This window comes from Furipterus horrens, unplaced genomic scaffold (genome assembly GCF_987537825.1).
Source record: "Furipterus horrens unplaced genomic scaffold, mFurHor1.1.pri manual_scaffold_7, whole genome shotgun sequence".
NCBI classification, from domain to species: domain Eukaryota; kingdom Metazoa; phylum Chordata; class Mammalia; order Chiroptera; family Furipteridae; genus Furipterus; species Furipterus horrens.
In genome coordinates, this window is record NW_028327177.1 from 30,882,317 (window position 1) to 30,954,405 (window position 72,089).

Below are 72,089 nucleotides of genomic sequence, written 5' to 3' on the forward strand. Positions count from 1 at the left end.
TCATCCAAATATTATGGCCGAAGTCATCAGTGACTGCCACATTTCTGTATCAGAGGAGCTTTCTTGGAAGTAGCTATCTGCCTGAAAGGAAAGGCAGAGGCCAGAAGGGCAATGATTTTACTTGTATGTTTATTTGAAGGCACTGCAGGTAGGGAGGGGCAGATGGAGAACAGGAGTCAAAAGCCAGCCCTTCCTGTTTGCTGCTGACTTATAGCATGGCAGTATACTAATTCCCCAGAACTGAGATGGAGAAACCCCAGGAGAAATCCAGTTATGTCAGTTAACCATATGATTGTGGACAAGTTTTTACTCTGTTTGCTCATCTGAAAAATGAGGGGGTGGGCCTAGATATTCTCTAAAGCCCCTTCCAACCATAACATTCAATGGTTATGACTCATTTGCCATAGCAGTTTTAAACTATGGATGGCCCTAGATTTGTGCCAAATTTACAATGCATCAGAGTGAAGAGACAAACAGCCACTGAGCCAGGGACTATGAGTTAATCGCCAAGTCACATTTGGATAAATGAGAAAGTATCAGGTTCCTGTTTAAGGGACCAGGTGTTTTACATAGTGTGTGGTGTTCTTCCATAAATGTTGGCTTCTTAGATCATGTCTACATTCACAAGTCCTTCTATAAACCATGTCACTATCAACTGAGACAAACACCAAAGCTTTCTCTTTCCGTGTTACCTGGAACTCCTTTAATCCCATTGGACAAGAATTAGGTATAAGTAATTTTTTAATTGCCACAGATTAATCTAGTTTACACAACAAATATTTCCATATGGGTAGGAGCCAGTTTTCTGGTATTCGGAGGGCAGGCCAGATCTCAGAGTGGTCTTTTAAATCAAAAACCAAATGTGGAGTGAGCTCATTCACTGGAACTTTGTTAAGGAGAATTCATTTCACTTCCTTGGCATAAATTAAGCTGTAGTGAGCTAGTGAAAGATTCTACCACCTTTCACTGAGATGGTAAATTGAATTCTGCAATGGAGGTTAAAGAGAGACCCGGGCCCCTGGAGAATGTGACGGAGGTGGGACGCAGTGGGGTGTGTTGGTTTCCTGGCTGGAAGCCAAGTAGGAGCAAAGAAGGGGCTGCAGTGAGGCTGCAAGCCCGCAAACCTGCCTCCTTCAGTGGGAGAATGGTGACAGTCTGTGCGTGGGATTCCACCTTGGTTGTGGTCTGGGGAAGAGAAGAAGGCAGAGAATTGTCTGCAGGAGAAAGCAGTGTGACGACCATTAGAACTCTCTTCGCAGACTGGGGACAACCCCACCAAAGGCGAGCAGCAGCCCACGGAGGGCCCCTCTCTCCCCGATGTGTGCAGGCTGGTTTTTGGGGCCTCACGGTGAGCAAGAACGTCCATTACCACCTCTTTTTCTCCATAAACCTTTCAAATGTAAATGTTCCATGGGCTTCCTCCTTAGATTTCTATGCACCTCAGACTCTCCACCCCCTCGGAGCAGCTTCCTTCACTCCCATGTCTATACTTCATCACTATATGTGTGCTGCCAAGTCCTGTCACCTCAGCCCAGACCATTCTCCTTTGAGCAAAACCCCCAGGTCCACCTCTTCACTGGAACATCCCTTAGACACCCCAAACTTTTATTGGAATCCAAACTAGATACCTCTACTCTCACACATGCCTCAAGTCCTCTCGCTAAATGCCACCAACACTCTCTCACACACCCGCCTCAAACATGTGAAAGCCAACCTCAATTTCCCTTGCAACACCGTCCAATGAGGCACAGTGTCATATACACTTTGTTTTGTTATCGTCTCAAATCTATTTGGCCTCTCCTTTTCCACAGCTACTGACTTGATTCAGCCCCTCGCCATCCATTTCCTGAAGCAGTGCCCTCGCCTTCCGATTCCCAGGAGTCACCGGGCTGCCAATCTTGTTTCTTCCCTTCAGTCCTCCCTGTACTTGAGGAGTGAGCTTTCTAAATGCAATACGATCTGCTTACTCCCCTGCTTCAAACCCTTTGATGATGCCAAAAACGAAGTTAAAAGGCAAATTATAAAATGGAGCAAATGTATGCAGCACATATGAGAAAGAATTAACACCCCTAATATATGAAGAGTGCTCGTATACTGGTGAGAAGACAAAGAATGAGGCAGAGAAACTTGGGCAAAGGCTGTGAGCAAACAATCCATCTATTAGAAAATGAAATGATCAAAGAAGCTATTAAAAAGCTCATGAGCTCCTAGTGTCAGGTAAATGAAAATCAAAAGGACAATGAGATTCTATTGCCTTTCACCTCTAACACTGACAAAAATTAAGAAAATTGAGATTATCTAGGGCTAAGAGGGTATTTAGACTTATGCATTTTTATATATTGCCACAACCTTTGTGAAGAGCAGTCTGCCAGTGTATAGTAAAATTTTTAAAAGAATGAAACTTTAGGGCCAGCTATCCCACCTAGGACTCTGCCCAACAAGAAAAAGAAAAAAGAAAGAAAAACAATATGTAAGGATATGAGCATAAGAATGTTTATTAAAGCACTCTTTGTAACAGAAAAGAAAAACCTGAATGGCAGTCAACAGAAACAGAATTAAGGTATATGCATATCATGCAGCAATTTAAAAGAGTATTATGCAGATCTAAATGGATTATCATGGGGATTATCAATACCCATGTGTATTGATGAGTTTTTTTTTTAAAAAAAAACAGGTCACAGAGTAATGTCTAGCATAAACTTATATTTGTAAAAATTAAGCAGTCGTAAATATATTCATATATTTGTTTAGAATAAAGATGTGAAAGGATATGTACCATGGAAGGAGGGGTGAAAATGGGGACTAAAAGAAAAGATTCTTTTTTTCTTTATACATCTCTGATTGTTTAATACTCATTTCTCTTTATCCCAGGTCCCTGTTTATTTTCTTCATGGCATGCCCCCATCACAGTTCATAATTAATTTCTTATGTTGATTTCAAACATGGGTTTTGTTTATCTCTTTCCCACCAGAATACAAATTTTGTGAGGACAGAGACCCATATACATCATGTCCCCAGAATCACATAGGGCTCGGTACTTAGAAATATTTATTGATTATTATTAATTAATAAGTCAATGACTTGTGTAGATTTAAGAAGAAATTAAAAAGTCAAAACTCCTAAAATGGCTCATAACAGTTTCTAGAATAAAAGCTTAGAGCACATTCATTCACCATCTGGTTCCTGGTTTCCCTGCAGCCTCATCTCCCAGGACCTCACACCATAGCCCCGTCCTTCCGGGAGTTCTGCTCTTCAAGGCTAAGATTCCTTGAGGGTAGGGACCATGTCTTATTGGATTTTGGATTCCTGTGCCTTATGCAGTGCCCAATATGTTGTAGTTCCTCAGGGAATGCTTATTAAATTATTGCCTCAGTTGTAATGGGGGAGGGTTGAATGAAACACTTAGCCCGGAAGTAGGGGAGCCCCTCCTGAGAGTGGCAGCAATGAGAGCTGCCTTGCCAGTTACAAGCTCTGGAATCTTGAGAAAACTACTTATAAAATGGATATAACCACAACATTAACCCTTTTATATGGTCGTTAGGGCACAATGAGTTATCAGATATGAATGTACAGATATTGTGATTTTGTAACTGAACAAAAACAGGGGTCTGGCTGCCTGCTGCCATAAAAGCCAAACTCATGAGGCAGGTGCTGGTACAAAGGGACAGAGGTTTGATGCAGGTGCTGTGCCATCTGGCAGAGTCCCTTCTCAATGACTGTCTCCTCCTTCTGCCATGGAAAAAGTCTAACAGTACCCAGCAAGACCAAGACAAAATCTAGTGTCCAGAGTTTCTGCTCCATCTTAAAGTACAGTCCTTTGGAGCCCACAGGCAGCTACTGAGTGGCCTTGGTCCCCCTCCAGGTAGCTTAGCTTGTTCCCAGCTGCTGTCCATTTCAGGTTCCCACGTGGAGCCTGCAAGGCCATGGGCCAGGCGGCTGCCAGAGCCACACGGTTGGTTGCATAAACCCTGGGCGAGAAAGCATGCAAATGCACTTGCGAGTCCATCACCTGGTTGGCAAGAGAGAGAGGCTCCCTCCTGGAGGCCACAGGCCACATGGTTGTTAAGGCCACATGGTCATAGAGAGAACAGGCAAGTGCACCATGTGAGTGCAGGTCACGAGCAAACAACAGAGTCTCTTTGTTCCCTTGGGATTGTATTAGCTTGGGGTATGGGATGGACCAGGTGATTTCTCAAAATGACCAATCAATTTCCCAAACTTTTGCACGCTTTAGGTGGCCCCATCTCCTAACCAATCCCTTCTTTCCCCAGGCTAGACTGGCGGGCCTCTGTGGTCCAGCACCTCCCCAGGCACCATTTTGACTTCCATGGTGCATGTGTTTGACTTCCCTTGTCCCCACCCCCAATCTGGTAAGCGGGGCTGAGGGCTTTTTTTCTCTATCCAATTAACTTGTTAGTGCACCCTGGCACTTCGGCTATTTTACAGTAACAATTTTTATTATGGTAGATTTGATGTCACATTTCTTTCTTTCTCTAAATTAAAATTAGTCTGTACTAGATGCCAATTAATGATAAGAAACTACAATTGTTTGTGTTCCCAACCGCTGCCCTTAAGATCATTCAGAGGCACCAAGGGCCTTCCTCTGTCTTCACATTTGAAGAGGACTCTCTCATCTTCAGTTCATACCACGCATTTATGAATGTGCTTAAGGTTCAAGTTCTGGTAGCACCCACGCAGAAAGGCAGTTCTGCACTTTCATGCCCAGCTGGGACATGTGGTCTTGTCCCAGCCAGGACCATTGGCATCTGGATGTCCAGATGCCCTTCCAGGGTCCTGGTAGCACTGTGACAAGCCAAGATGCTGTTCATAGCTCAAGAACTGACGGGCTTGCACCCATTTCCAGCTTTGAAAATTGTTCTCCCTTCCCCAAGTTGCCCACCATCTCCACTCTTCCAGCATGTTTTCCTCCCTCTCTGAAAGAACATAGCATAAACCCTTCCCAGAGGGGTCCTCAAGCAACTTCTGAGGTCCCTGAGATGAGAGAACACAAAGGTCTGCTTACCTTCTTCATGCCAAGGTATGAACAAAGCACAAGTGAACAGTCAGTGAAATTAGTCTTCTACTTTATTGTTATTAAAACAATAATCAGGATAGAGGAATCGTCGTCGTCGGCAGCCGTCCGTCTCGAGAGACGATGGTGTAGCTTCTTAAGAGTCTATCTGCACCGCCGAGAATGGCTGTGCAGTCCAACTCGGGAGTGACATGGTATCTGTCTCCTCCCGTGTTGAATCGACATCTTGTGATGACGCTGAAGCTACAGAGCCTGGGCAGGGTAATATGGAGGGTCTGCTGTTGCCCATGCAGCAGACCCCCCCTCTCTTCGCAGCTGAAGGGTCCAAGGGAAAGACGGAGTCGATACAGCTTGGGTTCAGGTGCGCCGCAGGAGTTGCCGGTGTTGACTACAACGTCAAACCGCCTTAGGGACTCCGGCTCCGGATTTTCTGTCGGGGTTTACTCCCTTAGCCTTTCCCCTGAAGAGGTATGCCGCAAGGCAGCGGAGGTTTTTTGGAGTCAGAGTTTTCCTTCTCTGATGTACCCTGACTGGAAGATCGAACCAGCGACACTTAGCTCGCAGGCCGACGCTCAATCCACTGAGCTAAACCAGCCAGGGCAGGATAGAGGAATAATAGGAACCTATTATAATGCAGTTGACTACAATTCCTGTAAAAGCTTTCTGTTAACTAAATCCCAAAACTATAGCTCAGAATTGAAAACGGACCATTGTAATGGTTTACTTAGTCCAAAGAATAAAGTAACTCCTTCAACATTATTGATATTATCATCATGATATAAAGGAAACCCCCTGTGCATTCTGACTAGATAATTCTGTTCTTAACACAGAATTGAAATTTACTGAAGCAATCAGTTGTCCTGGGTATTCCATTTTCTTTCTTCCTTTCTTTGTTTCTTTCTTTCTTTGTTTCTTTGTTCCTTTCTTTCTTTCCTTCTTTCTTTCCTTCCTTCCTTCCTTCCTTCCTTCCTCCCTCCTCCCTCCCTCCCTCCTTTCTTTCTTTCTTTCTTTCTTTCTTTCTTTCTTTCTTTCTTTCTTTCTTTCTTTCTTTCTTTCTTTCTTTCTTTCTTTCTTTCTTTCTTTCTTTCTTTCTTCCTTCCTTCCTTCCTTCCTTCCTTCCTTCCTTCCTTCCTTCCTTCCTTCCTTCCTTTCTTTCTTTCTTTCTTTCTTTCTTTCTTCTTTCTTTCTTTCTTTCTTTCTTTCTTTCTTTCTTTCTTTCTTTCTTTCTTTCTTTCTTATCCTCACCCAAAGAGATGCTTATTGATTTTAGAGAGAGGGGAAGGGAGGAAGAGAGATAGAGGGAAACATTGATGTGAGAGAGAAACATCGATCAGTCACCTCTCATATGCACCCCAACTGGGGACGTCTCATACATGCCCTCGGTGGGGACCAAACCTGCAACTGAGTGTTCCATTTTCAAAGGAAGCCACCTTTGCTTGACAAGTCTCCATGAGAATGCACTTCTTTATGCCTCTTTTATACTTAAGCTTGTGTGCTAGCTCTTCTCTAGGAGGTCCTGTAGTAGGTCTCAGCCCTCCATGAGGTGTGGTCATTTCATCAGCACTCCAAAATTCTCAGTTAAGAAGCTGGTGTCTTCCGTAGAGGCTGCTGCTCACTGAATGAGTTACCCAGTGGCAGCTCCCCTGCATTGGGATCACCTGCTTCTGCACATGGCATTCCTCTCACCATAGAACTTCACCACTTTTCTGACAACCAAGGTTCTTGCTATTTGCCTTGAGGTTCAAAGTGCTGTCTTTCATGTCACATCTTCTCATAGATTCAGGTAGAAAGTTGTGATGCACAAGTGAGTCGAGACATCCTAGAAATAGACCATAACTGATAGAGTAAAATCTGGGAGCAGCTCCCTTGTTCGATGTCCAGTGTGTATGCTGCTGTTACAGCATCCCAGCCCTGTGACTTTGGCCAAGAAACAAACTGATCAGACTTCAGATGCCTTATCTACGAAATAGAAGAGTAATTCCCCACAATTTAGGCCAAAAGACTGCAGGATCAACTACACTATACTACTTATGATAATGCATTCACAGATATAATTTCATGAGATGCTTTCCAGCTCCAAAATCTAATGTATTATTTTCAGGGGTTTTGTTTTCTTTTCCTTGAATATGAGTTTGCTCTCCAGTTAAATAAAAATAATAATCCCCACTTAAATCACAGATTATTGTAAGGAGTTTCAAATAAATTAAACTGTGCAAATATATTTTGAAAAGTAAAAAGTTTTGTTCAAATGTGAGATATCACTCTTAATGACTAACAATCCTCTTTAAAGATTGGTAAGCAAATGAAAGAGAATAAAACTAACCATAATTATATTCATATACCTAGACTTCAGCATGTGTTTGCCTTATTTACAAAATTATTTCTTGATTAAAAGACTGTTATCCTGAATTAGTAAACAAAACAGTTAAGTAACTTTAGGCAGCCTCATGCAATTTTAGTTAAAGCTAGAGAGGGGAAAAAATATACTTGATTATTCCATTCTTTCCCTGGACTATCGGATGGTTTCAGTCTAAGACTTTCATCTTGGTAAGGAAATACTTATAATCTATATCTTCTTATATTAACATTTACACTCTATCATAATTACATCCTCTAGTCTGAAATTTGGGTGCAAAATCAGGTGACAGTCAAATCTGGATTCTATGAAATACCTTTGGGTTTGATTAAGTTAGATTTGTAAACAAATGACTTTCCTAAAAACATGAAGTCATATAAAATCTTTTACTATTATGCCTTGTTCTCTTCTGACACCATAAATAAACCTCATTTCCCCTCAAAGGTTAGTGAGAAAAGCGCATTTTGAAAAAATCTCTCTTTCTGCAAAGATATTAGGTAATTGCTACCTGCTGCCTTCTACTTGCTTCCCTTTAGCTCCTAATGAAGAAAGTAAACAATGTTTCAAGTTGAGCATGTCTTGGAGCTCTGTGTTTTAAGAAGACTTCTACTATCTTGGCATTTCTACAAGGTCTGTTACATGATTTACAGTGAAACTGGCTGTGGTGAGCAGCCTAATCTCTACCAATGCCTGTAAAATCAGCCTTGCAACATTTTAACATTGTCTGCTATTACTTCTGATCCAGTCTCGGATTTCCTTTCTAGCTTCCTCTCATTTTTATTTGGCTTCCTTAAAAGCCTCCATTAGGCTAGCCTGGGTGTTCTAATTTTTTTCTTTCTTTTTTTTTTTTTTCTCTTTTAATGCACATTTATGGGATCTGCTGTGGGTAGCACACTACACCCATTTCTGTGGGAAGATCTAGAAGGATCAAGACTGATGGACTCCCAAGGGTGAGTCCAATACTGCTATAAGGTTGAAAATGACAAGGGATACGAATCATGAAGTAGTATTTGCAGTATGGAAGGCGTGTTGGAAGAGGTGTCTTTTATACTGAACAGTGAAAGAATAGCCTATGGCCCTGTGGGGACAAAGAAGGGACCATTAAACAAAGGAAACAGTGGGGGTAGAGGCAGTGAAGTGAGAAAACTCCCAAACATGTATGCAGCCTGGAATAATTCAGGTTGATTAAATCATTAGGAACCTGGAGGGAAGTTATGTAAATCAAGGTTAGAAAGGTAGTTACCAGATCCTGGGTATTTGTGGTTAGCATTGTGATCATGCTGTGTTAACAATCAACTTAGAAATCTGTTTTTTCCCTTATTAAATGCTAAATTAATCCTCTGTGCTAGGTGGAGGGAAGAAAGGTGAGGGGAAAGGAGTGTAAAGAACGAACGAGTCATGGTCCCTACCCTCAAGGAACTTAATGGAGGAAAGAGACACACAGACATCTTATAGCATAATTCATTACCATAAATAAGGTCCCATTCTCCATTATGGGTCTCTGAACTAGTATGAGAATACAATGTCTCTAAAGGCTAAAACCCACCCAATCCATCAGTCTCCAATAGAGAAACACCACATGACATTTCTTCTGTATATTTTGTTAGCAAGATCTTATTCTCTTTTTCTTTCTTTCTCTCACATGCCTGTAGATGCCAAAGTGATAACAAAGCTGTGCAAACTGTTAGGCTTGACAATAAATTGAAAACAGTTAAAATTAAATAGAATTTAGTGGGGACTAATTTAATTTAATGAATTATATTGAAAATAGTAGGGGCTCTGATGAATTGAAGACTATGTCTAAAATCTTCTCTGGGATAACTATGTATCTATACACAGTTATATGAGAGAATGATCTTGTATAACCTTTACCTAGTTTCTCACAAAGATAACATCTGGAAACACTATAGTTTAGGATACAGAACACTTCCATCACCACAGAGATCCTTTCTGTCACCCTTTTATAGTCACACCAACTTCCTACTCCCACCCTCTTCTGAATCTCACCACGCTGTGGTGTTTTGTGTGGGGGTGGGGGTCCAAGATGGATTCCTGCTGTTCACTCCCTGCTGAGAGCTCCCAGTCCTGTCCCCACCCTCTGGGCCTCACAGTCCAAGGCAAAGAGGATCTGCATTCCCCAGCATTGGAATCGCAAGCTGACAGGTCTGGACTGCAGCCAAGGATGCTCCCCAGGTGCTTCTCATCTCCCCTTAAACATGGGTGTCTGTGCTTACTGCCGTCCCACTGCCATTGCCGCTGGGGCTGCTGCCACCAGCACATCTTGACCTCTCTGCCCCGGCTTCACCACTCCTACCTGTCCAGATGAGCACCACTTCTTTATAACTTCGTACGTTGGACTTCCATTTATTTTCTGGAACTTCTGGTTATTTCTGGTTTTGCAGTAGTTGTATTCCTTCTTAGTTGTGGAGGGAGACAGAGCAGGTCAATCTAGGCCTCCATCTTGGCCGAAAATCTCCTTTCCCAGTTTATAATTGATTAAGTTTCTCTGTATTCTTGTCAGTATTTGCTGTCACCATTTTTAAATTTTAGCCTCTGGGACAGCTGTGTAGTGACATATCATTGATTTTTAACTCGTGTTTCCCTAATGGTCAGTGATGTTGAGCATCTTTCAATGTGCTACTCTGTCATTTGTATTGCCGTGTACTGTTTAATGATGGGGATGCATTCTGAGAAATGTGTCTTTAGTTGATTTTGTTGTTGTGAGAACATTATAGAGTGCACTTAACAAACCTTGATGGTATAACATACTACACACCTAGGCTACATGGTATAGCCTATTGCTTCTAGAATACAAACTTGTACATTATGGTAATGTACCAAATACTATAGATAATAACACTGTACATGAATGTTAATAGCAGCTTTATTCATAATAGCCAAATATTTAATAGCCAAGTAAGTTATTTGTATATATAAAAATAGAAACATAACAGTAAAAACATGGTATGGAAGATGAAATATGGCACACCTGTATAGGGCACTTACCATAAATGGAACCTGCAGGACTGGAAGTTTCTCTGGGTGACTGAGTGATGAGTAAATGTGAAGGCCTAGGACATTGCTATACAGTACTGTAAACTTTATAAACACTGTGAACTTCAGCTGCACTAAATTTATAAGGCAAGCACAAAAGAAAACAATGCAGTGTAACACAGCATATTGTTTTACAGCAAAAATTTTTATAAGTAGAAGGAACACGTTCTAAAATAATAAATACAAGTGTAACATAGTAAATACATAAACCAGTGACATAGTCATTTAGTATGATTATCAAGTATTATGCACTATGCATAATTGTGTGTACAATACTTTTATATAATTGGCAGCACAGTAGATGTGTTTACACCAGCATCACCACAAACACGTGGGTAATGTGTTGCACTCTGATGTTACAATGACTACAATGTCACTAAGCGATAGGAATTTCTCAGCTCTATTTTAATCTTATGGGACCAATGTCATGCATGCCATATTTCATTGTCCAAAACATTGTTATGCAGCACATGACTCTGTGTGTGTGTGTGTGTGTATTTGATAAATGTCTCTATATCTTTTGCTCATTTTCCAGTTGGATTATTGGAAGGGGGCATTGTTTTTTTGTTGTTGTTGTTGTTTGTTTTGTTTTTCTTTTTTTTACTGTTGAATTTTGAGATTTCGTTTTCTATTCTAGACTAGTTTTTAGCTTGTTTTTCATCCTCTTAACAGTCTTTCAAAGAACAAAGGTTTTTAATTTTGATGAAGTTCACTTTATTCATTTTACCCCTTATGAATCATGCTTTTGGTATCAAATTTAAAAACTTTTCACCTAGCTCTAGTTCCCAGAGATTTTTTTTCCTATATTGTTTATAAGATTGTTATAGGTTTATATTTTACAATGAAGTCTTTTTGAGTTTATTTTTGTATAAAATGTGAGACTCAAGGTGAGGTTAATGTTTTTGTGTCTTGATGTCTACTTGCTCTGGCACCATTTGCTTTCATACTTTTATCAAAAATTAGTTGGGAATTTTTATGTGGATCAATTTTGTGGTTCTCCATTTTATTCCATTTATTAATTTATCTATCCAGTCCTAATACTACACAGTCTTGATTACTGTACTACACAATAAATCTTAAAATTAAATAAACTGATTCCTCTCACTGTATTCTCCTTTTCAAAGAATATAAGCTATTCTAGTCCCTTTGCCTTTCCATAAAATTTAAGAATAGTCTTGTCTACATCTTCAAATAATAGTCCTTAGATTTTTGAATTGCATTGAAACTGTATGTCAGTTGGGGGAAAACTGACATCTTTAGTACATTAGGTCTTCCAATCCATGAACACACTGTGTCTCCATTTATTTAGAACTTCTTTTTATCTTTAATTAATGTTTTATAACTTTCAGCCAATAAATCCTGTTTATGTTTTGTTAGATTTACACCTAAGTATTTTTTTAGCAATTATAGATGGTATAGTACTTTAATTTTAGTACCCACATGTTCATTGCTACTGTATTAAAATACAGCTGATATTTGTATGTTGGTTTTGTTTCCTATGACCTAACTAAACTTAAGTTAGTTATAGGAGGTTTTTGGTGGATTCCTTTGGGTTTTATGCAATGACAATAACATCATCTGCAAATAGGGACAGTGTTATTTCTTCTTTTGAAACAGGTATAACTTTTATTTAATTTTCTTGACTTATTGCACTAGCCAGAAGTCCCAGCACTCTATTGAATAAGAATGGTAAGAGTAGGCATTCTTATCCTATTCCAGATCTGAGGAAAAAAGTATTTTTAGTCTTCCACATTAAGTATAATGTTAGCTATAGGTTTTTGTATATGCTCTTCATGAAGTTGAGGGAGTTTCCCTCTATTATTTTCTGAAACTTTTTATCATGAATCTGTGCTTTTAGTTTTTACCATTGCTTCTGCCAAACAAAATCTATCTGCAGAATTTTTTAACCTTGAGGCCAGCATCTTGCAATCCCTACAATGAGTTTGTCCAAATCATTATTCCTCCCAGCCATTTTAAAGCAAGAGGAAAGATGGAATGAAAGAGGCTAGTAACTACAGAATAAGCTAAAAATATTAATTCCCTTTCTCAAGTCATCATGTGGTTTTTGTCCTTCATGTTTATCGAGAAGTTTATCCAGTTGAGGTTACCGTCTATGTTCAAACAGCACAATCTCTTCTTCTAAGGAAGTCATGTCTTCCCAACCTCCAAAGCATCATTCCCTTCTGATAAATGACACCATGGGAAAGAATACAGGTTTTTATTTTTGCCCAACTTTATTCCTTTTCTTCCCTTCCTTAGCATTCTGTTTTCAAAGGACTTAGACCTTAGCCAAGACTTCAGTAAGGCCCTTGGTTGCCTCTACATGTAAAACCTCCAAGTTGAAATGCCTAAATATGAATTTATAAAAAACTAAATATAAGAAATCTTAGCTGTGGATAGACAGAGCTTAGAAAGACTAAGATATGATGCAAACAAGAAACTGGATTAAGAAACATAGAATACCAACTTCCAGCCAATATGGAGGCGTAAACAGACACTCTGTGTCTTCCTCCCTCCACAACTAAGAAGGAATACAACTACCTCAAAACTAGAAACAGCCAGAAGTTCCAGAAAATCAAACTGCATGGAAGTCCAGCAAACAAACATATAAAGAAGAAATACTCATCCAGACAGGTAGGAGGGGCAGAGCCGAGGCGGAGAGGATGCGGTGTGGTGGGGCAGCATCAGCGGCAGTGGCGGCGGCAGTGGCAGACTGGCAGAAAGCACAGTCACATGTTTTAAAAAGTCAGTAGGAACACCTGAGGAGCGTTCCCAGCTCCTCACTGGACCTTTCAGCTCATGGTCCCAGCACCAGGGAAAATCAAGCCTCATTGCTTCTGACTGTGCAGACTAGGTGGGGTTGGGGTGAAGGCAGAAACTGCCAGTCTCAGCAGAGTTCGCTTGCTTAAAGGGCCCCCATGGTCCTAGAATGTTCGCAGACCCACCCACTCTGGGAACGACAGCCAGGGCAGCAGCTAGAGGGGCGCCAGTCCAGTGTGGAAGTGGGAGAGGTGCCTGAAAAAGGTTTGAGTGCTGGGCAAGTGGCATTGTTCCCTCTCGGACCCCTCCCCCACATACAGTGCCACAATGGGTGAAACAGGTCGCCCTGTACTGATGAATCCCTAAGGCTCTGCCCCTTACAATGTAACAGGAGTGACAACTCTATCTGGGATGTGGAGGCAAACAAACACAGGAGCCTGTCAGAATGAGGAGACAGAGAAGTATGGCCCAAAACAGGAAACGAATCAAGGTTCCAGTGGGAGAACTAATCGACAAGGAGATAGTCAACCTAACAGACGAGGAGAGAGACAACCTAACAGACACAGAAATCAAAACAGTAGTGATAAAGATGCTCACAGACTTGACAGAAATGTCTGAATACGGCAAACACATAAGAGAAGAAGTGAAGGCTTTGCTAAGTGAAACAAAGGAAAATCCACACAAAACCAATGGTGAAGGGAAGGAAACTGGGGTTCAAATCAATGACTTGGAACATAAGTAAGAAAAAAAGCAGTCAACCAATGCAGAATGAGGAAGCAAGAATTGAAAAAAATGAGGAAACTTCCCAATTTTTGTGAAGGAGATGGACATACAGGTCTGGGAAGCATGGAGGGTCCCAGACGAGCTGGACCCAGAGGGACCACACCAAGACGCATCATGACTGAGATGCCAAAAATGAAAGATAAAGATAGAGTCCTGGGGGCAGTAAGAGAGAGGCGGAGAGTTGCCTACAGGGGGGTGCCTATAGGACTATCAGCTGATTTCTCATAGGACACTTTGCAGGCAGGAAGGGACTAGCAAGCAGTATTCAATGTGATGAAAGGCAACCTACAACCAAGATTACTCTATAGCAAAGCGATCATTTGGAATGGAAGGGCTGATGAAGTGCTTCCCAGACAAGGTGAAGCTAAAGGAGCTCATCATCACCAAGCCATTGTTATATGAAATATCAAAGGGACTACTTAAAAAGAAGAAAATCAAAATTATGAACACTAAAATAACAACAAACTCACAACTATCAACAACTGAATCTAAAAAATAAAAACAAAATCCAACTAAGCAAACCAGAATAGGAACAGAATCATAGGTATGGGGATCATTTGGAAGGTTATCAGCTGGGAAGGGGGAGGGGGAGAAATGAGGAAATGGTGCAGGGACTAAGAATCATAATTAGCACAAAATAGACAGGGGTGGGTGTTAAGAATAATATAGGAAAGGGTGAAGCCAAAGAACTTATATGCAAGACCCATGGACATGAACTAAGGGGGTATGGGATTGCTGGAGGGAAAGGGGGGTACTTGGCAGACGGGAGCAAAGAGGAAACAATTGGAACTACTGTAACAACATAATCAATAAAATATACTTTAAAAAAGAAAAAGAAACGTAAAATTTCTAAGCCAAAAAAATATTATTGTGAGATATTTGCTCTTTCAATATGTTTTCAGAATGAACCACCTTAAAATTAAGCCATCTGAAAATACCAAAGAACTATCGCAAAGTTGAATTTCTACAAAAACGGAAAGTACAGGTTAATTCTTATCTTAGTTTATTCTCATGAGTTTGATTATACGTCCATGTTTTAGTCTCGAGCTGCACCTAAAGTTCTATGGAATCCAACTAAAGATTTGTATAAGACAAGAATGGTTCTCTCAATATCAACATATTTTAGAAATTTTGCCATTAATCTAGACTTTTCCTTCAAGGATACAGATTTGCTCTTTACTTCTGTATATGGGAATCAAGAACAAAGTGAATAGATTCCCTCATGACATTGGCTTTAGCCATCACTTAAGTGAGTCTTACTATCCAGCCATACATTTTAATCTTTCCGATTACAAAATGTAATTATAAAGTCTTTCTGAACTGCATTTTGAACTCTGTATTCTGAGGTAAGCAATCTTTGTCAATTTATCCTAACTTCTTTCAAAAACTTCTATCGTAAGTGGTGCAGACTGAGTAATTCTTCTGATCTCATAGTGCCATGGGCCTTGGTAATGCCGTGTCCATTTCAGTCTGATTAACTTCGAATGAAGGAGTAAGTTCTGCTTTGGATACTTGGCAATGTAACCATAAACAGAAGACTAATCTTTCAATAATACAAGTTTAAGAAAACAAGAGGTGACTGGAACTCTGTTGTAATGAAATTGCCCGTGTATGGCAGCTTCAGGAAGGGTTTTTTTCTTCTGGGAGAGCTGAGAAAGCCACGCTGCCTCTACCCAATGAAAGTAATTGAGTGAATGATTTCACTTGTTTCTTCTTTGGACTGAATTAGGTCGTCGCCATCTGTGGAGTGTGCTAAATACCTTGGGGGAAGAAGGCTGTTTTCTCATGTCATTTATGTAATGGCTGTGTTGTCACTTGCCACCTTTGAGCAAAATCAATATGTAGCAGAAGTTGGGCCAGGTTTTCCACAGCTGGAGTAAAGTAGGGAATTGGGGCAATTGTTCAGTCAAATTGAGCATATTTTTAAAAAAGCAACCCTTTACTTCAAATTACTCAAATGCTTCAGGGAACATTTCTAATTGCCTTGGCCTAACACTTTTCTTCAGCTATTGATGTCTGGCCACCAAGCCTCTTGCTGGAGCCATAATCAAATATAAATGGGTGAGGAGTTTTGGGGGGAACACATTTTCTTCATATATTGGAAGGATGGTCAGGAATAAGAAGGACTGTTCTGTTCTGCATAAAACTGAAAGATATTAACAAGATACTGGGAAAGATCTACCAAAGAGGTGGTTTTCAGTTCCACTGAAGGAGCAGCTCCGAATTTCCCAACAATAAAATTAAGCTTCCCTGGGAAGCAGTCAAGTTGTCTGTAGCCGGAGGTGTTCAAAGAAAGGATTGAATCAGTGTTTCCTAAACTGTTGGTCACAACTCACTTAGGAGTTATGAAATCAATCCTGACCACTGTGGCTCAGTTGACTGGGCATCGTCCTGCAAAGCAAAAGATTACAGGTTCAATTCCCAGTCAGGGTACATGCCTGGGTGTGGGTTTGGTCCCCAGTCAGAGTGTATACAAGAAGCAGCCAACTGATGTTTCTCTCTTACATTGATGTTTCTCTCCCTCTCTTTCTCCCTCCCTTCTCCTCTCTCTAATAATAAATAAACAAAAATTTATTGTAAAAGAGTTATGAAATCAATTTAGTGCCATGTGATCAACATTTTTTTAACATTGAATAAAATGGAATGGCATGGAATAAGTGGAATAGAGTGGAACAGAAGAAAGTAAAAAATATAAGGCATTGCAGTAGAAATTAGTATTGTTTTGTGAAACTTTAATTACATGTATGTGCATATATGTGTGTGTACACATATAGATGTGTGCACTAGGTCATGATGTAAAATGTGTTTTCCATGTGGGCCACAGTCTAGTAAGTTGAAAAACACTGGATTAAACATCTAGTTGAGGGGATCTAAGTATTGGATAAGAGTGCTTGAACTACATAACTGTTAAGACATAACTCAAAAATGAAAACACAATCAGTTAAAAGGTTCACAATCTCCATAAGTAAAGATATTGGTTCTCCAAAAATATGTAACTATTTCTAATCCTGAGCCTGGACAAATATTTTTCTCATGGATCATGATAGAGAAAATGCTCATGGCATCACACCACAGCAAAGGTCAGAAATCAGGTCTAAAGGAAGCCATATGGATGCAGTTCAGTACAAGTATTTCAGTGATCTGGGTTATTAAAGGGCAAATATGAACTTGGATGTGCTTATCTGCTACATAGTTAAGTTTAAGTTCATATCTTCAGGACAAGCATGTTAAAAAAACAAGCACATCATGTTAACAAACACCAACTACCTCTCTGCTTGTTTTGGAAAAGTCTAAATGTCTCTCAGTTTAGATCTTTGAACATTTATCAAATTAATATTATTGTTAGTTGTTTGGAGATGTTTTTCTGTTTCTCTCTTACCACCCTCCTATATAAAGTGCGCTCTTCAAGGATACAATAGAGATATTACTAATTTTACTTTCTGAAACCAGCATGATACATAGAATGTAATAGCTGTTTGATAAATGCTTACTGAATAAATGAAAGATCTAACAATAACATCAAAGAGAACCCAACTATCTGGGGTAGAAAGTTGAAGGGTCACAAAGAGAAAAAAAGGAAAAGGATTAAGTTCTGGAAGTTCAGAGTTCAGTAAAGCAGGAGATTTCTCCTACAATTCAAGAGGGCAAGCCCATGTTAGACCCAAAAGAATAAAAGTATTTTCTTGCCAGATCCTCTTCTCTGTGCTCTCAATAGAGACAGTAAAGAGACATGAGCTCCTGAGAATTACCTCCTCATCTAGATTCTGTGCCATTTTATTATTTTATGAACATTTTTGTGAATTTCAGAAACTTCTGTTGCTCTTAAATAACTAGTATCAAAATAAACTTACACGCAGAAAATTCAAGAGGGAATTAGGGAGGAAGAGGTATGGAGAGAAAGGCAACAGGAGGAGCGGGGCTTTGTTATGAAAGGTCAACAGCTCCCTGAACACAGTGGCGGGGCAGGCTGTGCTGCTCCAGCGGGAAGAACATGTCTCCGTTTTGTAAACCAGCCAACTTTCTGTGCCCCTTTAAGGCATTAAAATCAAATACGTTCCAATGAGGGAGTGGTGTCTAGTCATTAGAAAAAGGAGTTGGAGCCAGACTTTTGACTTTTTCATTCTTGGCTGTGCCACACAATCTCACTATAGCCTTGGCAAATGTTTCCTCTCCACATCTTGAGGTCTCTCTTGACACAACTGTGAAATGTATATGAGTGTCAGAGTGTGTGAAGGGCGGATGACATCAAACTACAGGCAGGAGCGGGGGGTTCCAGTGGAGAAATGGTCAAGGCATTAATGAGCATCATATTCCGATGAAGAGCCAGGCTCCATCCAACAAAGGAGTGAGTGTTTGAAAATCAGAGAAGAGGCCATTAGAATCCAAGCAGCATGCACCGAGTTACAAAATAGGATGACACTATACAGACCCTCTCAGAGGAGCTGGTGAGATACAAAACCACATTAACATACCAGTGCAAAACCTGCACAGAGAACCTTATGACACTGGAATTTAAGATCTCTGATGTCACTTGTAGCTGTCATGTTTCTGTCTTTTGCAGCCATCTAGAATTTGTTTTAATTTAGAGTTGGAAAACCCCTTTGAGGTCATGAAGTCTAGTTTTTCTGCCAAAATAGGAATCCTCCCAGAGAACCTACTTGCAGGTAGATTTGACTTCTGCATGAACATTCCCAGTGGCAGCATACTGTTTTTCAAGGAAGCCCAACCATTTGTGAATACTCTAGCAATTAAAAATGTTCCATATATTAAATCTTATATGGTTCAATCTTCTCTTTGTGCTATTACAATCAGGTAATTAAAAACGTAATGAAAAAATTGCTCAGTATGAATAAAATGGCCAGCTGGGACCAAGGGGTTCCGGGCACATGGAACTTTACAGTCCTAAAACCAGGAATGTCCTGGGAAAACCAGAATAATTGGTTGCCTTAAATAAGAATAAATTACAGGTAGACTTACCAGAAGGTGCAAAGTAATTCCATATATTTACTCTCCCAACAGACTACTTTCTTGGGTAGTGTGTCCTTTTGATAAGCATTGTCACTCAGATCAAAAGGTTGAAGGAAATTGCAGGGCTGTGTCTTAATACAATTGGCTCTTCCAGGGTGACATTTATGAAGGTAATCATTTCTATCTGACTTACTTTAGGCATGTCTGCTTCAGTGTTCTAGGGAGAAATAAAGAAAAGATCTCCTGATTTAATCAATGAAGATCACGTGGGAATACCATATGCTAAAGGCAAAGATGCATGCCTCACACAAAACATTCGTAACCTGCATTAACAGTAAAGTAGTCAGCCTGGAGACATTAAACAAGAAAAAAAATATGAAGGCCTTGGCCTGGGTTTGAAATGTTATTCGCAAACCAGCAAATCCCAACTGAGCAATTAATTTCATTTTCTGGCCCTTTTAGGTTTGGTCAGTGATGGCTGTTCTATAAGGGTCCAAGAGCTCCCTGGAGAGATTCTGAGGGTTAGAGTCAGGCTGGTGGAGTCATTTAGGGAATGATGTTGAGAATGAAGATATTTTATAAGAATGTTTTGATAAGGAAGAGAGCTATACTAAAAATGAAAGAAGGAGGAATACAGGAAAATAGGGTAGTTCATTTATGGGGACCTCTAACTGTACAAGGGCAGAAGTCATAAAACCATATATACAAGCCATTTAGCAATCCATTAAACAGTTATAGAGTCAGGGTTCCCAGAGTGAATAATATCTCTTTTCCCTGAGGACAGGAGAGATCTCAGTTCCTGATTTCTTGCCTGAAAAATCAGTCGAGGAAGAAGGTGAGGAATTAAGAAAATCATGCCTATGAATTCAGGTACAAAGAGTCCCTGATTCTTGCTCTAACTGCAGGCAGCTGTAGTTTGCAGAAACCAAGCCATCAAAGTGCCACTTCTTCCCTAACAACTCATTTTCCTGCAAGGTAAGAATAAGAAAACATCTCAGCATAGATATTTTTTATATCCCAAATTTTATCTGCAAATACAAATTGGGCGTACAGCAGCAACTGGCTCCCATGGACTCTATTTAGACTAATGATGAAGTTCAAAAGGTTAATCAAGTTATTAACATTTTAAAAGAAGGGAAATTTTCTTTCCCAGATGGCTTAACAGGTGACTCCTATAAATTACACAGTACATTACAGCGGGCATCCGCTAGCCCAGTTATAGTAGAGAGTCTGTCAACATTTCCATTATAAAGCCCTATTTTCAGAGTTTATAACTCAGCCATAAAACTCTGCTCCAAGCTGGGCCTTGGCTTTCTAGTTGACTTCTCAGCTCAACAGCAAACTCTTTTTTTTTTTTTTCTTTCTTTCTTCTCCTCCTTTTCCTTCTTCATCTTCTCCACCTCCACCCACTATCCTTCCTCTCTTTCTCGCTCTTCCTCCCTTTCCCCCAGGGTGAAAATGTTAGGGTTTTGTTGTTGCTGCTGCTTTTGTTTTTAATTCACTCTAGATTCACTAAGTTAAAGGAGGACTTGCACATCAGGAAATCTTTCAGTCGCTTTATATTTAAGCACATTGTTTTAACACTCAGGTATTAAGATTTTTTCCAGAAACTATTAGGAATCAAGATGTTTCTAATTAAGGACTATGTTATAACCATTCAAATCATAATGAAGATTTGTAAGCCACTAGCTTTTGAGGGGGGATGTGGTTCAGGAGAGGTGATTTTTAGTAGAAATGTTTCATTTTGCTTCTTGGTCTCCAAATGTCTATATTTAATCCCATCCCCTAAAGGTAAAGGCAACGGCATATATCCCATGATTTCATCAGCTTGTGCATGGGGCCTTGGAGAACACAACATTAGCCCAGCAACTTCCAGATGGCGGGTGTGTGTGTACTTACAGGCCACCAGGGTGGAGAGAGACAACACGCAAAATACAAAGTGACAACGAAGGTGCATAAGTGACGAGCGGAGGTCTGCTGTTCCAAGTCTGGTCGGTCACAGCCTAGGGAGTTTTTATGGCCTATTCAAAGCTGTGGCGCAGACTAAACAAAGTTTCCTTTACTTTCACCATGACATCCTCAAAGACTAGGCCAGAGGGTGGGGAAGACTCAAGTGCACAGCCAACTCTGCTCAAACAGGAGATGGCTGCTTTGCTGTGAAAACTCTGCTGCTGACCTGGGAGGGTCGTCCCCAGGGCCCTCTGAAACCCCCTCTCAGACAGAATGTTAAGCCACATGGGAACTTCCCTGTAAATGCAGAGGCCGGATGGTTCAGGGTGTTTCAGGAATTGGGTTGAAACACTTTCATAGTGGACAAGCAGGTCACAGTGGCACTTAGGCAGTTTTCTTCCCAGAGCCAGGCCAACGAGGGTACACCTGAAAATACTTCAGAAGAGGGTGGTTTTTCTCATCTCACCTGCATTTGTCCTGATGCCACCTCAGCAGCTCCTAAAGTTAGGCATCACTGGCCACCTGGAAAGGAGAGGGCCCAGGGGCAAAGGACAGCAAATCTCCCTCTTTACCCAGGGAGAGACCCATTGGCCTCTTCCTACATCAGAAAAGGAGACTGCAGCTGTTGAATTGTCCAGGGAGCAGTGTTTAGCTTGAGAAATGTTCCAGTGAAAGGTGCTAAGATTTATCTACTGAACTCACCCCAGGCACATCTATTGAAGAACCTCACTCGCATATCTTATTCTCCTAGCTGATTACCTTCTCATATGCTTTTCTTTCTTTTTCTTTTCTTTTTTTACATACTTGCTCACTAGCAAATATATTTGGCTTAAAGGAAAACTGTGCCCCTTTACAGCTCATCTTTCCTTCCTCTTGAGTCCTGGAGTCCTATTTTGAATTTGTGATATATATGACCATCATTTCCATAGCAAGAGAAACAGCAGCCTTGTGAAAACAGGATTTGCAATTCAATAAAAGAAAAGAATGGAAAAGAACCTCAGAGAACAGCTGGTCCAGCCTCTGCCACAGAGAGGTCCACAGCTAAGCAGACTAAGGACTGCTTTCAATCAGCACACCTGAACAGCATGCCTCTCCTCACTGTCCTGCAACTAGAAGTCTGACCGTGGCATTACTGTACTAACTAGCCAAGAGCTTCAGACGGCAGGGACTACACCTTGTCCATCATTTTCCCTCTAGCATTTTACCCAGTGTCTGAGAATTGTGGCTGTTTCAAGGACTTAGTTTGAATGATGAGGATGCTATACAGCCAAGATTTGTTCTTGATGTGTCTATGTAAAGTATCTTCTGTTATAAATTAAAGCTATTGAAGCACAGAGTTACTTATGTGAAAGCAGTATAGTGTTCAAGAAAAGACATGAAATAATTATTCATTCTAATGCCTAAGACAAGTTACTGATTCACCACCTCATTTTTCTATTGTCCTGCTTAAGAGTCACCATCTTCATCTTTATAACAATTCACTTTCTGCTAGAACATTTCTGATGTACTCTATTTATTTTATTTTTTTCTCTTTTAAGTTTTAAATTCCAGTTGTAACTCAAAGTGCCAAGTGAGGATTCTGAAAGCCTTGATTCTAGCCCTGGCATCACTTCCTGGATGACCCTCTCCAAGACGGGGACAACTGCTCTAGCCTTTGTTTCCTCATCTCTAAGATCCCTGCTTACTTCACAAGCAGGGAAAAAATAAATATATGTGAAAGCCTTTTTAAATTATTGGTTGTATACAAGTAGCAATTATGAGTGTTACTGAAATTATTCAGATAAGAATGTATCCAATACTGAACACAGTGAATTGCTTGTCAACACAGCAGTTACCAGCTGGGTTCGCAAGAAATGATGGTTCCTAGTCACAATTTCATATTTGTTCAGGAAAACTGAAGCTGAACAGTAGTTAAAGTGGTAAAAACATTTCATTCATGAACTTGCAGTAGGGGAAAAGAGACCTCAGTTATAGAACAAGGCTCAATTCCGAATACAACAAGAACAAGTGGGGATTTATAGCCAAGTAGAGTGTTGAGGAGGTCAGTGGATGGAAAACTACTAAGAGAGGAAATCAAGGGTAGTGGAATCCTTGCTTAAGTGACCTAGAAAGAATCTTCTGAAGGCAGGCCAGGGTGATCTGATAGCAAGGATGACAGAGTCACGGTGAAATGACTTAGCAGGATTCTTGCTAACTGGGATATGCAGACCCAGCAAAGATTGGAGTTGAGGGTAAGGATGGGGCTCAAAGCCAAGATCTAATGAAGAAGAGGTCTCAGAGGAGCCTGGCCAAAGTTTGGTCAAGCAGAGAGTCTCTGTCACATTATTGAGTAATACTCAGCTTTAGCCTGTGGTTCTCCTCGGGTCTTTGTTTTTAACCATATTTGTGCCACTTCTCACCCCTCCCCACTACTTTTTAAAAACATATAGCTCTGTCCCACAATTTAGGCAACAGATGTGACCCAGAGAGCCAACCATAAATTAAAATTTCAGAACTGAAGTGACATTTTGGCATTTTAAGCATTGTAAGGAAGATAAATTTTAAAGGAATTCTACTTTCCATCTCTATAAATGGAACATGTAAATATGTGGGTTCTCATTTATAGACTGAGAAGTCAACTTTTCAAACTTAACTTTTTATAAAGCAGAAGCCAATTGGAGCACACTTTTTATCCCTAAAGGTAATGTGTTGTTTTATGGGATGAATTTCTTTTTCTTTATCACAATTTCAGCAAAAATGATGATCAGATACAAACTGAAATTTTTGTTTGCTGACCCCAGTATTTCATTGCAAAATTCCCTGATAACCTTCCTCCTCATTATCTGAATAGATCCTCTGGGTTTTCCTTTAGACCTGGGTCTATCAATATCCCAGTATTGACATCCAAAATTCCCTGGCTGGTTTGGCTCAGTGGATTGAGCGTCGGCCTGCGAGCTAAGTGTCGCTGGTTCGATCTTCCAGTCAGGGCACATCAGAGAAGGAAAACTCTGATTCCAAAAAACCTCCGCTGCCTTGCGGCATACCTCTTCAGGGGAAAGGCTAAGGGAGTAAACCCCGGCAGAAAATCCGGAGCCGGAGTCCCTAAGGCGGTTTGACGTTGTAGTCAACACCGGCAACTCCTGCGGCGCACCTGAAGTCAAGCTGTATTGACTCCGTCTTTCCCTTGGATCCTTCAGCTGCGAAGAGAGGGGGGGTCTGCTGCATGGGCAACGGCAGACCCTCCATATCACCCTGCCCAGGCTTTGTAGCTTCAGCTTCACTGGAGAGGACATTCCAGCGTCATCGCAAGATGTCGATTCAACACGGGAGGAGACAGATACCGTGTCACTCCCGAGTCGGACTGCACAGCCATTCTCGGCGGTGCAGATAGACTCTTAAGAAGCTACACCATCGTCTCTCAAGGCTCTGTAGCTTCAGCTTCACTGGAGAGGACACTCCAGCGTCATCGCAAGATGTCGATTCAACACGGGAGGAGACAGATACCGTGTCACTCCCGAGTCGGACTGCACAACCATTCTCGGCGGTGCAGATAGACTCTTAAGAAGCTACACCATCGTCTCTCGAGATGGATGGCTGCCGACGACGACACCCAAAAGCCCTGTAACTATCCATTCAACAGCCTGATAGATGGAAATGACATTGATATTCACCCTTTTGACTGCATATCCACACACTTGTTGGCACTACCAATTTTAAACTTTTTAACCTAAGAGTCCTGTGGGGCTTTGTTCATTCTCTTCCTGTGCCTCCTCCTCCACCACCATCAAAGAAGCATGTATTTTTCTTCTCATCATGTAGCAGTTAGATTATGTGGAATCTGTTTTCTCAGTTCTTTTATTTTACCTTATGTAATTTACCTGAATCACTTTTCAGCCTCTTCATGCTTTAGCATTTCTGACACATTCCTTCATAAGTGGACAAAGCCTGGCCTCATTTTTACTTCACAGTTGTCTCTCAAGCTTTTCACAAGATCTTAGATTCTGCATTTTTCTGCACCTTCTTCCCCTCCAATCTGTTTTCTCAGTTCTTTTATTTTACCTTATGTAATTTACCTGAATCACTTTTCAGCCTCTTCATGCTTTAGCATTTCTGACACATTCCTTCATAAGTGGACAAAGCCTGGCCTCATTTTTACTTCACAGTTGTCTCTCAAGCTTTTCACAAGATCTTAGATTCTGCATTTTTCTGCACCTTCTTCCCCTCCTTCACAATAGTTGGTTGGATCAGCAACAGCAGTAATAGCTATGAGACCCTGCTGTGGACTAAAGGTTGAGTGTAGTTGTTTTTAATTCTGACAAATGGCAAGGTAGGTATTCTTATTTCCATTTTATGAAGGAGGCATTAGGAAGCCCAGTGGTAGTAAACTAATGGATCAAGGAACTCGCTTTCCTGAACAACTTTTGTATTCTTTCTACTAAACTATTCAGTCTTGCTGTCCCATTCTTTCTATTTCCCTATTTCCACTCTCCCCATGTTTCCCTTCTCCCAATTCACTACCAACTAATAAATCAACCATGTAAGCATTCTACTCATTAACTTCCCTTTTCCTCCATTTCTACCCTATCCTCACCCTTCACTCTACCACTCCCCAATCTTTTTCTTCATTTCCTCACATGAGATTAATTTAGTTTCCGGATTTACTCCTCCTTGAGATATTGCTGGACAAAGAAAATAAAATCTGCAGCAAATAGAGAACAAATCCAGGTTTTGTGAGGGCTGAAACTTATAAATTTTGAGAAATATCTTTAAGATAAATAATACAAAATTACTAATATAAAATTAAGCAGCTTTACAAGTATTTATTTAGACTGAAAAAACAAATGAAAACAAACCACAAATTTTAAAAGTTAACAGAACTTACAAAATCCAGAAATTCAACATAACATTTTCTTAATTAAATGACTGACACATCTGTATAATATTTTTTGTCCTACGTATTTTAGCTGTTACTCTGTTGCCATTTCATATGACAAAAATATTGTAATATTGTTTTCAATACAGAAAAAATTCTTAATTTAGACTTTCTTTAGAATAATTGCTCCAAATTTAGTTTTCATACTTGATAATTCAAAACAGTTTGTTTCAGCTTTATAACTATTAATGGTAATGTTATGCTAAGATGCTATTTAATACATTAAAATGCATAAAATATATAATGTCACATAGGTATATTATCTATGTATAATATAGCTATAGTTTGTGCCCTACAAAAATAGAAATTTTGACAAAATCTATTTCTTACATTCCCAAAAAGAAAAAGAAAAGGAGCATTTACAATTGTATGTACTGCATTAATCAATATAATTTTGTCAAGAAACAGAACGTCCATGTTGTTTAAGCACTGATGAGAATTAAAGCTATTGCTTACAATTTTGCTCTATGGTTTAGAAGAATTTTCCACAGACTGGAATCTAGATCCCCCCATTTTAAACTCTGTTATCCTTCCACACCCATGTTTTCCATGCCATGCACTGCTGTGTACTATGACATCTTTACTGACAACTTCATGTTAAAAACCCTGGAGGAGTCATTTTAGTGAGCAGGAGGTGTATTTCTATGTTATTCTTAAGTGCAACAGCTAGAAAACTATTCATAGACTAGACTACAGACCATAAATACATCTTACAAAACCCAAACTAAGTAAACACTAACTAAACTTCCACTTATCTGAAATGCCAAAATGAATGAATGAGTGATATTAAAAAGCAGCATTTGTAAATACATCCTTGATAAGTAAAATATAATGTGCAGTAGGAAAGCCAGTGAGCCATATTTAGGATCCCAGAAATTGCAATGTCTGCCTGACACCTGTCAAAGAAGTTATAACTCAAATGATGATATTCTCAAACAGAGATTGTTGTCTGACAGTGAACAGTCTCTATCCAAATAAAAAATGTTTTTAAATACTTCTGGATGTGAATCCAATGTGGAAATGGATTTGAAATAAACAAACCTTTTGCCATCTGTTGCCCTGTTGCGTCACTGAAGAATATTCTGCCCAAATGTTCATGTTTTCAGATTAGTTGGTCCATGGCTGCCAGGCATAAAGAAGAGAGAAAATCTGAAACTCAGTGATGCCACTAAGTTGTAAAAGATGCGCTACAGAGACACTGCTATTCAAAGATGAAGCTGTGGATTAACACTGGTGTCAAACCAGGAAAAACATCTCTAGGTTGCTGGAACATTTTATACAGTTAATCATAATCAGAACATTTCAGTAACTGTGTTTCATTTAATTATTAATTTTTATCTCAGAACGTCTACCAAAAATAAGTTTACTTCACATTTCTAATCTTTAGAGGACACTGTTTTTAATGAACATCAGAAATTTGAGTAAGAACTTGGAGTGAGGGAAGGAAAAGATAAAGGGGATAGAATGAGAGACAACCAGAGTGAATGACGGATGAGTGAGATTTCCAAAGTAGCAGCAAACAGAAGAGAAAAATTTAAAATAATTAAAGAAATTTAGTACTGTTTCTCACATTTAAGTCATGCCTTTTTTCTGAGGAGTGTAGCATAAGCCAAGCAAGTTAACTCCAATCTACTCAAGGCTAAAATAAACAATACACAGTTGGCTTCCCTCCTAACATCACCTCTGGCTGTTCCAGAGTTACTATCCACACTAAATCCCTCACATTTAAAGACGACCTGAGTCCTCAGGTCCCAATCCCAATTTCAGGGCCAACTTCATGCTACTTTCATGCCCTGAATGTCATTCCAGATAATAGGAAACAGAGGCAGATACTAGGAAATCTTTACAAGAATGTCTCCTAAGGGGGTGAGGACAATTTCTTGACTATTCTTAAAAAGAGGGGTAACATCATCAAGATGATGGCATAGGTCACTTCTTCTCTGAAAGGCCAACTAGCAACTATCCATATACAAGACACATCATTGTGGAAATCCCAGAATACAGTAGTGATGCTAAAGCACTTCCTCCCAGACTGCAGAGGCTGAGGAGGACCATATTATAATGGTAAGAGGACTATATTGCCCTTCCCTCGGGCCAGCACAGTTCTGCACCAATGGGGACCAACTGGACCTACAGTTTTTCCAGGAGGAAAAAGAGAGCCCAAAGTTGAACATACAGCTCACCCAGCATTGTGGGTCACTTCACAGGATGCCCACTTGGGTCTCATCTCACAAGGATTACCTGGGGATATCTGTGGGGTTTAACCACTGGAGATCAGATTGTGAGGGAGAAGGGGGATAGAGCTTATAGTAGCCAGGGCTCAGATCTTGGTAGATTCAATCTACTAATGTTGGTAGAGTTGAGCTGTTGACTCTGCCTGGCCACGGAGGTCACTGGATAGTTTGGCTTGATTCTGACCTCCTTACAACAAGCCCTACTGGCCATGAGCCCATTATACAGCCCCACTCAAGCTAGAAAACAAATTAAAGCCCTGCCTAAGACTAAATATAGCCTCCAAACCTGCCAAACCAGGAACCCTTACCAAAGCACTGAGGAGATACATAGCCCATCTGAAAGCCCTATAAAAAAATGGTACCTGAACAGAAATTAGCCAGTGGTTCTGCCCATCTGCACAGCCAAGCCATTGGTTCCATCTTGCCAGGGAGTTTAGTGGGGATTCCTTCTATATTAGGTCCCTAACCATCAATGTGTAATAGCCATGGAACCCATTCAACAGCCCCACTCAGGCAGGGAGGTAAATTCATAGCCCCACCCAACTGCTGAGCATAGCAACTACTTTCACCCAACTAAAAAAGCTGGGTAAATCCAGGGAATCACAGAGCCCATTATAAAGTTGTGCTAGAACAAGGAATGTAGCCAGCAGTCCTATCCAACCATTTCTGGTCAACAGTACTCCTTGGACCTCAATGCTGAGTCAGTAGCCTCACCAAATAGAGGCCTGATAGCAAGCTCAATCTGCCCAAAGACATTACTATCTGACCAGTCCAGAACCCAAGATTGAGCTGGCTGGAGATTCTCTCTGTCAAAGTGTGTCTATAAAGTCTGAAAGAGAAGCCCACTTGCTGAAGTGCTCAGATATCAACAAAAAGAATCAGGATCACAAAAAATTAGGTAAACATTATATCACCAAAGTAAACTAATTAATCTTTAATTATAGACCCTAAAGAACTGGAGATCTCTGAACTGTCTGACGAAAATTCAGTAAATCCTCTTAAGAAAATTAGTCAACCACAAGAACACAGACATACAACAAAAGGAAATTGCAAAAATAATGCATGAACCAAAAAACATGAGAAGTTAAGGAAATAGAAACCATAAAAAAACAAACAGATATACTAAAGATGAAAAATATAATAAATTACTTAAAGATTTGAATAGAGTTTCAATAAAAGACTGGACCAAGTAGAATAAAGAATTAGTTAACTATAAGGTCATCTGAAATTATCCAGTCAAAGAAACAAAACAGAAAGAGGAGAAGGAGGAGGAGGAGGAGGAGGAAGAGGAGGAGGGGGAGGAGGAAGGGAAGGAGGAGGAAGAGAAGGAGGAGGAGGAGAAATAATGAAGGAAGAAAGGAAGGAAGGAAAGAAGGAAGGAAGGAAGGCAAGCTATGGAACTTACGGTACATCATCAGGAAAGCAATATATATATTATGGAAATTCCAGAAAGAGAAGGGAAAGAGAAAAAGAAAGCATATCTAAAGCAATAATGGCTGAAAACTTTCCAAACCTGGTAAGATAAACAGACACCCAAATTCATTAGGCTAAAGGAATCCTAAACAGGTTAAATTTTAAAAAAGGGGGGGCCTACACTGAGTCCCATTCATTAAATTGTTAAAAGTCAAAATCAAAGATTTGAAAATAGCAATATGGAAGAGAAGAATGACACACAAAGCAACCTCAATAAGACTTTGGGCAGATTTTTCAACAGAAACATTTCAGGCCAGAAGAGAAGGGGGTGATATATTTAAAACATAGAAAGAAAAAAATGTCATCCAAGAATACTGTACCATGCAAAGCTATTCTTCAGAAATCAAGACCTTCCCAAACAAAAAGAAGCTGTGACAGTTTATCACTACTAGACCTTTCTCACAAGCAATGCTAAAGGGAGTTCTTCAGGTGGAAATAAAAGGATGCTAATGAACACCATTAAAAAATTAATGTAGTTATAAAACTCACAGAAAATGGTAAATATGAGGTCTGTCTGGGAAAAGTCCAGCCCTTGTTAATATAATGAGAATGGTTTGCACGACATTGAGGTAACCTGGCAGCCAAGGAGAGTAGACTGGAATGCACATGTGTAAACAACAATAATTTCAGTGTATTGGTCAGTAGGGGCAGTAGGCGTCATTGAGTGAGCATGTGTACTGTGTGGCTGTTGCATTCAAAATGACTGAGCTAGTAGAGCGACTTCCGGCCAAGATGGAGGCTTAGACGGACACGCTAGGTCTCCCTCTACAACTAGAGAGGAATACAACTACTTAAAAACAAAGGATAACTAGAAATTCCAGAAAATAAAACTACACGGAAGTCCAACATATGAAGTTATAAACCAGCGGTGCCATTTGGGCAGGTAAGAGTTAAAGAGGGCAGTGCTGTTTGTGGTCGCACCTGGACAACGGCGGGGCGGCGAGGAATCCCGGATCCGTCAAGCCCCTGCCGGTGCGCGACTCCGGCGCTGGGGAGAGCAGCCGCCGCATCGCCTTGAACAGTGAGGCCCAGGGGGGCGGGAGGACGGATCCCGGTCTCCTAGCTGAATAACTGTGTGAATCCATCTTGGACCCCCGCCCCCAAAGAAAGCACCACAGGGCTGCGAAATAGGTCGCGGACAGGCAGGCGCCGGCCGGTCGCTGATTTGTGACGCGTACACAGGCACTGCCCCCGACAGCCAGCCCAAGAAAACAAAACGCATCTGTCAAAATGAGGCAGACAACTATAGAAATCCCGGTAACACAACTCACCAGACAGCAGATAGAGAACCTAACAGATGAACAGATAAGAAACCTGTCAGAGGCTCAGTTCTGGGCCATTGTTAACAGATGGCTTACAGAATTCACAAAAGAGCAGGAAAAAGATATGAAAGAAGCGAAAAACTTTCATAACGAAAGGAACAAAACCGCATACGAGACAGAAGGAAAGGAAATAAAATCCAGAGTTCATTTCAACAAACTGGAATATGGAGAAGGAACAAGCAGTCAACCAATGCAGCGAGAGGAAATGGGAAGCAACAATGAAAGGATCAGAAACCTCTGGGACAGCTATAAAAGGCCCAACATAAGAATCATTGGTTTGCCAGAGAATGAGGAAGATGAACTAGAACTTGAAAAATTGAGTGAAAATATAATAAAGGAGAACTTCCCAGACTTGGGGAAGGGAATAGACTTGCAGGTCCAGGAAGCAAGGAGAGTTCCCAAGAGACTGGACCCAGGGAGAACCACTCCAAGACACATTATAATCAAAATGTCAAAAATTAAAGATAAAGAGAGAATCTTAAAAGCAGCAAGAGAGAAGAAAAGAATTATGTACAAAGGGGTCCCAATTAGACTATCAGCTGACTTCTCAAGGGAAACCCTACAGGCAAGAAGAGACTGGCAAGAAATATTCAAAGTAATGAAAATCCAAAACCTACAACCACGAATACTCTACCCAGCGAAATTGTCATTCAGAATAGAAGGACAGAGAAAGTGTTTCCAGGACAAAATAAAACTGAAAGAGTTCATTAGATCCAAACCACTGTTATATGAGATGTTAAAGGGACTGGTTTAAAAAAAAACAGAAGCTAGGGAGATGAAACAAAGGCAAACTAAATAGGCAACGAGAGTGGAAAAGGAACTGTGGGTACGGGAAGCATATTGGGGGGAGGTCAACAGGGAGGGGGAATGGGGAAAGGGAGGGAGATGATATAGGAATTCGGGATCAAGGTAGGAGGGAATGGAATAGACGGAGAGAGGTTGGGAGGAACTGTATGCACAACTAATGGACATAATCTAAAAGGGGGGGACAACTGGAGGGAGGGGGGCCACTGGGTGGAGGGGAGCAGAGGGAAGGGAAATTGGCACAAATGTAATATTTTAATCAATAAAACACATTAAATCTGAAAAAAAAAATGACTGAGCTAGTAGAGCAATGAATCTGCATCAAATTTTGCGTTAAGCTTGAATATTCCTCCACAGAAACTATTTGGTTGATTCAGAAGGCTCTCAGGGATGATGAATTAGTGCAGCACACATAAAAGTGTGGCACAAATGCCTCAAAGATGTTGAACATGTTACAAATTTTGGAAGGCCTGCAACAAGCAGAACACCTGAGAATGTTGAACGTGTATGGGCTGCAAACAACAAAGATTGGCAACTGACAGTGCAAGAACTAGAAGCTGATCTGGGGATTCCAAAATCTACCGTGTCTGAGATTTTGATACAGGATCTTGGCATGAAACATGTTGTGGCAAAATTACTTCTGCTACCAGAGCAGAAAAAAAACATCATGCTGCAGTTGCTAATGACTTGATTCAAACTTCTATCGATTAACCAGATTTTCTCAAGATGGTCATAACTGGAAATGAATCGTGGGTCTATAGCTACTCATATGATCCAGAAAAAAGGCCCAGTTGCCCCAATGGTAGTCTCCTGGTTCTCCACACCCAGAGAAGGCATGGCAAAGTTGCAGCAAGACCAGATGTTATCTGCGTTTTCTGATTGGGATGATGTAGTCCATTATAAATATGCTCCTCCAGGCCAAATAATAAATAAGGAGTACAACCTCAAAGTTCTTCATTGGTTGAGAGATGTAATATGACAAAAACAGCCACAGCTATGGGCAGCTGGTGATTGGCAGCTTTATCACAACAATGCACGCACTCATGCATCATGTCTTGGGCAGAGTTTTTTAGTAAAACATCAGGTCACCCAGGTGACAGCTCCCCTACAGTCCAGACTTGGCACCCTGTGACTGCTGGCTTTTCTCAAAACTAAAATCACCTTTGAAAAGGAAGAGATTTCAAACCACCAATGAGTTTAGGAAGATATGACAGGGCAGCTGATGGCGACTTCAACAATAGATTTTGCAAAATGTTTTTAACAGTGGAAGAGATGCTGGGAGAACTGTGTGAGGTCCCAAGGTGCCTACTTTGAAGGGGACCAAGGCATCATTGTCCTAGGTACAATGTTTCTTGTTTTTTGTATCTTGTATCTTCTTCAGTAAATGTCTCTATTTTTCATAGTACATAGGTGGATACTTTCTGGACAGAGTTTGTATATACTCAAAGTCAGAGTCTAGAATATTGTAATGGTGGTGCATAATTCACTTACTACTCTTGTTCAAAAGTTTTTTAAAGATTATTAAAAATAACTACAATTATAATAATTTGTTATATTAAAATTATATTTAATAACAATAACCTAAAATGTGGGGAAGGGAGAGAAGTAAAAGTGTAAAGTTTAGGAATGCTATTTAAGTTATTATCAGCTAAAATAGGATGTTATAAATATATTTTATGTAAGCCTTATGGTAACCTAAGGAAAAATTTCTAGTAGTTACACAAAAGATTTTGATTAAGGAGTCAAAATTTACCACTACAAAAATTCATTAAGTCACAAAAGAAAGCAAATAAGAAGTATGGAACAAAGGGTCTACAAAACAGTCAGAAAACAATTAATAAAATGGCAATAGTAAGTCCTTAGCTAACAATAATTGCCTTAAATGTAAATAAATTAAAGTTTCCAATCGAAGTACATTGAATGGATTTAAAGAAAATGAAACTAGATCCAATAGTATTTTGCCTAAAATAGACACACTTTATCTTTAAGACACACATAGACTAAGAGTGAAGGGATGTATGATAGTTCAAGGAAATGCTAATCAAAAGAAAGCAAGGGTAGTTATATTAGACAAAACAGACTTTAAGCTAAAAATGATCAAAAGAGGCAAAGAATGTCACTAGATAATGATAAAGGGCCAACCCCTCGAGAAGATATGATGTTTGTAAATAGTCAAGTATCCAGCATCAAAGCACCTAAATATATAAAGCAAATTCTAACAGAACTAAAAAGAGAAATAAATGGCAATAGTTGGGGACTTTAATATCCACTCTCAACGATGAATAGGTCATATAGAATGAGAATAAATAAGAAAACACCAGATTAAAGAACACTGTGGATAAAATAGCCCTCACAGACATATACAGAACATTTTATCCTACAACACCAGAATACACATTCTTCTTAAGCACACAAGAAACATTTTTTTTAGGATAGATCATATTTTAGGCCACCAAACAAGTCTTAGGAAGTTTAAGAAAATTTAAATCATCCCAAGTATCTTTTCTGACCACAATGGTATGAAGCTAGAAATCAATAACAAGAGAAAAACTGGAAAATTCACAAACATGGAAATTAAACAACACACTCCTGAATAACCAATAAATCAAAGAAGAAACTAAAAGGTACATAGGAAATTATCTTGAGATGAAAATTAAATGAAAGCACAATATACCAAAACTTGTGTGATACAGCAAAAGCAGTTCTAAGAAAGAATATTATAACAATAAACACATACATCAAAAAAAGAGAGAGAGAGAGAGAGAGAGAGAGAGAGAGAGAGAGAGAGAGAGAGAGAGAGAGAGAAAGTTCTCAAATGCACAAGCTAACTCTACACCTTAAGGAGCTAGAAAAAGAAGGACAAGCTTGGCCCAAAGTTAGCAGAAGAAAGGAAACAAAAATTAGAGCAGAAATAAATGAATTGGAAAACAGGGGAACAATAGAAAATATTAACTGAACTAAAAGTTTCTTTGAAAAAATAAACCAAATTTACAAAACCTTAGCTACACTAACCAGAAAAAAAAAAAAAAAAGAGGGGACTCAAATACATAAAAATTATAAATGAAAGAGAGGACATTACAACTACAAAGGATCATAAGTGACTACCGTGAACAACTATATGCCAACAAACTAGACAGCCTAGAAGAAATGGATAAATTCCTACAAACATACAACCTACCAATACTAAATCATGAAGTGATAAAACAAAAAATCTGAGCAGACATACAATGATTAAGGAGATTGAAAGAGTAATCAAAAACCTACCAACAAAGAAAGACCTAGTGATTTCACCACTGAATTCTACCAAACATTTAAGACCTGGATCTAGAGAAGCTGGCAGGAATCAGAGGACCTCAGAGTATAAAGGACTAAAAGCATTTACAATTTTCTAAAACAGAAGATGATTAAAAAAAAAGAGGAGAAGAAATAAGAGAATCCATTGCTGGTGCCACTGAAGCAAACGGCAGTCCTGTAGGAAGAACAAGCCAACCTGCAGTTCTCAAAGGACAGCTTCAGTGGGCTTGAGGATGATGCTGACTAGCCCCTGCTGATCAGTCAGGCCCAGCTCCTGTCTGAGAGCCCTCCAAAGGGGCATTTGCATCTGACACCACTACCACCTTCCAATTTGAAGACTAAGAGGAAAACCTCTCTGGAGCCAGGATAAGGGCCCCTCTGGAGGCAGAGGCTCCAGCAGGGACAGAGGCTGCCAGTGGCCCTCGGGGTAAAGAGAGAGATGACCGCTCTGACAGTGATAGCAGCAGCAGTGAGGATGAAGAGAGTTGGGAACCAGGCCATGATAAGAAGGGAAGCTGTGGACCTAAGTCAGATGGTGATGAGTTTGAGGGAGTGTCTATTAAAGACCCAGTGAAACATCAAATACTGGACCCTGAAGGTCTTGCTTTATGTGCTATTATTGCCTCTTCCCAAAAAGGCCAACAGCGACCTCACAGATAACTCCTTCAGCCAGTATACATTTAACAAGAATAAGCGGGGAGCTTCCAGAGTAGTTCGTGCAGGAGAAAAAGCATCACAGGACACCACAATTGCCTATTGACGAGGAAAAAGTAGAGATTAATGGAAACAGTGGCAGGAAATCAGTGCGCATTCCAGCAAGAAAGTGACTGAGGGTAAAGCCAGAAAGAAACTGAGGATGCTGAAGAAACTGGAGCCAACCAAGAAGAAGGCAGAAGCTGTGGTGAACATGGTGGATATTTCAGAATGAGAGAAAGTAGCACAGAAGGCTGGTCTTGGCAAGGAGAAACACCAAGTCACTTAATTTGTAGTCAAAAAAGGTGTGGGCCGCAAAGTGTGCCAGCCAGCTGGAGTCAGAGGTCACTTCAAGGAGACAGACTCAGGATGAAGAAGGACCAAAGATAACAGCGATAGAAGGAGCAGCAGAAGAAAAACAAGCAAGTGAGCAGAGCCGCCAGAGCCTCTGAAAAGGCAGTGTATGGATAAAGTGGAGCAATTCACAGCAGCTTACACTAGCCCCCTGGGTACCAGCCCTTCATGCTTGCATCACAGTCACCGAAAAGACAGTGGAGTACCCAGAGCTTTCATGTGGTCCTGAGCAGGAAGGAGAGCATCCTCTGCCCCAAAGGAGGTCTCCTGTTCAAGCGCTGCCGAAATATACTGTTGGGCTATAACAAACCCCACAAACTCTTCCATGAAAAATGCAGGGTACTGGATGAAAAATATATTTTCAAATCATAAGGGAAGTTGAGTGTTGGAGTGGCATTCATTCTAGCCTATTCCTGAGCAAGGGGGCCCCTCAAGTCTTTCCCCTTCTTCTTCTGCTATCATTTGAATAAAACCATAGTGATAGTTGTCTTTTCTGACAGTTGAGTTCCCGTCAAAAAAAAGTTGTAACTATGTGAGGTGAGGAATGGTAACTAGACTTATTGTGGTGGTTATTAGCAGTGTATACATATATTAAATCATGTTTCACACCTTTAAGTTATGCAATGTTATATGTATTATATCTTACTAAACTAAGAAAAAATTAAAACCTAAAAATATTAAATAAATAGAAAGTAACAGAAAAAAATTTAACAACATTCTTTTACAAAAAAGATACGTGGAGGAAACAGTACATGAAAAAACTGCCTAATGTCATTAGTGATTATGGAAATGCATATTAAAACCACAATGAGACACCACTGCATACCTATTAGATTGGTTTTTTTTTAAAAGTAGTTACCAAATACTGCTGGTGAGGATGTAAAGCAAAGAAAACATTATAATAAGTAACATAAACTAAACTTAAAAAGACTCTCATGTAAATCATTTCTTTTCTGTGGCATTCCAGAAAAGAAAGGCAAAAATGGAAAGACAAATCCTCTCAGTGGCCCCCGGGACTGGGGTGAGGAGGGGATGACCTCAAAGGGGCTTGAAGGAAACTTTTAGGGTGCTGTGCATGTTCTGTCTCTTGATTGTAGGGGCAATTGCCTGACAGTGTAAGTCTGTGAAAATTCATTGCCTGTACACCAAAATAGGGTTGACTTTTACTCTATGTGAATTATAGGTCAATAAATCAAAAAAAGCATTACAATAAATCCAAAATGAATTGCATATATATCCTCTTGTAAATCATGATTTTAATGATAGCTATTCAGACTGAATCAGGGCAGAATTCAGTCCATTATCTGAGTTATTGAAACTTTTTTTTGTGATGGGTTTTCAGACTAATAGAATACATTTTCCTAAAGTGTTTACCACAAATAAAGGTTGTTACTTATTGAAGATATTTTAAGTGGCCTAGATATTATAACTCACAGTTTATTCCAAAGTAAAATGCTAAAAGTCAATGTGTATCCAAGAACATTGTTTCAATAGTGAATGGAAGCAAGTTATGTACCTGGAATTTTCAGACTGCGAGCCAATGGCCCTAGGTTCTACTCTCATCTATGCCAGTACCTCACATTTTCCTACTTCTCATCACCACATTTGAAATAATTAAATAACCGAGCAATTGCAATAGGGTCTTGCCGTGAATATGAACTCAGCAATGCTTCAAGAGTCTTCAGAACACAAGCAGTCTATAGGGTTGGCTTTGTGGACATGCCACCTATGCAGTCACATAGACCCCAAGCTTAGAAGGGCCTACACGTGGTTTAATGCTGTGCTGTCACTGTTTCGATTTTTAATAAGTTTTCAACAAGGTCCCCACAGTTTTATTATATTTTGTACTGAGCCCCACAGATTATGTAACTGGTCCTAACTTTATAAATACCAAAACTGATGTGAGGATTCTGAGTTATTCTGAGTGACATAGTCACTTGGGTCATGCATTTCACTAAAAACTAACCAAATCTATTTCGAAATACTTCAGTTAAGAAACAACACTGGAAAACCGGCAAGTGGGGCTCCTACAATATCTAGCAACTTGGGGTAAGATAGATGCATTGCAAGGGTGATTCATTTATCTGTGGGTTTGGAACTTCTACTTCCCATTCTGGGTAAAATTGGGAATAGAGAAGACTAGATCAATTTTCCTCTTATGTAATCAACTGCCTTTGTAGGAAACATGTATTTAAATTTGGTTTTGCCTGGATTGTTATTTCAATCTTTGGTCAGTTCTTTCTCCTAAAAAGTCTAATATGCTCATTTATTTATTTATTCATCAATAAATATCTGATGAGTACCTACAGTGTAGTCCCTGGCTGGTTTGGCTCAGTGGATTGAGCGTCGGCCTGCGAGCTAAGTGTCGCTGGTTCGATCTTCCAGTCAGGGCACATCAGAGAAGGAAAACTCTGACTCCAAAAAACCTCCGCTGCATTGCGGCATACCTCTTCAGGGGAAAGGCTAAGGGAGTAAACCCCGACAGAAAATCCGGAGCCGGAGTCCCTAAGGCGGTTTGACGTTGTAGTCAACACCGGCAACTCCTGCGGTGCACCTGAAGCCAAGCTGTATTGACTCCGTCTTTCCCTTGGATCCTTCAGCTGCGAAGAGAGGGGGGGTCTGCTGCATGGGCAACAGCAGACCCTCCATATCACCCTGCCCAGGCTCTGTAGCTTCAGCTTCACTGGAGAGGACACTCCAGCGTCATCGCAAGATGTCGATTCAACACGAGAGGAGACAGATACCGTGTCACTCCCGAGTCGGACTGCACAGCCATTCTCGGCGGTGCAGATAGACTCTTAAGAAGCTACACCATCGTCTCTCGAGACGGACAGCTGCCGCCGCCGACGACCTACTGTGTATCAGGCATTGTGTTTAACACTAGATAGAAAACAGAAAAACACAAAATTAAACAAAAACAAAAAAAAAGAAAACAGTCTTCCTTGTGAAACTTAAAGTCACCAAATTAGTCACTCCTAATCTTCCCATTTGTAGTCTTCAGAATTTTGTTACATTTTCTCCCAGGGTCTTGATTTTTAATCTCTGAATCTGCCAGAGGATATGTTACCTATCAGCTTTTAAAATAGCAAAATAATATAAGCAATTGTACCTTCTAAAACAAATTGTTTTTACCCTGACTGGTGGGGTTCAGTGGGCTCTGCGTCACCCCACAAAATAAAAGGTCACCAGTTCGATTCCCTGTCCTCAGTCAGGGCCTGTATGAGAGTATGAGAGAGACAACCAGTCGATGTTTCTCTCATATCAGTGTTTCTCCCCTCTCTTTCTTCCTCCCTTCCCCTCTTTCTAAAACTAAATAAATAAAATATTTTAAATATAAAATGTAAAATTTTACTGTTTAATGAGAGAAAGTTAGCTTAAAAAAAAAACAGTGCCTGGGCCGTGTGAAAGGTATTTGGTACATGGTTAGTGTTGCTCCTAATCTAAACCATGTCACCATTCACCCCTGTGTATTAAATGGCATGTGTTATCATGGTCATTCTTGGAACTGGCTGCCAGCCCAGTCAGCCCTGCAGCCGGCAGGGCCCAGGGTAGCAGTGTCTTTTATAAGTGGGCTAAAAAGCATTTGGCTTGAATCTCAAATACTGAGTCTTTCTGCAAGATGGCAAATACATAACCCAAGTGCTTTGGAGCGGAGCTGATTTTAAAAGCATTAGAGCAAGTGAACCTTCTCTTAATTGTGGTCCAAACGAAAACCAGTTGGTCCCCTGCAGTCTTTCTTCATTCTCTGTGGTGTAACTAGGGCTCTTTGGTTCTAGAAGGGGTCTCTCTTGTGCATTAGCCATAATACAAAGCAGCAGAGGCCTAATACCTATTTCCATACTAGCTCCTAGGTGGAGGAAGTGACAACTGGTTGGAATTAAGCTGAACCTGGAAACATCCCGGGGTTCACTTTTATTCGAGGTTACAAAATCAACAAGTGCATTTTTCTGGGCTTGGCAAAAAGGAGTAATGTAAAGGTATCAAGTGGCACTCATATATTTGGATGTAAGTGAAGGGTCATATCCCCTGACAGCTCAGCAGGGGTGAATTTTGTTCCTGCAAAGCATATGGAGGCTTTCATTCTTCCCCTCAGTGAAAATGTGTTATTTTATGTGTTCGGACTATCACCTCCCTTGCTTTTTTAGGGAACATCTATTTCTGGTGGGAACTGTCAATTTGCTATCCCACAATTCCACCCTACATTTGGACACCTGACTGGTTCGAGTGAATGAAACTCTTCCCCTGGGTTTGTCACAAGATCTGGAGCAACTTTTCTTTCCTCTCTGGTCACTAGACTATACGAATGTAAGATCTCAGATTCCTAGAGTTACATGGAGTCACTCAGCTGGAGAGAACAGAGCAAGAAGCAAAGAGAAGCAGAAATGAGAGATGATGGAGTCCTGAAGTGCCTTTTCTTGGGCTGAATAGTGCAAAGGCCAACCCCTTCTCTTCGTGGTCCATCATTTCAGGGAATAAACAGCATCTCTTTCTCGTGTTTTACTTTGTTTATGCTAGTTCAAATTCAATTTCTGACACTTTCAAGGCAAAGAGTTCTAACCAATTCACTTTCTACTTTGAAGGCTGCTGCATGTCTACAACCACCTGAACTTCAAGCAAACAAAAAATATCTAGGAAGATGAGAGAACCAGATTCTCAGGCTTGAGAAAGCCTGCCTCCAGCCAATTAATTTTGTTATGGCTTATTAGATTCACAGTACCACCTTTACGGGAGCAATTTATTAAACTTAATGTTTTTCTCTGTGCAGAGTAGATCTGTCAGTCACAGTCTACATGGTGGCAGCTGGGCAGGTGAGTATAAGGGGTGGGGAGGGATGAGGCAAGGCACAACCAAGGCCTGCACAAAGCCAGAAATTTATCAACCAACTAACAAAATGAAAATTTGCCTAAATACATAAGCTTTCATTTATATCACCATTCAATTCGCTTCTCCAACAACTGGCTCTGTAGATTAAAACTCATGCTTTTGCAAATTATTAACATCTACCCAAAGGTAGAGACCAGATTAAATGAATGTCATTCTAGCTCAAAAGAGTTCCAAAGCCACATTATCAACCTGCTCCCACCATACCCATTACATCTTCTCTTCCCACTCCACCCACACTCTCATTTATGTACCTTTCCTATTTACTCATTTATTCCATAAATATTCCTGAGCATCTTTATGTGCCTGCCACCATGCTTTGAACATGAATCTCCACTGATTAAAATCCTTCTATAGACTTCTAGTTAGATATAAGGAAGTAAAGCTGATCACATGGTCCCCTTTTGTAACCCTTAACAAAAATGGCTCAGGTGAAAAGTAAACATCAGCACCAACCAGGAAAAAAAAAAAAAAAAAAAAGAGTCAGGGAAACCTGCTGCCATAACTATCAAAAACTGGGAACTGAAGAAACCGTATTCTGACTCAAAATATCCCCAGGTCTCCCAGAGATAGTATTGGTGACTTAATAAAATCTTGAAAATTTCTATTGATATTCCCAATGTGAAGAGGAAAGACCTTAAGTGGAGTTCTCTCATCTTGTCCCTCTTTTGAAGGAAAATATTTTCTAGGAAGATAATGGTAAGAAGAAGTAAACAAAGAGGGCTGACGTCTTTGATGGAGTGAAGACTCTAGGACTTTATACTAGATTGGGGAAAATATTCCAAAACCCAAGGCTGTCTCCCCAGTGAAAGAAAATGTACCTTTAACCAGATGCAGTAAACAGAAAGATGAAAGAAGAATGAATCAAAATAATTAATCTATATCAGTGCAAAAAAAAAAAAAAGAAAATCTGGACCTAGCTCCCTGTGTTGGACATAAACAAGATAAAACATATGGTGTGATAACCGTGTAAACATTTTACAAAGAGAAAAGGGATAAAAGGAAGCAACACAGCAGGCAAGCTAGGCGAAGAAACCAGTTTGCCCAAAGACACAACTATGCAAGAGAGAATTCCTTACAAGCGCTTCAGTCTGTACAATAATTTCATAGGTGTGTTCATTCAATAAAACAAGCTAAATGGGATGAAAAAGAAGCCTGCAAAACTAAGAAAACAAGTCAAAGACTAATTCAGCTGAAAATCAAACTACTGACCTCCAACAACAACAACAAATGCTTAGAATCATCCCAGGAAATGCAGTGGGAAAATGTAGAATTTAAAACAATAAGGGGAAAATATATAAAAATAACGAAGAGAACCCAGAATAAAGGCAAGTTTTGGCCACCTCTTGGGAATAGAATTCAAAACATAAAAGGAAAAATTATTCAAAGATTATTAGAAGAAAAATTCACCCCCAAATGAAGAAAAGCTTGAATCCGCAGATTCCTCGTGCCCAAAGCCAAGAGTAGGTTGTGATTGATTTAAACTAATCTAGCAAATGTCACTGCCCTGCCACCAGTATTGATTAACTCAGGTCAGAGTATGTGCACTAAATTAGTCAAATAAGGTAAATTTTATAATTTTTCCTTGAAATATTGAAGAAAAATTACTCTGTATCCCAGGGAATATGAATTCTAGATAGAACTTTTAGAAAGACCTTTTGCAGTGAGATCTACTATATATGTGTATATATGAAGGGGGACCCAAAAGAAACAGGAATTTATTAATTAAAAAATTGCATATTTATTCTTACATGTTTAAACTTCAGTCACCTTCAAAGTACTCTCTATTTGATGCAATACACCTATCGAGACATTTTTTCCACTGCCCCAAACAGTTTTTGAACTCATCGATTTTTATGTTTTTTAATGATTCTGCAATTTTTTGTTTCACCTCTCCCACATCAGCAAAATGTTTCCTTTTGAGGACTTTTTTCACCTGGGGAGATAAACAAAAAAGTTGCTCGGGGTGAGATCAGGTGAATAGGGAGGGTGGGGCATGAGGGTCATGCCACTTTTGGTCAAAAACTGCTAAACACTCAGTGTTCAGTGTTGTCAGATGCACTTACAAATCACCCATCATAAAATGGACAAAGGCATTGACAAAGTCTTCAAAAATAATTCACTGAAGCCAAGCACAGCCTCTCACAATAACACCAGCTGGTACACCGATACAGATGGGTTCCTAGAACACTCACATAGTGGGGGAAGCCTGTACTACAAGAGCCTGACCTCCAGAAGATAATCCCAATTGGGGGGGTTCCCCTCTTGTAATATAGTATAGAGCAATTCTTACATTTTATTTCACTCCTCATAAATTTAGAAAATATTAAATGAAATATGTTTCAAAATGTTTCTAGAACTTGCTGGAAATCTACCCTCTAGGACATCAATTTTCAACCTTTTTTATCTCACGGCACACATAAACTAATTAGTAAAACTGCAGCACACTAAAAAAATGTATTTTTGTCATTCTAACAAAAAATAGGTATAATTTTGATTCATTCACACTGGATGGCTATTGTTGTGTTGGCTGGTTTTGAGGGTTTTTTTTTTTTTTTTTTTTTTTTTTTTAGTTGACAATATAAGGGAAACGGGGTCAGTGTCCTTGACTACAGTCAAGTATTGCATGTTTAAAAATTCTGTCGGCACACCATTGTGCCTGCTGTGGCACACCAGTTGAAAATCCTTGCTCTAGGATACTAGAGAAAGCTATTCACAGGAGGGGTCACGTTGCATGCAAGACTTCCTACTGTGGGGTGCACAGTGGGAGGGTGGGGAGTAGTTCCTGGAAGCTGGGTGCTGCCTGGCACTAAAGAGGTAGGGACCCAGAGGCTGCCAGCGCTGCCAAAACCCATTGCTAAAGAAAGTCTGCCAAAGTAGACCACCAGAACCAGGAAGCAAAACCCTTTTCTTCCTCCAGTGACTGTCAGAACAAAGCTTTAGGACAGACAAGCTGGCAATGAAAAAGAATTTAAAGGGTGTGGATTGCTATTCACAGACCAGTCTAAAAGAATTTGGAACTGAGAGGCAATGAGTTGATAACCAATCCAATATCCACAATAAAACTTAGTTTTATTTTGTGCATTTAAAAAATTTTACATTTATGTGATTTTACATCACAATTATTGCTTTCTCTTTGTTTTACTTATTTTTTAAAATTTTATCCATATTATTTTGGAAAAATATAGTTCATTCAATTTGCTTTATGCAACATGAAGTTATTAAAGCATACAGGTTCAGGATTATTATATTTCCCCAGTGGATTGCTCCTTAAACCTTTATCATTCATTGTATAATGACCTCTTTTTCCTTAATAATGCTTTCTGTCTTAATATTTTTGTCTGATAACAATATTGCTACTATAACATTGCTTTGTGTTTGTGGGAGTATAATTGTTTTTAGTATTTATTGTTAAGTATGAGTATATATTTCCCATCCTTTGCTTTCAAATCTCTGTGTCATATATTTGCATTTTTCTGTGAGCTGCATATATATGTACAAAGTCTGTCTAGAAGGCATCCAGCCATGTAATATGAAAAATAGAGACATTTACTGATGAAGATACAAGATACAAGAAACATTGTACATAGGACAAAGACACCTCAGTCCCCTCCAAAGTAAGCACCTTAGGATCTCACACAGTTCTTCCAGTCACCATCAGCTGCCCCATCATATCTTTCTGAATCTCATTGATGGTCTGAAATCTCTTCCCTTTCAAAGGTGATTTTAGTTTCAGGAAAAGCCAGCAGTTACAGGGCGCCAAGTCTGGGCTGTAAGGGGCCTAAGTCACCTGAGTGATTTGATGTTTCACCAAAAAACTCTGCACAAGCCATGATGCCATGAGCAGGCATATTGTCATGATGAAGCTGCCAATAACCAGTTACCCATACCTGTAGCCTTCTGAATCATCTGCATTATTTCCTTAGAGGAATGTTCAAGCTTAATGCAAAATTTGATGCAGATATGTGCTCCACTCACTCAGTCATTTTGACTGCGATGGCCACACATTACACATGTTCACTCAACAGCGTTTACTACCCCCACTGACTAGTACAGTGAAGTTGTCATTGTTCACACATGCGCAGTCCAGTCCACTCTCTTTTTCTGCTAGGTTACATTGATATCACGCAAACTGTTCTCATTATATTAACAATTGTTGGACTTTTTCCAGATAGGCCTCATATGTTTTAAGCCCAATATGAGAATACCTGTTTTTCAATATTTGAATATACATTATGCTAATTTATTTGGATGACTGATACAGATGTATTTATTACTGCCTTCCTGTTTTGTGTTTTATATTTACTTTACTTTCTATTTTGAATTTGTGTTTTACTTGTTTCCCCTTTCCTGCTTCCTGTTAGACTCTGCACTCCTGCCAAACACTACAATGCTTTATGGTAATCTCCTTGTATTTCATTTCATTATAGTATAATGTTTAAATTCTACCTTATTGTTAATATCCTTCTAAATCAGTAATTGTTACTTATTATAGATTATTTATAAATTATAAAGCATAAAAATGTGTATTCATAATATATTTACCCATGGTTTTTTTTTTTTCCAAACCTTTCCTTCTGAGTGGGTTTTTGTCCATTCTGAAATAACTTTGAATAAGTTCTTTCAGCAAGGGTCAGTGCTTAGTAAATTTTCTCACTGTCTGCTGAAATTTTTTTTTTTACTTTAACCTTATTTTTTAAAAAGTGATAAAAGTAAGTGTAAAATTAAGTATAGGCTCATTTTTTTTAACTTGGTACTTTGAGGATGGTATTCTACTGTCCATCAGCCCTCAATACCAATAACTCTGCCATCAAACTAAATTTTCCCTTCGAAGAGAGTCTGTATTTTGTGTCCATGATAAAGATATTACCTTCGTCATGGGTGTTGTGAAGTTTCATTACAATGTACCTATGTATTAATTTATTTTCTTTATATTTCACAAGGATTTCAGCATATGCTGCTGTGTGCTGGAGTCAGCTTACACCAGCTCACAGGAGGCATTATGCATACTTGTTCCTACTCCACTTTCATTGAAATAACCTGAATTAAGCTAATAAACCTGAAAGTATCCATGAAGACAGTATTGATAACACAGTAGTCAGCAAACTCTAAATCAGGCTTATCATTTTATCTTGGCAAGCTTGCAGTTAAACATTTACCAATATACCACTAAGTATATGGATCTTCAGATGAAGAGTTACTGGGATTTTTTTAACTCAGGTTTGGAAAATTCTAAGTCATTATCTCTTCAAGCATTGCCCCTTCTCCATTCTCTTGTCTTAGCTATATCTTCCATATCTCCTAAACTCGTTTCCATTCTTTCCATCTCTATATCTCTCTGCTGAATTCTAAGTAATTTTCTCAGTTCTTTCTCTCAAGTCACTATTCTTTATTCGGCTATATATAATTAGGTATTTAACTCATCCATGGAGACATCAATGACATGTCTATATCTCTAGAAGCTCTATTTGTTCTGCTGTTCTCTCGTGATTTTCAGCTTTTTACTCACTTTAACGTATTTATTTTCTAGTCTTTCTCAGATTGCTCTATTATCTCAAGTTTATGGCAACAGTAGTTTCCTTATTTATACTGTTGGCTGACTCTCTCAGAATCTTTTCTCCATGGAATTTATTAGTTGTAATTGTTTCTCCTCTTTCCTCAGAATATATGTGCACCCTAAAGTGTAGAAGTGTTACTACAGAATCACTTTACTTTTGCTTTTGGTCTGGTATTACTTTTGATGTTAGTTTCTCATCTTGAACATTCTGGCATTCAATTGGTGATGTAAATTCCAGCTTTACATGATTTGGGGTGGCCAAGGGCTTTAATTTTTCTCATATTTTTCCACCCAAAATTCCAAAAAGTAACAAACTTTCTAGTCACTCTACCTGAACCAGTGAGTAGGTTTTTACTACTCCTTTTACCAAGAGAGCAATCTTTTCTTTCCAGGATCCCAGCTTTAAGTAGGGATCTCTGTTCCAGCATCCTGCCTCACTTAGGCCCAATGCCATATTTCCCATGTTTACATGGGCATTAAAACCTCAGCCTCTAATCCTCTTATCCAGTCTAATATCTTCCAAAACCATTACAGCATCTGCTAAGTTTACGGCTTAAACCTAAAGCTGCCTTTATTTCTGGCATGTCATCATGCCAGAAATTATCTTTTTTAATTAATTTATATATTTAGACATGTATCTAGCTTGTCCATGGTCTCATAACTATGGAATTGAAGGGTGGGTAAAGTTTATGTTAATTCCCATGACCTTGTTACCAAAACCAGAATACATCTTATTTTTATAAAAACTGTTTCTCTCTTTTAATCTATTTGTATGTGTGCATAGAGGTAAGTCTAAAACAATGTTCACCTATTTGTCATGATTGTCATGTCCAGAGGTTTGACTTCACTGTTTGTTTTAGACATGTAAAGTGTTTGAATATTTCAATAATTACTTTCTCATTTTTAACTGAAAAAAAAAAAAACTAGTTATAAGGTGTTAGTGTCTCATATCTTTTGGACAAAAACCAATCTCCTTAGCATGCTAACCAAGGACTTTCATGATCTGACCACACCTTGCCTTTTCTAGAGCCATTTCTCAATAGTCTTCCCTACCTTCTGGCTCACTGAACAACCCAACATTTTCCACAAATGTCTGCTTGATCACATTCTCAGGACTTCCTTGAGGCTCCCTTTGAGTGGAAATCTTAGCACGTCCTCACATTCTCAGTGTGTTTCAGTATTACTCAACCTTCAAGAACACTTCTTTCTTAAAACCTCTTTATAACTTTTTACTTCCTATTCTAGTCTTCCCCAGTCCTTAACATACAACATTTTTCATATTGAATCATGCTTATTTATTAGTCTGTTACCCCCTTTAGAGAAGGGCAAGGACTATGTCTAATATTTTTATGCCTCATTTATTCAATGAATGAGTTCATGAATAAATAAATGAAATAAACGTTTACAATTTGCTGAGTTAAAGGCAGACTTCTTGAGGATTTCACTGTGAATCAGATATATTTGAGATGCCAGATAATGCTTTGTGTCTTCCTTACGTCCTTTGGGTAGTAGCCAGTTGGGATGTTTTGGTAGTCCTGGGTAGCTCCTGAGAAGTCCTTAGGGAAACAAATAGCCAACATTCTTTTGTAATGTCTTACATATAAATTATCTTTAGTTGTCACAGCATTTTCACAAAATTTAATTTGATGCATTGAGGTAAATGAGCAAATAGTCATATACCCAATTTGTAAATGAGAAAACTGATGTAAACATTAGAGCATTTGTGACTTGTCCAAAGAATTAGGGAAACAACTTTGACCCATGTCTTCCATTCCATAGTCCAATGACCTTTGTTTCTCTCCTTTACCATCAGCCTCTACAACTCTAAAGGCATCCTTGGCCCCTACTGAGGTAAGGAGTAATAAAGTCAACTCTGATGTTGTGATGGTGAGAAATCCAGGCTTTCCCCTTGTATTGCAGGTGGCCTTCACATCAGCCCTCTGGCCTCTAGCTTTTTCATGTGCAGCCTCCGTTTTCCCATGTCAAAATTGAAGGAGACCTATAAGCTCCTTACTCTTGACTGTTTCATCAGCCTAACTTTCTGAGAATTTGATAAAGGAACCATGCCTAATTTAAGTTCTAGACTTCTTTCTAGCCACCTTTCTTAGTCCTCTTCTGATCGACGTTAAGTACATCAATTCTTTAGCCAAAGCTTTATTATTTCATTACTCAGCATATTTTTAGCAAAGGAAATAAGACCTATTCTAATTGTCCAACTAAAAGAGGGCTTTTTCTATTGAGATTGTTTTCCTTTCTTGTTTTATTTTCATCACACTTTAATGTCTTATAGGTTGTTTTAAGGGGTAGAAAGTGAGGTGTTTTTTTTTTTTAATGGGATCATGAGACAGTTAATTTTACAAAATAGAAAGTTATATTCTGAGTGAGGTAGAGTAACTAATATCCATAGCTTAAAGTTACTTGAAATGCTTCCATCCATATAAAATGTGTTAAGTCAAAATTCTTATACTCAACCTTAAAAGGCAAAACAAGGAGACAATTCACATGCATTTATTTGCCATCCTTGTCCAGGATGGCATGGGGTTAACTGACTTCGACTCTGCAAATTGTTTTGTAACTTTATTTTATATGAAAAAAAAATAGTGGAGCACTTTCTTGAAATAAAGAAAATAAACATGTACCTGCTATCAGAGCAGAGAGTGAGAACAGAGCTAAGTATTGCCACAGTGAAAGTTCGTACAGCTGACAAATAAAAACCTCACCAGGACTAACTCGTCGGAGCTGACCTATAAATATGGCATGGAGCCGAAGAAGGAAAGTTGAGTAAAACTGCTCAGTTTATTTTACTTTTCTGGTGAAATGACCATTTGTTTCCAAATAGTCCCAAAGCTCATGTCTTTAACAGCCATTACTCCACTGTACTGGCATGCTGCTGAGAGCTTCGCTTATTTCTTAATTATCAAAAAAAGCTGCTGGGATTCATTAAGAAATTATAAGTAATATCCCAAGTACCTTCAAAACCAAATTTGGCAATATCTTTACATCTTTCCTCAATAGTAGACTCCCTTGGTTTGCTCAGAAACAAACTAGAATTTGACAACACAGGAACCATCTGAGCCAAAGATGAGGCAGCAAGTTATTGTCTACGAAATGTTGTTCCCATGGCTTATTTTTAAAGTCCTTCAAATGAGTGTGTAAGAACAAATCAAACCTTTGAAATAATAAAATGTAATCTACAACTTATGCTCAGCTATTTAATTAACTCATATGATGGAAATGTAAGCCACTTATGTGTTACATAAAAATCACACCTATTTTGAACTGTTGTGAAAAGTGAAATGTGTAAAAAGTCACATTTTAAGCTCAGCATTTTTAATTATTTTTTTCACTATTAATTTAACTACCTACTAATCCAAGTCAAATTCTATGTCAGCAAGTATTGTTACAACAACCATTTCACTCTAGTAAAAATATTTCTCAATATTGGCTAAAGCTCAGGAAAGTTCAATGTCAAATTCCAGTAGAATTTTAGTTTGAGCAGCCTCTAAAGTTGCTCACAATGGACTTTGACATCATTGTGTCTCATTTTGCTTCCTTGAAAATTAATTTCTTTCAGGCAATACAGAAAGTACTTTTTTTACAATTTTTTTTCTATCGTCTATTGAGTCTTTGACATGCCTCAGGCACAGCCACTTATGCACAATATCTTATTTAATTATCACAACAACCCTTTGAACAGAAACTGTTGTTATCCCTGAATATACTGAGATATATGTGTAAGGAATTGAGACATGGGGAAATTAAAATTTGTTCTCAGTGACACAGCTAGTAAGTGACGGCATCCAAATTTGATCTCAGAGTCTGACCCAAAGCTTTTTATGTATTTGTTACTGAGCACTCCCCACCCCATTTTCCTCTATCCTAACAACGTGGAGCAGTCACAATTTTAACATTAGCTAAGATTATAATCCACAATTTACGTCTGTGATAAGCTTTATTTCCTATACCACAATCAACCTTATCAATCTACAACTGGGATGTACCACAAACACTTGAAAAGATTATAAAGATACACATGCATAAATGCCCTTTCTATCTATCACCTATCTGTCTATCTGCCAGTCTATCTCTCTGGATCTGGGAGGTGACAGAGAGGCATAGAGAGACAGAAGAAAAAGAGAGAAACTGTAGAAATCTGAACCCGCTGTGAAAATCTGATATTAAACAGAGACAGGAAAGCTTCTACATTTACATCAGGCACTCTGCTAGACCTGAAGTCCCCAGCACCTAACCCAGTACCTGGAATATAGTTCATGCTTATCAGCATTTGTGGAATGACTGAGGGAGAGAATGAATGAGTGGCAAGTAAATTACACTAATAGGTAGGCAGACATGGTTTTACATCTATAAAAAGACTCAGTGGTCCTCACTGACACTAGGTCAATATGAGTGAGTGAGTAAATGTGGTCACCGACAGTTGTGGTGCAGTACAGCCTTACGAGGCGGGACCTCCCAAAAAACAGAATTATCTTCAGGAAGGTGGGCCCCTTGTAGTACAGGCTCGGTCCACTAGGTGTGTGTTCTAGGAGCCCATCTGTATCAGTGCACCAGCTGGCGTTGCTGTGAAAGGCTGCGTTCAGCTTTAGTGAAGCCGAATTTTTTTTGAAGACTCAGTGTGTTTGCGCATTTCATGGTGGGTGATTTACAAGCGCACCTGCCCACGCCATGCTGAGTGCTCAGCAGGTTTTGACCAAAAATGGGCATGATCCCTGTGCCCCACCTCCCTATTCACCCAATCTCACCCTGAGCAACTTTTTGTTTGTTTCCCCAAATGAAAAAAAAGTACTCAAAGGGAAACACTTTGCTGATGTGGAAGAGGTGAAACAAAACATGGCAGAAGCACTAAAAGGCATCAAAATCGATGAGTTCAAAAACTGTTTTGAGCAGTGGGAAAAACATCTCGATAGGTGTAGTGCATCAAATGGAGAGTACTTTGAAGGTGACTGAAATTTAAACATGTAAGAATAAACACCCAAATTTTTATGAATAAATTCCAGTTTTTCTGGGTCTCCCTTATACTTAGCCTCTATCTCAGACAGAGGCATTAGTTCTGACCTCTTTTGTGGCCCAAAGCTGTGGGTACCTGTATGGGGGAGCTCAGAAAAGAATGTGAGCAGTGATTAGAGAACCAGGAAGCCCAGTCCTAGGAAAAAAAGACTCAGGGAAACCTAAGGTTTTTCAAACATTGTAGGGCTGTTTATGAAAGGAATTACGTTGGTAATGCATTTTCTCAATGTACTGGGGTAGGAACAACTGGTGGAAACCACATAGGCAAGTTTGGGTTCAAGGTGGAGGGAACAGGCACTGTCACTCCCAGTGGCTATGCCCTCCTGCTTCTTCACCACCTCCCAATCCAGAGCATCTTTCAAAGTCCAGAGCAAGTTTCAGCTTCTCAGAAAAGCTTCCTTCCCCAGCAACACTGACATTAGGGGTGTCTCCCTTCAAGGAACTTCTACTCTACTTCATGATCTCCCCCAATGACAGCATTCTCTTGACTCCTTCCCTTGTTCACTCAGTGCTCTGATAAGTGATAGGTATACAAAGCTAATTAAGACTAGGTTATTGGCCCTGGTTGGTGTGGCTCAGTGGATTGAGCACTGGCCTGCGAACCAAAGTGTCGCAGGTTCGATTCCCAGTCAGGGCACATGCCCAGATTGTGGGCTTCTCTCCCTCTCTCAAAAATAAATAAATAAAATCTTTGGAAAACAAAATTACACACTTAAAAAAAAAAAGACTAGGTTATTGTCTTCAGGGTACTTATGTTATTGAGAGGGAGACAGAAAATTAAAATGAAGATGACCACATTCTTGAAGCAAAATAACTACACATGGGGTATTACTGGTTATGGAGAACAGATATCCAAATAAATCAGGAATCAAAGAAAACAAGCCAGAAGGATGAAGTTTACTTGTTTTTCCCTGAGCTGTATCTTCAGAAAGTTTGGAAACTAAGTGAAGAAGTAGGAAAGTATGCTCCAAGTACAGGGAATATCTAAGGATCCAAGGGAATGTGTTCTAGGTGTCTGGGGAATATAAATGTCAATTAGGAATTTCCTAAAGCAAGGATTGCATTTCCTAAATATTTACATTCCTCCAGTGCACACTTCTCAACACCATTGCATTGTCACTAAATAATAGCTTATTTGACTAGAGTAAATATCATAAGCAAGAAGGGAGCATGATGTTCTCTGATCCTCCTACTCGATTAACAAGAACGGGGCTTGAATAGCCAGTTGGTGTTTGGAAGAGAACCACCATTTGTAAAACTCTGGACAGTTTATGTGACATAATGAAAAAAGCATAATCTCTGGAGTCAAACCAGCTTGGGTTTGAAGATTTGTCCTGTGACCACAGAAATAACACATCTCTTTTGATCTTCAATTTTCTCATCCTAAGAAAGATCTGCTAGTACCTACCTCCAAGGCCTGTTGCAGTTTAAATGAGATAGTAAGAGTAAAGCCCAAGAAAGCTGCCTGTTAATATTAAGTGACCCATAAATCATAGATATGATGAAGAATCAGATGTTTCCTAATTGAAACTTAAGAAGTTGGAGAAAGATTTTATTAGCATTGTCATGGGCCAGACTGATATCCACTTCACACCTAATAAAGAAAAAGGGGCATAGGGATTACTGAACCTTATTAGCACATTATCAGATTAGAATTGCCTGGTTCAGGCACCAGTGCCAATTTGTCATTCCCCAGAGTCAGTATTTATTGCTGACCCTGCCCCCCTTGGTTGGGTGTCTTTACCATAAAGTACACTGAGAAGCTTACACTGTCCAAAGGAGCAGCCTTAATCATTCATTCCATTATCAAACAAGTAAGAAAGTCTTCTTAACCGAAACTGGCTATTTTCTTAAACTTATAAAAGAAAAAGCTAAATCTAACTAAACATGACCATATGGTGACAGTTTTTAAATGTAGGAAATGACTAATAATAAAAGGGGAAGCCCACCAACAATGTGCACATGATGCTGAATGATGGTGATCAGTCAGGTACCAGTGGTTTTGCTTGAGCCAGAAACATTTGTCCCGAAACCTGCAGTTGGCACGCATATTTTTCAGTGAAGCTGTCAAGTTTGGGTCTGTCTTAGATTAGTCAGGCATAGTGAACACTGAGAGGATCTCCTCATGACCAATCCTCAAACAAAAGCCTCTCATTTAAGTACTTTCCTTTTCATGAGAGGCCTTGAATGCAGAAAAGTTAAAATGGAGATTGGTCATTATGATATGCAACTCATACCTTCCAGGGTCATCCTTGTTCAAACTCTGGTTTCAAATAACCTATCCATTACTTGTTACATCTGTATGCTTATCCATCTTGCTACCCCTTCAGATAAATTTAAAAGACTTTCATTCTCTACTTCAGTCTTTGTTTGAGTTAGTTACTAAACCCAATTGCTTTTCCCATCTACCAAGCCATTAACTTTCTTTCACCTAACTCAGACCAAGTCACTCACATTTAACCCATCCCATCACCCACCGGAACAATCTCAACCCAGCCATTCTTCCTCCACACTCTGGGAGTTAAGTCATCTGGTTACATTTCAGTTGATAATATGTGTTTGTCTCCTCTAATGACTTGTAAGGCCTTGGGGTCACGCTCATGTCTAATCTCTGCAGCATACATCTGTACACTACTGAATACATCATTACTGTACATTACTCTAATCCAATGGGGACTCAATAAAAACTTGTTGACTGACTGATTTAGCATGGGGATGATGATTACGTAAGCCACTTTGGTAAATAAATTTCAAATAATGACCAGCTCACACAACTGTTTTACTAGCTCACCTTCCCTGTGGAATTAATATAAAGAATGAAAATCAGCAGTCATTTCTGCTTGCCCAACATTAAATGTTAACTCATCCCCAGAGAGTAGCTATTTTCAAGCCTAATTTCAAGTCAAAATGTCTAAAATGGTTGTCATTCTTGGTGACATGCCGGGAGGATTCAAGAACTAAGGTATCAAACCCAGTCACTCCCACAGGTTATTAACCCCAACCCTGAAGACCAATATTTGTAGCACATTACTAATTATAATTCTAGAAGTTTATTTGAATTTATGTTTATTCAATGAAAAGAATTTACTCTCATGGTCATTCTAACAAAAATAATTCAGTGAGCTTTATTTTTTCATATAATTTTATACTTTATTGAATAAAATTGATTAGAAGTCTTAATATGATTTATATTATTCCTTAATGGTTCAATTATTTTAATATACAGGAATATAGTCATGAAAATAATTATCTGCCTAACTATATACCTAAAACAAAAATATGGAAATAAATTCTTAAAATAAATTGAAAGTGTTGTTTTCCTTTCCTTCCCTTTTTGTTATCCTTTCTTAGAAGCCTCAAAGGAAAGGAGCGGGGAGTGGGAAATTTTATACGTACTCTCTGTCTAAGTAATTTTAGCCTGTGACAGAAGATGGGGAAAAAAGAAGAATGATGTGGCTCAGAGTTCAAGGGCAACAACTAGGAGCTGAGAACAAAGTAAATTTTAGTTTTATGGAAGGCACGATTTTTTACCTAAAGCAATGATTTCAAACAGAGACTTTCAAGATTAACTTATTTTAATTCTGATCTGTATATTCTGTAAACATGTTTAAAGAGTTAGTTTATATTATAAAATTTAAAAATCAGTTTAATGAAAAGTATTTTAGGAAGTACTGAAACACCTGAAATTACTATAAAGTATCATCAATAAGTCAACAAACAACAAGTGCTGGTGAGGATGTGGAGAAAGGGGAACCCTTTTGCGCTGCCAGTGGGAATGCAGACTGGTGCAGCCACTATGGAAAACAGTGTGGAACTGCTTTTAAAAAATTAAAAATGGAACTGCCTTATGACCCAGAGATTCCACTTCTGGGAATTTATCTGAAGGAACCCAAAACACTAATTCGAAAGAATATAAGCATCCCTATGTTCGTTGCAACATTATTTATAATAGCCAAGATTTGGAAGCAGCCCAAGTGTCCATCAGTAGATGAGTAGATAAAACAACTATGGTGCAATTATACAATGGAATACTACTTGGCCATAAAAAAGAAAAAAAGTTTACCCTTTGTGATGTGGATGGAGCTGGAGATCATTATGCTAAATGAAATAAGCCAGTCAGAGAAAAACAAACACAATATGATTTCACTCATATGTGGAGTCTGATGAACAAACTGAATTAACAAGCAAAACAAAGACAGACTCATAGAGAGCAGGCTGACAGCTCTGGGTGGGGGTGTTGGGAGGTGGAGGGATCAGCAAAAAAGAAAAAGGACTCATGGACACTGACAACTGTGGTGATTGCAAAGGGGAGGAAGGTGGGTGGAGGTGTAAGAGGGTATAAGGGAGATAAGTAGTAATGGAAAAATACGATAAAATATAAACTATTAAAATATAGGTAGTGAAACACTAGTGGATTCCTATAAAGTGTCACATCACTAATTACATTTAGCTTATTTAGGAATGTTCATGAGAAAATGGATTAACCTATCTTCTGTCATGCGGTGAAAAGGTTAACCTGCTTTTGGTGCTTTGACATCTTTTCAGCAAATATGAGTTTCAAGTTGCATAGAACGCAACATTTCAGATCCCGGAAGGTTTCTTCAAGTCAGATTCAGCTTGATTTACTGTGACAGATTTTCTGAAGTTGCATCCTCTAAGAAGCAATAATTGTCATTTGGGGGCCTTCTGGGTGAAAAGGCACAACAGAACCAAAGAAACTAGCATAAATAATCTGCACAGCAAAGGGAATGCTCAAGGTCTCAAGGGCAGTGAAGTGATATTTTAAAACATATTTGACTTTAAAGCTGATCTCTTAATTTCCTACCCTTTATTGGGCAAAAATCAGAAAATACAACAAGTTGTCTTTAAAATGTGAGCCACAGAGATAGACTTCACATTCAATACATCAGACTTCCAAACTCTACATATATATAGAAAAGGAAATAATTAGACTTTGGGTGAAAAAAAATACCTGACAAAACAAAGAAAGACCATGATCTAATATCAGAATAAAGTTAACAAATATTATTAAGTGAGATGATTGGTGATGAGTGAAGGTCATGCCCAGTTTACTTTTCACAGTTGATAGATCAAAGTCATTCCCTCATTTAGGATAAAGACTGAATGTAGTTAGTTTGGCCTTGGAAAATCTTTTCACATAACATGAAATCTCTCTGGGGTCTGCTGTTTCTAAGGCACATGAATGGTCAGAACTATTCATCAACTGTCAGGAAGCCAAGAAAGAAAATTCAAAGGTACATTTCAGATTAAATGATGTTTTTTTAGTCCAGAATTAAATAATGTGGGATATGCAGTCATGTTATATTATGGGATACTATACTTGTGAATATCATATGATACAAGGATACATAGAAATGTAAGTAAGATTATATCAGGGAATAATGGACTTGTAAGTTCTAAATCCACTAAGGGGTCATTGTGCCTGGCCACCCATCTGCTTCATGAGTTTTCTTCTTTGCCAGATGGTCATTCAGTCCATGGTTGGAAAGCCTTCATTGATAGGACCATCTCCAGTCCTGCTGTAGCCATGCATAGCTCTATCAGAAAGCCCTTTCTCTTTGTGATTAAAAGTCTAGCTTCATCCATTTGTACTATTTTCACCCCTTAAGACCTAACAGAACAAACTAAATCCTCCCACCACCTAACATCACTCAACTATTTAAAGATGGTTAACTCATCCTCACCATTGCCACCTCCAAAGTTTTTCAATCCCTTCAAATATTCTTCATGGGTATTTATCCAATCTTCTGAGTACTCTGATAAGACTCAGTCTGGCTGCAATCCAATTTGCCTGTGTCCTGCTAAAAAATATAGACTTGAATATAGAATGTCACATATAATCATCCCAGGGCAGAAACAAAGTTGACTATCATCTCTCTTGTTCTCCATACTATTATTTCTTCATTTCGGCCAAGACCTCATTGGCACTTTTGGCAGCTATTGTTATTTGAGCAACATTCTCCAGTTTAGAATAACTGGTGTTTATTACTTTATGCTTTAGAGATTGCTTCCATCTCTACATCTCATTTGAACTTGACTGCAATCTGTAATCAAACTATTATTTTTGACATTTTCAGATGAAGAAACTAAGATATACAGAGGTAAATTTTTGTTGACCACACAAATAAGTTGCAAAGCTGGAATCCAAACCCAGGTCCTCTGACTATAAGTCAGGTTGCATTGTGTCTATATTACTCTTTGATGATGTTTCAGTGATATAATGATAGATTACTGTCAAAGACAGAACTCCAAAAATTACAGTTTTCTGTTCTGCCATGACCACAAACCATCCTTTAAATTATTCACTCCAGATTCTTGTTCATATTTGATTTCAGACTCAGTGGTCTGTTGTTTGTTGTCTGATTCTGTAGTTGTTTTTAAATTAAAAACTACATTTCCAGTATCCCAGTCTTCTGATTCTTTTTCTGCACTCTAAAATTGCCAAGAGATCACCAGCTCTTACTCAAGTTCTTTTTGAAATCATGTCTCATCGTGTGATGTATTTGCTATTAGTTAAAGCTTTAAAGCATCCACAAATGTAATGATCTGCTCTATGCTTTCATCCAAGACATTGGGTTTTTTTTTTTTTAAGACTAGGTAGAGACCAGAGTCCTGAGGCACTGGAGACTTCTTTGACTTTCCTCCAACTCAAGAGCAGGGCTTGACTTCCCTAAAGGAGGTATTTCAGAATCCACATGGAGGGGGAGAGCTTGAAGAATGTGTAGGGTTGAAAAAAGTGTATTCCATATCATAATATAATTTTAAATTGAAAAAATATTGGTTTCCCATTTCAACTTATAGGAACTTGAGGAGTTTTCAAGTTTACTAATTAAGACCAGGATTTTGAAAGTTTGACATATTGCTTGAGTTAATAATATTCCATTAATCAGGATTCTTTAATAGAACTGGGCAGCTAGCTATAAATTCAGTTTACTTTTTTCCATCCAGCTTATGAGTTTTTTTTTTCTTGTTGATGGGATTTTCTTAGAGACTTTGCTTTACTAAAGTCCACGTACTTTATGTTTATTGCCTGTCTCTCATCTCTCCCTCCTTTTTAAAATAATTTCTTCATTTTGTTTCCAGGAAGTCATACCCACTTGTGTTTTCCCCTTACATTTCTGGCTACTTCTTCTCCAGTTCCTCTTCATTTCCTTGACATCTGAATTTTGAAGTATCCCAGAACTCAGTCCTTGGACCTCTTCTCTCTTCTAACCACACCTACTCCTAGATGATCTCATTTCGACTCATGGCTTAAGTAGCATCTGTGTGTTGATGCCTGCAGCCCAGCTTTCCCCTAAACACCAGGTCTGAATATCTATTTGTCATCTCCATTTTAATGCCTAACATGATTTCTAAACTTAACACTTGGAATGCTTGTAACTGCCCTACCACAACCATATCCATAAATTAGCTCTTCTACTAGTGTTTAGTTAGTCAACTTCTCTTTGTCTCACATTCTACAACCAATCTGTCAGCAAATACTGCAGCTCTCACACCAAAGTATATTCAGAATCTAATGACTTTTCAGGATCTCCACTGTTACATTCTAGGTACCAACCAGCAGTATCTTTCTCCTACTGTAGACAACTCTCAGACAGAGTGATCCTACAAACACACACCATGTCTCATTACTTCTCATTGCTCTTACCCACTCAAAACCCACCTACTCAGAGCTAAAGCAAACTTCTACAATGATTTACAAGATCCAACGTGATCTGGACCTCAAGCTACATTTTCTTATCTCAACTCTGTATTTTCAACTTGGCTGGCTCCACTCCAATCCTACTAACAACCTCACTCTTTCTAAAGTGTTCCTGCCTCAGGACCTTTACACTTGCTATCCCATAGTACTATTTGACCTCAAACACTTCCCTTTGTTGATCATGAGTTAATTATGCTCATGTCTTTTTTTCAGTGAAAATGAAGGTCTCACCTTCTCAGCAAGACCATGGCTGGCCACACCATCTAAAATTGTAACTCCCTGCACAAACGCACCTCAACTCCATCGAACTAGCTAAAGTTCTAGACCTTGATGTCTAAAATACTATATATATTACTTATGTATTTGTCTGGTGTCTATATGTACTATTAAAAGGTAAATTCCACAAGTGCAGAGATTTGCACTCTTTTCTTCACTGCTGTATCCCTAGGGCCTGTACCAATGCCTAGCACATAATAGATGATAAAAACACTATCTTCACTTGGTTTTTCTTTATTCAGTAAGTGAGTGAATGAATTAATGATCTTCTAATCTGTCTCCTGTCAAGGAGAGAAATAGTGTTAGTAGCAGTGACTTGGTGAACTTATGAAAAGTCACAATGGTCACTACTTCAGTATTTTCCAAATCCATCCCTTAATAATCTATTCTAGAACACTGCCTGGAACTTCAAACTGTAGTTCTCATGTCTGGAAGGGGCTCCTTACTAGAGCTCTCACACACCCTGTACTTGCATTTTCAAAGCCTTACCTAACTATTTGTCATTGCTTTTTAACTGAGCTGTGCCTCCCAGCCACTGTCCACTCCAGGAAGGTGAGCACATTGCCCATCGGGCTCACCGGTGCAGCCTTAGCCCCTACCACAGTGCCTGGAACTCAGTAATGTTTAGTAAACATCTGTCGTATATTGTGACATTAATGAACCCACTTTCTTTCCTTATTTTTTAAATCACAATTTGCTTGCTCATTTCCAGCCCTTAAATAGTTCTAACAATAATTTGTTTAACAGTTTAATTCTCTAATTTTTGTAGGATTATAAGAAATACTGGCCACGGTTCCTGAGTTAATTTAGAACATATAGGTCTTGCCCTTCCTCTATTTGAGCTTCAGTTTATCTTAATATTTTTCTACTCAACAATCATTTCACTGAACAGAAAAGACAAAAACAAAATAACAGTTAAACTGTCTTCTTTTCCTCGTTAGTCTGTCTACCTATGCTCCTTACTATAAGGAGCCCTGCCTTGTTCTTCTCCTTCCCAAATCTTCTTAAACTTATTTTTCATGTTGTTAGAAAGTGATGAAAGTCCTAGCTTATTTAGACATTAGCCTTTCTAAAGCTATTATAAGCACAGGCCACTTTCATATTCATATTTTATACCCTCTAATTTCCATTGTATATTTATAGTTTTTCTAATTAACTTCTATATTGATCTAATTCTAGTAAGTTTTCTCTCTGGCGATAAATGTAACTGCACAGTAAAAATTACATTTATAAGGGTGATATACTGAATGTGACCCCCCCCCAAAATTTTATATATTAAACCTAATCCCCAGTGTGATAATATTCGGAGGTGGGGTATTTGGGAAGTAATTAGGTCATGAAGGTGGAGTCCTACTTGATGGAATCAGTGTTCATATAACAGAGACTCTAGAGAACTCCCTCTACCCTTCTATCACAATGAGAGGACACTATGAAAGGACATTTGTCTGTGAACCAGGAAGCAGGCCTTCAACAGACTTCAAATCTGCTGCCACCTTGATCTTGGATTTCCAGCTTCTGAAACTGTGAGAAATAAATGCTTGTTGTCTCATCACCCAGTCTATGGTATTCTGTTACAGCTGCCTGAATGAACTGAGACAGAAGGCTACTACCACACTTCTTCAATTTGCACAGTGGTTAGGCTCTTCAAATGTAGCAAGTAATAAAAGATTTTGCATCAGAATGAATATTCTCAACAGAAATAAATAAAAAGAAAATATACCATAAACAAAAACTTCTAAAGATGTTTGAAAAAGATGTCAGTCAGGTCTTTTTTTTCCCCCTGTTATGTTAACATACAGAAAAAAATAAATGAAGTTTATTTAAAAGTTAATATATAAAAGAGTTATTTTTGAAGAAGTTTTAAAGTCATTGATAATGAGCAATTATCATATTTGTACATATTTCTGCTAGGGTAGACTTGGATCTGTATTGAAAATTTTCAAATTCAAAACATCCAAAATAGGGTAGGTTGGTAATACTGATTCTTCTAAATGTACTTTAATCTTCTAAATGATATGTTTTGGGGAACTACTAAATTTTTCAAAATATATTTGCTAACATCCACAAATTAAAAAACAAAAAGTGTACGTTATTTCAGCTGGATTTGGACCTGTCTATATATGAGTGCATGGCAGATTGTCAGGTGAGTGACTTCCACCAGGGACACGGACACTCTTCCCAGGCAAGCAGCATTGGGCACTCTAGCATCCTCTCTCATGTCGGCAATCCTCAGGCTTTCCTACTCACATATACCCTAAAGTAACTTCAAAAAACTGTACACACCTTCACATCTTTTAAGTTAAAATGTAAATTTTCATCATGCATTTGAAGGTATATTTCTAATAGTAAGAAGAAAATCTTTAAAATGTTGCAATCTGAACTGTGATAAAGATTAAATGCTTTCAGAGAAAGTAGTTGATTTCACTTTGTGATAAAATAAGCTTTTACTACCTATGTAATAACATGCCAAAGCCAAGAGAAATCATGCATAACTTTTATGTGTGAGTGTTAACAAATATATCCTGAAAGTTTTGGTAGTCCCAAAACAATATTCTATTTAAAAGATTAATATACATTTAGAAGATACAGAATTACTAACCTACCGCATTTTGAATATTCTGAATTCAGTGCATTCTAACACAGATCTAGCTCTGCCTTAAACAGAAATATGTACAAAACAAGGAAAGACAAAATCCCCACCAAAATGAGATACTCTAATTAATCTTTAAAGGAGTTTTCTCCAAAATCAGTATTTATAATTATTACTTTGTCCCACTCTAGGACAATTCATCAGAGTAAGATTCTACCACAGGGTAAATGTGAGTGAAGGTGAGTTCTCAAGGATTCTTTGAAAAAAATACAAATGGAAAAAGCTACGGATTGAAACTGACTTCCTTAAAACCATCTGTACACATGTGCACACTGGAATGTCAACATACAACCCCAGGCATACACACAAATTTGAAGATTGCTTTTTCTAGGCTAGTTCTCAAACCCAAGTGTCCAGGGCCCACAATCCCCTGTCCTCCTCCTATTCCTGTACTCCAGAGATGGTCTTTCCAGTCTGAGAAATGACCAGAGTTCAGGCCTTAGGTACACAGCCTCTTTGATGTAGAAATGTTATGTGTGAAGTTTCTCTTTTAAAAAGGAGCCAGTGAAGTCCTGCCCAGTGTGGATCCGTGGACTGAGCATCAGTCCATGAAACAAAAGGTCACTGGTTTGGTTCCCAGTCAGGGCACATGACTGGGTTGTAGGCCAGGTTCCCAGTTGGGGGTTAGTGAGAGGCAACCAGTCAATGTTTCTCTCCCTCTCTTTCTGTGTAAAAATAAATGAAAATAAAAACATTTTATAAAAAGGAAGTCAGGGAAGAGAAGACCAGTTTTAAGGACTAGAGCCAACAGAGTTGAGTTGTCCCAAATCATTTTCTATGGAGAGGTATTTAGTGACCTTGTGACCTAAATGTTCAGACTTTAACTACTCTGGTTCATTATTCCCAAGAGAAACCTTATATTTTTCATAAGATGATCTCAGTCTTTTCTTAAATCTTTACCCACAGAAGATGTTGTTGACTAGCAAGACCATTGAAAAGTCAAGCTTCCCAGAAGCATCACCATTTATCATACATACCAAAGATGTAAAACCCAACACAATCCCTTTTAAAATAAGAATCTTAAAAGGGACCAGAATGAAGCATAAAATATCAAGCTTAAGAGCTATGTGATATTGGTCAGGTTGCTTTCCTTCTCTGAGTCTCTGGTTCCTCATCTGTAAAATAATATTACTTATTTCATACGGCTGTCGTGATGATGAGTTTAAAGCCCTTAGCAGTATAACTCATGTGGGTTAGGTATTCAATAAGTGGAAGCTATTACTATTATTCAAGAGACATAATTTCAAATACTTTTTTCTACTAAGCATCAGGTTAATTAACCTCTCTCAAGCCTCTACCACATACCCTTTAAGAACTCCAAAGGGTTGTTATGAAGATTAATGACATACAAGGAAGTCTTTAGAATAGAGCCAGGCATACAGCAGGTGCTTGAAAATGCTATTGGCCTTTATATCTTAATATCATTTTTAGCTATTTTGCCTCTGTGACTGTTTTTTTGTTTGTTTTTGTTTTTTGTTATAAACAACACAATTGACAGGTACTAGACAAAGATCCCTTAGTTACACACAAAAAGCACAAGCTTTAAAGGACAAACTGAACTCCATCTGAATACAAACTTCCATTCTTTGAAAGATACTCATTAAGAAAATAAAAAAGCAATGCATAGACTGAAATAAACCATTTGCAATACAATAGGACAAAGAGATTGTATCCAGAATGCATTTTGAAAAAATAAAACTCTTTCAATTCAGTTAAAAAACAACAATAATCGGCCTGCGAGCCAAGTGTCGCTGGTTCGATTCCCAGTCAGGGCACATTACTAGGTTGCATGTCAGGTCCCCAGTTGGGGGCACGAGTGAGAGGCAACCACACAGCAAAAAAAAAAAAAAAAAGAACAATAAAACATGGGCAAAAACAATGAACAGGTATTTTATATAATAAAATATAAGGATAGCAAATAAACACATAAAAAGATGTTCAGCATTATTAATCATTAGAGAAATGTAAACTAAAACCAAAATAAGACACCATTACACCAATAGAACATCTAAAATTTTGAAAGATTTACAATACCAAGTGTTGACAAGGATGTGGAGCAACTGGAACTCTCATACAGTGCTATTGGGAATGCTAAATGACAGAGCCACTAGAAGATGTTTGAAATTTTCTTCCGAAGTGCAATAGACACTTATGATCTGATCAAGAAATTTTACTCTTAGGTGTTTCTCCAGAGAAATTTCTAAATTTTGTATACAAATGCTTATAGGACTTTTATTAATAACAGCCAAAACTTTTACATGGTTTCTACAATGCAAATGTCCATTAGCAAATAAGTGGACAAATTGTGGTCCATCAATACAATGGGAATACTACAGCAATAAAAAAAGAACAAGCTACTAGCACATGCACCAACATGGATCCATCTCCAAAACATTAAGCTGACCAAAATAAACCAGACATCAAAAGATTTTCTGAAAATGATTTCACTTTCAGAAAATTCTGAAAAAGACAGATCTAGTCTACAGTGATAGAAGGCAGGTCAGTTTGCTCAGACCTGGAAAAGAGAGCATAAGGACAATTTGGAGTGGGGGAGTGATAGACATGTTCTTGATTGTGAATGAGCAGATATGTCAAGGCTCATTAAATTGTTTATGTAAAATGGATACATCCTACTAGAATGTACATTACACTGCAACAAAGTTGATTTTTACAAGTCCACATGCCCTTATCCAGAATACCAAATTCCAAAAGCTCTGAATACCAAAACGTTATTAAAAGTGTAAAATCTGACTAACTTAATGCAAAGCTATTTATAGTCTGTATTTCTTCTATTGAGTGATAATATTCATCCATTAAACTGCAATCATTACAGAGTGATTCACCAGACTTTGTTAGGGATATCCATATTAAACAGTATATGCACTGTATTACCTTTCTAAGATATGAGTTCTGAATCCCAAACTGGGCCTTGCCTCCAGGTTTTGGATGAATTGTGAATTCCTTTCCTTGTCTTAGGAAAAAGAGGAAGAAAAGAAGAAAGGAAAAGGAAGGAAGGAAGAGAGGGGAAAGCAGAAAGACAGAGGAAGAAAGGAAAGAGGGAAGGAGGGATTTAGGAAGGGAGAAAGGAAAGGGCATGTTCCTGCGCTGGTACAAGCCCTTCGTAACCACTCCTCTTGCCCAAGTGCTTCTGTCCTTGCCTTTATGCAGGAGTGACACCTGCTCTGGCCTCTGGTGACAGCCATCACATGGCTCCTCCAGCCCTTCTCTTCGCTACCTGAGGCACTAAAATTGATCTACTTACAGGTTTCTTTACAAGATTCTGAGCACTCCTTTTTTAGCATTTGGTTCCAAGAGCAGACACTGCTAGGCCCCTTTATCATTCCTGTCTCAAAATGAAGAACCTGGGAGAGAAGAAAACAAAGATGGAAAAAAAACTATTTTTGAGATTTTGCCAAATGGTGAATTTTTTCACACCCTTCTCCCCCAGCCTTTCCACAGAGGGGTGGTTTGAATCTAAACACTTCAAAGTTCTTTTGATATCTGTTTTCCCCTTGTCCATACACATCCCCCTCTCCACCCCACCACAGAGAAATTGAGAAAAGATCCATATTTCGTTGTGGGACCTTGGAATTAATTTAAAGCAAATATTTCCCTTAAAATGCTTCAATCCATAAAATGAGATTGTTTTTCAAGCTTTTATTTTACTTATTCTGTTTCCAACATGTTCTAGCCTCAGCCTCATGTGTAAACTATTGTGAACACATTAAATTAGAAACACATTTTTTATTGTTATCTTTACCTCTCCAACTTTTAGTTCTCCCCAAAATATCTTGTGACCTCTGTGGTACGACAACCCTGTCACACAAATTTTGTGCTCCTTCCTCCTTAATTAGCCAGGGGTACAGAGCAGTAATTATGTATAGAATAGAGAAAAAGCCAGTGCTTCATCTAAGAAAGGGTTAACTAGACAAATATTTGGATCATATTTCCTTAACACCTTTGGATTAATTGGATTTGAGGCTAAAAATAAATTACCCAATAGGTTAAAATGAGGTAATGTTAAAAGAACTGCTTGGAAAAGAACTACAAAAATCCAAGCGCTTCACCATGAATAGTTAAGAGCAATTTGCAAAGGGAGAAGAAAACAGGTATGCTTCTTGACTTGATGAGGACATTTCAGGATATTGGCCATGTTATCCCTAAGACACTGATTGGGAAAATAACAGTTATTCCTTAGTGCTTACATGTACTAGAGAAAGAGTTGGGATTTGTGGATCTCAGTTATTCTCTCCACTTCTTCAAAGTTAATATTAACATAGTTTACATGTGCCAGATCTTTCAGACCCTTTCAAAGTCAAGACAGGGAAGAACAAGTGAATGAGCCTTCCCTTCTCTTCAGCTGAGTGAGCAAAGAGAGACCACAGGAGTTTCTTCAAGGATTTTCAACAGAATGGTGATATCTGTCTTTATATTACAGACTTACAGGACCATAACGCATTTGTTTTTCACCTCCAATAGTATTCCCACAATGAAAGACACTTCAACACGAGGTCTGAGTTCTGAAGAGTGGACAAGGAAAACTAACAACCCATCTAAGAGGTCACAACCACAGAGAGAAAGGGCAGGTAGGAAAAAACAAAATCTCAGTGAACCAGAAATGCTGAAGAAAATAGATGAAAACCTGAATAGAAAATAAAGTTATTAAGGAGTTCTCAAAATAGCTTTAAAGACTTAACTTGAATAAAAAATAAGATTTCTCAGTGGAAAATGTATTAATTAAATAAAAAGAGAAGATAATAATTATTAAGGCTCTAATTAGTGCTCTGGGAGAGCAAATGTAAATATACTTCAAAGTACTGAGCAAAAAAAATGAAAGAAATTAAAGTACCTAAGAAAGAAAGAAGAAACTGCAGGCATCAGCAGGAGAGCTTAATATGGAAATAAAAGGTGTTTCTACAAGAGGAAAGGAAACATGTAGAAGAAAAGCAATCAATGAGTAGAATAAAATTTCCCTGAACTGAAAGAAGATCTGAGTCCTCAGATTGGAAGGGTGTGTGTAATGTTTTAGGTTGGATTGACAAGAAGTAATAGACAGGCACCTTGAAGTTCTTGAACTTTAAGGAGAAAGTGGAAATTAAAAGCATTCCACAAAAGGAAAATTCAATGAAGACTAGCAATGGCCGCCATAGAAGTGCAACATCTTCCTTCAAGAGAAAACTACATGAGTAATGGAATTTGCTAGCAACCTCCAGATGCTGGGAAAGAAGTGACTTAAAAATCACTTAATGGTAAAACAATTAAAAGACAATTTTAACATAAGCTAAAGATATTTTTAAAAATCAATGGCTTTATTCTAGAATAAACTCAGAAATAAAATGGAAGAAACAGTTTGTTTTAGAAGGAACAAAAACTATGAAATACTTGGGAATAAATTTAACAGGAAATACTAAGAATTTATGAAGAAATCTAGAAATATTATTGAAGATAAACAAGAAAACCACTCTCATGGATGAGATCTGTTATCATTAAATGTCAATTCTCTCAAGATGAATATACAGGTTATGGAGAACAGAGCACTTTCATACACTGATGATGGAGATAAAAGAGATTTCCTAGCCTTTGTGGAAAGCAATCTTACAACATATATTGAAATAAACAGTATTCTTTGACTCAGTAATTCCAGACCTGGGAAATGAAAGCACTAGTACTTAGGACATCTCTACAAGGCTACTTATTGCAGCATTGTTGGTAGTTGCAAAAAGCTTTATAGACAAAATGAATGGTCATAAATGTGAAATTGGTTAATTACATTGTGATATACCATTAAATAGTATACAGCTACATAAAAGAATGAAAAAGAGCTATGTCAAGTGACCTGGAGGGAGTTCTATACAGTATTGAGTGAGAAAAACAAAATGTAAGAAGATAGTGTATAATATGATGCCATCTTGGTAAAAAAATAAATAAATAAATAAAATACAACCACTCTGCTCAGAAAAATTCCTGTGTGTGTGCATGTACATAAAAAAAAGTTTGTGTTTCCTTCATTTTGAAATGCCTATTTTTTTAAACCATAACATCTTTGAAATGAAAATATAACTTTTAGTCACCATCTGCCATGTGGTAGTCATTATGGCATTGTCCTTGCCCACACATGTACATCAAAGCATGTATGTCCACATGCAGTGGGTGTCAGGGGCTTCAAGAAACATCCAAGGCAACAGTGAAGCATTATCAGAGGACACACTGCTTCACTAGTGCACTTGATGGCACAGATGACAGCAGTGCATGGAAAAGCAAAGACCCCAATGTCTGTGAATTGAAAAGTGATTCAAAATAGTCAAATTCTGAATATGAAGATATTTTAGGACTGTCTTACCCAATTTACTCCACTTCCATTTTTTAATGTGTGCAAAAGACTGATGTCCAAATAGATCTAAAAGAATTAATTCAATAAGTTTAAAATAAAAGTTACAAAGATTAAGAAAGCATGGTGTTGGTTTAATTAGAAGCATTTCTTGTCTTTCTACATAAAACACAAAATAACTGTATCTTACACTAATGGCATCTTAAATTAAGTGACATGTGGGGTATAAATATATGCATAATATCTGTACAGGATCATATTAAGTAAGGAGAAAATTATGGATGAACATAATCTAGGATACTAATATGAGTGCATTAGTCTGGTAGTGTCACTGAAAAGGAACCAGGCCAGGAACTGGTCTGCCTTGGCCCAGCCCATAGTCTGTGGGTTCTTGACTTCATGCAGAAAAGATTTCATAATACGAGTCCAGCTGAATTTGAGAGTATGTTTATTAAAACTGGGGACGCTAACACAAAGAAGGGGCTTAAGACAGAAGCAGCAACAGGAGAGAGCCTAGGCGGGCAGCTTTGGCTCTCTAGACACATTATAGGAAAGAAGTAAACCACATGGGGCTGCGTGAACTCATTGAGAAGTAAAAGTCACAGTGACAGAAGTGGGCCAAGGCAGGGCTGCTTTTACTTTACTGAAAAGTCAGAGAAAAGGGGGCCTTGGAGACAAGTTCAAGGGGTTAGGCCAAGACAAAATGCCACTGCCCGTTGCTCCCCGATTTTAAGTCTCGTGGGGACCCTTAGATTTTAGAGAGAAAAAGTACATGCCCAAGGAAAGGAGAAGTGTGGGCAGAGCTCTGGCTTCCTTTATCTTGAGGTTTTTTATCTGTTTTCTAAAGGCGGGAAGGTTAGGGGAGGTCTCAGAGGAAGATCTCAATAGAATATTCATCAGCTTTCCAGGTGTGCCCTTCAGTATGTTAATTTATCAAAATGAAAGTACAGAGGGGTCGAGGTCATTCTCTGGTCAATTTCACATTCAATGAGTGACCCCAGTCCCCTCTGTCTCTTGTGTTTTTCACCTCACTCTCTCTGCTCCAGAAACCCCACACTTCTCTCATTCCCTCAGATACTCCTGCCTTTTCTCCTCAGAACACTATTCTCCAGATTGCCCATTTTTGCTTCATTCAGTCTTGCTTCTCTAAAGAGGCTTTGCCCCATCCTACACCAACTTTCTCATGCTAGTCCAAACTCCAATGGAATCATTTGGAGTCTTATCTAAAATGTAAATACCTGTTTTGTTTGTTTGTTTGTTTTTCACTCTAGATCTGATTTATCAGACTACTATTTTAGGATGGGGGGAGAATTCTTCTACATCTTAAAGTGTACAAATCTATGCGATGGACTAAATGTATTTCCTTGCTATACTCCTCATAACACTTTAAACTTTCTCCTTCACCATCCATCACAAGTGTTACTGTTCTTTTTTTTTTAATCTTCAACCAAGACATGCTCATTAATTTTAGAGAGGGGAAGAGAGGGAGAGGGAAAGAAACATCAATGTGAGAGAGAAACATTGAACTGTTGCCTCTCCTATGTGCCCCAATGGAGAACCAAACCTACTATGTAGGTATGGGCCCTGACTGAACATCAAACCTCTGACCTTTCAATTTATGAGACAATGCTCCAACCGAGCCACACCAGCCAGGGCATTTTACTGTTATTTAACACAGGAGTCAACAAATGTCTTCTGTATGAAGCCAGGAAGAATATATTTTAGACATTGTAGACCAAGAGGCAAGATCACGGGTTTTATGTAGGTACCTATATAACAAAACAGAAAACAAATTTTCACAACCTTTTAAATGAAAATTTTAACAAAATATAAAACATAATGAAATGTAATTTTCATTTCATTTATTCAAAGTCAAAGTTAGTGTTTTCTAAATTGTAGTACAAACATGACCTCATTCTTCTACAAAGCTTTCACTTGCTTCTTTACTGCACAGTACTTGAGTGGTTATAAGTCAACATCACTTTGAAATAAAAGGTGATACATGGTACCTCTATGGATCATACACATGCACACACACACAAACTTTAGCAAAGATGCATAAAAATGCCAATAAACCAACTTAAATCAGCCTCTACAATTTCACTGCTCCTTTACTTGTATGCTTTCTCTGCTCTGGCAATGGATTCACTTCCCTATGTTTTATTGGTTTAAACAAAGGCAATTGCCTGTAGTCAATATATTTTAAAGCCAACTTTCCAGGTAGAAACCGCACTTTTTAGAGTCAGAACTTGAAGCCAAATACAAAAGATGACTGACTACATGTCCAAAGGAAAATGCACAAAGTCGTTCTAGGCCCTGACACTTCAGGGTAAGTAATTGTGTCTTGGCCTTTCCAAATTTTCTTTGATGGCCTTCCCCATTTTCTGTACATAAAAAAGAATGGTGAAGTCAAAAGTGTAGTAAAAGAAAACACAAGTTAATAGAATAGAGAAATTTTCCCTAACTATGTGGTTTAACATCCAAATCTTCACTAAATAAAAGTGTAAGAATTTGCATAGCAAGGAAAAAAAGTACTCCACCATAATATGCAACTAAAAAGACAAATAGTAATCTGGAGGGTTATTTGGAAATACATGTTAATTTTAAAAATGCAAATGAAAAACTAGAAAAAAATATTTGTGATTTATATATAGTCTCAAAAAATGTAGACCAAAAACCCTATGAAAATCTTACTAGTGATATAAACAAATAGCTTATATAAAAAGAAATGCAAACTACTCTGACGCATATGAAAAAATGTTCAACCATTTTCATAATAAGAGAAATATTAATTAAAACTATAGTTAGAAACAATTCCTCACCTATAATATTGGCAAAATCCCAAAACTTTGACATCATACTTTGTTGGCAAGACTTTGAAGAACAAGAACATTTGATGATGAAAATGCAAAATAGTATAACCCCTATGAAGGGGAATTTTGGCAGTATCTACAAAATGTCATATGCATTTACCCTTTGACCCAGCCATCCCATTTCTAGGAATCTCTCCCACAGAAACGCTGGCAAAAAGACAAAAGCACATATGCTCAAGGCTGTGCATCTCAGCACTACTTGAAATAGCTAAAAGCTGAAAATAACCCAAAGGTTCATCAGTAGTGGGCTGGTGGAATTAACTGTAGTATATCCACTCAAAAGAGTACCAGGCAGCTGTAAAATAAAAGGTGTACTCTCTATATATATTACAAACTCTCAGACTTTCTCAATTCTTAATCCCCTTATTGTCTCAATAATATTTCATAGTGTCCTTAGGCCAAAAGAAATGCCTAATTATTTCACTTATTAATGGAATTAAGCAATTCCATTTATTAATATATCAATCAGTTTGGTCCTAGAGTAGAGTGGAGGGGACAGGAATAAAAATAACTTTTTAAAATATCCCTCATTTACAGATATGTCTTTTGAACTGAAACATATTTTATATAAAATAAAAAAATTAAAAAATTAAAAGCAATTATTGAAAATAAAACGCAATGTAAACAAGTGAGCCTAACTAGTTGCTGGCATTAACCACTAAGAGGGAGAGATTACTACAAGTTGCTTTAAATTAAGACTATTTGACTATATATCTCTAGTAGGATATAACCTAAGGACAAAAAGGACTGCAAATAGCAACAACTTAAACTTATTTAGGTAATCATG

The 72,089-nt window shown here is 38.6% G+C and overlaps 1 pseudogene; it reads left to right on the top strand.

Annotated features, from left to right (window-relative positions):
- Nucleotides 1–991: 991 nt before the first annotated feature.
- Nucleotides 992–36,106, top strand: LOC150004210 (pre-rRNA 2'-O-ribose RNA methyltransferase FTSJ3 pseudogene; annotated as a pseudogene).
- The last annotated feature ends 35,983 nt before the right edge of the window (nt 36,107–72,089 follow it).